Here is a 72,089-nt window from a genome sequence, read left to right on the forward strand (position 1 = left end):
GAGGATACATAGCAAAGCCACCACTGACTCCAGTGTTCCAAAACCTGCTGATAGGTCAAAAGAGCTTCCTTAGAGATTTGTTGTAGTTTGCTGTCTTTTTTGGTTTTGTTTTTTCTTGGAGATGCACATTTTAACTGCTCTTCCAACAAATACCAACGAGAGCAAAAGCAGATAAATGTTAAGCTTCCTTTGCATTCCACAAGAGGTCCCAGCTGGTCTTTCTCTTCCAGCAGCAACCCTGGGGCAGAAGGCAAGGCTTTTTTTCCTCTCACAGTATGCAAAACAAAACCTTAATAAGGCTTGACATTGCTGCTCTTCTCCATGTGTAGTTTAGGGGACTTTCCCTAAAAATCTCACCAGCTGCAGGGTAGCCTAAGATGTTCTAAGCACTTTGGCTGAAATTGTATTCAAAGTTTTATCAGAAGGCTTTGCGTGTGGATGAATTTCAACTGTAGTTTCTGTTTCACCTATATTACTGATTTTTAAGGCCAGCAGGAACCATTATAATAATCTTGGCCGACTCCCATAAGCCAGAGGATTTTATTTAGTGACTCCTGCATTGAGCTTGTGGTAGAGCTACAGCACATAGTTTTGAAATACATTCAACCTTGATTTAAAAACTCAAGTGACCGGGAATTTGCCCTAGATAGTTTACTACCCATCCTGGCTTGTTCTTGTGGATCAGTAATCTGACTTATAGAATTCAGGCTGTACAACAAGAGGAAGCAAAATATAACGGTGTCTCCCTCCACAACCCCTGTATTGCCTCAGATGAGACTAAGCATTGCATATATAGAAATCTATTTTTTACAAATCAGTGCACAAGTATTTTCAGAATTTCAAAGAAATACCACATTAAAACAAGACACCCTGATGGCTGGAGATTTTTCTTTAAAATATTTGCAGTGAAATTTGTATATGTTACACAAAACCATAATTTTTCTGGCAGTTGAAGTGTTTCTTTATATACTCAGGGGCTTGATTCTGGGAACTAGTGAAGGTGAAAAAAATTGATGCTGTTTAGCAAGTCGACACAGAACTAAAAGTTGACAACTTGCTTTCAAGGGAAAAAAAAGTGTATCTCATGTGCTGAAAAAGTGCCTTCATCTATGTTGGTTGTTCTGCAGTCAACCTCTGCCTAATTAGACCTGTAGCCTTGTTATCTAGTCAAACCTCTGTGAGCTTGTCCTTCTGAAAGTTTGCCGACACCACTGCACTCATTTCTGTGCTGGTAAATGGGGCTCCAATATTCAGATTTCATACCTTGCCTTGTGCTTGTTTGCCCGTTACAGGAGCACATGGCAGGAGCTGTAGAGCTGTGGTCTCAGCCTTTGCAACAACAGCTTCTGCCTTCCTTGGTAACTTGGGCCGTGGTGGAAGCGTTTCCTTCGGTCGCAGGACACGCCGAAGGGCAGCTTGGGTGGGATGCTGTCTCTGAGCTCACACTACGAGTCGTCTTTCAAGTGTAGAAACAGGGGGCAGGGTACCAAAAAGTTATGTAACATTAGATAAGTCCAGGTTAAGGTCCTGTGATAATGAAATAATGGTTGCCCATAGCACCAATCATTTATTTAGTCATTTATTTAAGACTTTGCTTGTGGATGAGAACAATAATTGCATCAACAGTAATTGATTAGCTGTTAATATCTGTAACAGCTGTTAAGCCACCATGAATTTGTAAATGGCATAACTGGTATAAACCTGGCCAAGTGATGTTTGACTTTAGGACCCCTCACCAGTACATGGTCAGGAGCATGTGAATGTTCTGCAGGTGCTGCTACTGCATCTGTACAACACGCAGAGCCCTTAAAATGGAAACCAAGTAGCAAGGGGTTTCCTCAATTTCCTCTGGATCAAATCATAGAAATCATAAAAAATCGTGACTACAGGAAATGTTCTAAAAAAATTACTAGCCTGTTTTTTGACTGGATGAGTTCTAATGATTTCTTTGGGAATTTTAAGCCTCTCCTCTGCTTTTTTTAGTCCGATTTTTACTAATGAATATTCCTTTTCTTCTGCGAAATGGAACGTCTTTGGACTAACCAAACTTGAACTGAATTCAAGCATCTCGGTGTTTCATTGGCAAGAAATAAAAGAAAAAAGTTACATCCTTTGTAGGTTTATCCATCACCTAAATATCCAGTATTTCAATATTTAGCTGGATTTGGGACTATAAAGTTTCTGTGTCTTTATATGTTATGTAGCTTACTTGCCTTCGAAATGTCATTATTTACTAATACAGTTGTTCTCTATGCTTTTATTAGTATCTGAATCAGCACATAATGCTAATTCATTTTTAATGATATGTAAACATAAATATAGTACATACATATGTATGCAAAGAAGCCTCTAGGACAGAAAAGCATATTAACCCAAGCTGACTGGTAAAGGTGAGAAAAATTTTCTTTGTGGGCAAATGAGAAATCTGAGGGAAAAACCCCTCACCTTTGTGTTTACTTTCAGGATTGATGCATGTCTTAGACTGTGTAGGAACAAGATTTTGTTGCCTCTGGAACTGTTCACTGCTGGCAATATAGAGTCTTATCCTCAGGACCCACAACAAAAGTCCCATTGACACGACTGAGATCACGATTCTGCCCGGTGTGTGTTGGTCTGTGAGATACACAGTGCAGCTCTTCTGCAGGTGGGATTCTCTCTGGCCCGTTCAGATGACAATAAGTGAGAACTTTCTCAAGGCTCCAATTATTTCCAGCTGGTAAAGGAAGGATGCACTTGATGCAGGTGTCTGCTGGCCTTTTCAACTCTAAATGGCCAGTCTCCAACTGGCTCAATGCTGGGACTGTTCACACAGGAAGGGGAAACATCCCTGCGTGCGCGCTTCCCTTCACAGCTAATCCTCATGCCATGAAGAACCTGTCTGAGATACTGCATCATGCTTCAGATTCAACTGTTCATCTAGAGAAAAGGTTTGATGCAGATATTTGCTGCCCCTTTTATCTTAAACAGCCTGGAAGATTTGGCTATCGTTTGCATTAAACTCTGAAATCAGTAGTCCCAGAACAATGTCCTTTGTTTTTTAATTTTAAGCTGAAAACCCCCCCAGCATGCTCTAGCTTTGCTTCTCAGTTTTTACCCTTACATTCATTTTTTTTTCCTAACAGAGACAAGCCTTAAGCACAGGTGGCTGCTGTGGTTCTTTATTTCTGCAGATAGCTATTGACCTGCCAACTGGCTATTCCCTTGCTAATAGTAAACAGGTTCCTAATGGTTAAGCTTCCTTCCATTTAAATTCTGTAGTCCAAAAATAATCTAGTATTTTATTAGCCAGGGAACATATTATTAAACACATACATCATTCTTACCAGACTGTACCTCTGTAAACCTAAGTAGTTTTAGTCAATATTTTAGGTTTGGTTGGTGTGTTTTGTTTTTTTGTTTTTTTTTTTTTTTTAAATTTTATTTTATTTTAAAAAATTTGGGATAGGACTCCAAACAATGGAAATTAGAAAGTGAATTGAGTGATTGGTATGTAAGTAGAAGGCCTGGGAGCTAGAAGCTATACACAATTTTGAAAGCGTGTTTGAAGCTACATGAGAAAGACTATCTGATAAGTAGCAGACTCCTTGCTGGTTGTGATAGACTCAGGAGTCAATAGTTGATTTTAAGGGGTATATTTCTGGATTATCTTGGTTTATATGAGTTATGACACCTAGATTTTTTATTTTTTGCTATTTACATTACTTGTTTAAATTGTAAAAATCCATCTTATTTTCTCAACTAGTTAAAGAAAGGCAAGGTCTTCCTGGCACCAGCTAGATGACCCTTGAGTTAACTGGTTATGAATGTATCAGAGCTGGGCAAGACCCCTTCTGGTATAGCCACACCATATGGAATTTATATCTCCGTCAGTACATGGGAAAAGGGCGTTATTTACTCCAGGATATGGTATGCTCTTGTTGACTTTCTGAATCTTTGTGAATGAGTGTTAGTGGTCGTGGAGCTGACAGACTGCTATCGCAGGCTCGGCCGAAGCACAATCCAGCAGGCTCTGGTCAAGCTCTTGCACACGCTGCTCTGCCAAAGGACTTCAGCCTTCACCTACAACACCCTTGTTTTTCCATTACTAAGACTTTCCTAAACATACAGAGCCAGAGAGACATATTAACACATGTGTGCATGCCAGAAGGCACAGCAGCGTGTCTCTGTGACCAGGAAGCACACTCGTTATTTAACAACGGACAGAGCCATCCGCGTTTGTTTTTCATCTGAGTTAATCTCAGCCACCTTGGTTAGTATCAGTTAGGTCACCTAATGCATTATTTAAGTGAACTGTAGCTGGCTGATGTGTCCAAATTTCCTTTTCCCACACTAATGGGAAAAGACAGGTTTACTTTTCTTCTTGTTGCTTCATTTGGGTGTCACACGGGGACGATCCTGTCCTATTGTGCTCTTTTGCAAAGGTCAGTGGGTTTAGCACTGGTGGCCCTACTCAGCTGGACATCCCCTTGCGTGGCTAAAAATCCAGGTGTTATTGCAATCAGGAACTTTTACCATTCGCATGACTGCTGCTTCTGTTCAGTGAAAGTTTGTTTTTCAAAATATGTCTCTGCTTTGAGGGAAATGTATCTTTCTGCCTAACAAAAAACAAACAAAAAATCAAAATGTGATTTTCTGGACTGCTCAATTCTTAAAACAGTTCATGGCCGAAAATGGGTAGTCTTCAGTTTCTTGATGAAGAAGGCGGCTCAAGAGGAGGCAGTGAACTAAATGGCATGACATCAACTGGTCTAATCTGGAAATGAGGTCTGGGCCAAAATCTAGTTGTGGTTTGATTTTGGTTTTTAGGGTTTTTTTCCTTTGGTAATTTCTATTGACAAAAGGTTGCTTGTTCTTAAGTTTTGGGGTTTTTGTCTCTGAAAAAATGTTTAGAAATTTTCTTTGTTCTTTTTCAGGAGGTGTTTTTCAAAACCCAAGCTTTTTTGTCGTTTGTGATATATGTTCCCTCTCAATGCGTATAACATTTAAAAAGTGTATTTCTGGTTTTTTTTAGTATAAATCCAGACTTTTCAGGCCACATGAGCTTTTCTTGTGAATAATGACAACTAAACTCAACGGGGAGAAGTAGAGAAGAGAGAAAACATGGCCATAATTGGTTTGGGGATGGGAAAGCAGCGCCAGAGAAGGGACGGCTCCAGAAAGCTCACCCTGTCCAAGTGTCCCTATAGCAAGTCTGCTCCTCCTGAAGCCAGCCAGCCAGCCAGCCATCCATGCACACTGGTTTTCATGGCTTCTCTTGCAGGGGTCGTGCTGGGAGGGTCCCTCACAGCTGATCTGAGGAAAGTAAAGGCAGCGTTGAGTTGCACGGCTTCCACCTTACAGCGCCGTACGGAATTGGGGAGCTCTGTGGGGCACCCAGCGCGGCTCTGTAGCCTGTCCTTACATCTCAGCAGCAGCCCAGCCAAGCCTCTGCTCTTCCTGCCTCTGCTATGTCCCAAACGCCACAGGCACAAATAATTTTGGATAAGTCTGTACTGAAGTTTGATTTAATAAATCCCTCTAATAAGTGCAACAAAGGAACAGGAAAGATCCCTTTGGTGGCTGAGCCAGCTTAAATGAGCAGAATGCTTTGTAATTAACAATCCAGTGGTTCACTTCACATGCTTGGCTTTATAAAGAGCAAAGTGAAAAATACTTTTAAAGCCTTCAGAGAAATCTTTGTTTTAAAGGAGTATAGAAACGCTGTTATATCCGCTGACCACCACCAACGATCACAAGGCCACGCAGCTCTAGGTCACTCTCACAAAATGGTTGCCAATATTTTCTCAGCAAACTCTCTATCGATTGCATAAATACAGTACAGTACCCATGAGGTAGTGTTGACCTGTCACATAGTAAAGATGTGGCAAGCCCCATAATTCATTACCAGTTGGAAATAGAACATCATTGGAGAGATAAGGATAACAATGACTTTCCATCCAATGATAAATTACTAGCAGCTGCATTATTTTCCCTCACTTATATACGGCTCTCTTTATTGAATTTAGCTTGAGATAAATAAATGATCTGCCAGGAGCCTGGTTAATATTACTTCTCTGGGACCCATTTCAGGCCCAACTAGGCTTTTGCTGATAATATCTTTAAGCTTTTCAGTAGGGAGAGACATAACATTTGTTTCTGACAAGAACCCTATGTCGCCTTATCTGTTTCATTTGAGAGGCCGTCGACCTCAGCTTCTTTAGTTAAAATGAGAGCTTTACTGTAGAGGCTAAGTTCTTGAACTTGACTCTCTTCTTACAATGAGATTATATGTCCTGGTCGTAAATTTGAAGCCACACATGATCTACAGTTATTCTTAGCATTTCCTGTTGATCACAGGGTGGTATTGATTGCCCCGCTTTTGAGTCTTTCTCCTATTGGCTTGAGAAAGAATTCCATCTCTTTTATACTCTTATTTTTTACCCTGTGATAATCTGTGAGCTTGTCAATGCACATTTATATTTAACTTCATGCATTTGTTCCATTTGAAAATGACTGGTTTTTTACAACCTCTCCCTCCTCCTTCCACCTTAGAAAAGACAGCTTAACAAACACATATCCATTTGGTTAAAAAATAAAAATGCCAGTCTAAGAATAAAAGATTAACTCTTTATGTGAATCAAGATGCCAAGTAAAGCACTTGAACTCCTGAAATTCTTTTTATTACCATTAATAATTTATGTGCTGCTTCAGTGATTCTGGCCTGTGCAGATATTGCCGGAGAGACAAGGTGGGGAGGGGATGGAGCGGAGGTGTGAGGCAACAGGCGAATCAGCCTGTGCTGCACTCCTATAGCAGCTGCTTGGATACCTCAAACATGGTATTTTTGTTATTTCTGGGAAGGCCTATCATCAGGCCATAGATTAAAATCAGACAGTTGCCATTTTTTCATACAGTGTAAATTAGAGGAAATTAAACCCAACCACTTTGGATAAATCCTCTCATAAATAAACTAGATGGTGGTGTTAAATAGACGTCCAGCCACAGTTTGATTCACTTTACGGAGAACAAAGAGCAAGTTCTGTCTATTTTAATGCTCCATCATCATTGTTGTTATTTATACTATAGTAATGCCTGAAGGCTCCAGCTGAGTTTGGAGCCCCCGTCCGATACACAGGTAATCAGACTTGCATTGAAGAGTTTTCAATTGGAGTAAGACAGAAAGAAAAGGGAAAGAACTATTACACTTTCCTGGCCTTTATGCTTTACAGTTAGGAAACTGAGGCACAGAGAAGGAAAGAAAGCAATTTGCTCAAGGCAGTGAGGAAAATCTTCAGCATGGTTGGCAACTCCCAAGAGCTCATCTGAGTTTCGGCCAAGTGCCTTGATGCAAGATCATTTTCTATAGTTTTTTCGTGGGGTCACCTGTCTTCTTTATGCTAGCCCACTAGGCAAAAGTTAGAAGATAAAATGGGAATATGACAATAAATCTCTCTTATCTGATGTTAGAAGAATTCGCGGTTAGGAAAAAAGGCACGCCCTAAATAGCATCTTGCATAGATTTGTGTAAGAGAAGATATAATCTGTGTGCATATTAATTTGAAAAATGTCTTGTCTTGAAATAAAATAAGGAAAATTTGCCTTTTTATGTAACAGGAGTAGTTTTGGCATGTACTAGCCATTTCCCATGTCAAATCAGAAGATAATGAAATCTTGCACAATGCTTTTAAAAGGCAGAAAGATTAATTTTTATTAAATCAGAAAAATAGGATAGTCATGTGACACACAATCTGTGTCAGCCAGAACCATTTCTTGTTTATCTTGAGAGTCTGACAGGATTTTCTCACCAATAATTATTAGCTAAACTCTTCAGAAATTAATTTCACGTACAGTCACAAATACAGCCAGCAGGAAAAAAAAAAAAGGATGGCAGATATCAAATAAATTATTTGCTGCCAATGAATGATAATGCATTTTCGATTTCTGCCATGCTGCCATTCTGTTTCCCTGAGTACCCTGAAAGTATCAGGATGAGATTCACATTCTCACGTAAAGCCCAATTAAAGAGGCTTTGTGCAGAGCTTTCCACAGAAGGCTGAATTAATTCTCGTGCCCTTGCGTACACACGATGTGTGAGCGCAGGGCGGGGAGGACTGCAGCAGGATGCCGATGCTGTAGGAGTCCCCAGAGCAAGCCGGGACAACGTTTCCAGGGATTTCTGACCACAGATTCCAGTAACTTTGTCACCAAATTACTTGACTCACCAGTTCTTCTATGTGATGGCCTATTTGGGCCTGAGGTGTCTGGATTACTTCTTGGAGGAGTGAAGTCATCAGACACCCCTCACTTCTGGCCCAGCTGTGTAATTGCAACAAGAACTGGTGACAGATATCGCTGGAAAAGTTGGCTCTGGTGAATTCTTACTAAGATCCCCCTGCAGTGCTGGATAAATGCAGCCTGTTCATTTTGTGAGCCTGGAAACCAGGACGCTGAAGTGACCTGACCAACACCTAGGGAGGCTCAACTGGGAATTAAACCCTTTGGACCTGATTAATAGAACACCCTTCCTCGCTAAGAAGTGTCTGCTTTTTGCTATAGCAGGGGCAGTGACTCTATTACCAGCCATGCGGCATTCATCTGCTGCTCTGTACTTTGTTCACTCTGCCACGGAGGACTCTTGATCTGAATTGCCTTTTCCACAGGATTGCTTTTTCTGCACAAACCATGTCTGTTACACAAAGCGGTTGCTTCCTTTCCTGTGAGGCTACCAGAGAATTTTAATCTTTAGTGTGCTGCTGAGACGTTTTACAGCATTGCTGTCAGTACATCTTTGACAAGGATCTTTTGCAAACTTTGGCAGAGGAAGCGTAGCTTCTGTATCTACCTCGAAATCTCATTTGGTTCAGTTGAACCACAGATTCCTTGTATTTTGACACTTAGTCAGCCTCAGCTCTGTCCACCTGTGTGCAGGAGCACTGCAGTAACTTCCCTGCTAGTCATCAGATGTCATCTTTACAGGCAATTAGACCCACACGCTTGTCTTTGGTGATGATTATTATCCCTCCTGCTGGAGTCACCACCTTTACAGCTGATTTACAGTAACAGATCGCACCAGTGCTCCACAGTTCACTTTGGTGTAAGACGTGCGGATTTAACCTGTCGTCTTTGGTGGTAGTGCAAGAAGAGTGGTGTGATGTTAGTAATTTGGAACCATATTCATAGAGGCCTGGGCCAAGGCCAACAACTAAATTCACCTTATTGGCTGAGCAAGAAAAATGCCACTGATATTGACCTTGTCATAAATTCACAACCCCTGTCCCTATGCCACCAGCTGTCCAGACCAGCCTTTTAAAGACCGATTTTTATCTGCATTCTGGTTGCTAAAATTGTTTGAGGTTTTGTTATTTCAACTCTGGTCTCAGAGAAGCAAATTCCTCAATAATTTTCCTTTCTCATCAGTCAAAGGTGCCGCTCTGTGCTATGCACTAACAAGGCTGGAGAACAAGGCTGTCTTTAAATGAAAAAGCCCTGCATTTTCCTTCTTGCATTCGTACAAGTTGAACGTGACTTCTGGCTTCTGTCATTCACCCTATTAAGAAAACCCCAGACTGCCAAGTGCAACCTCATTTGCCAGTTTCCAGGGGCTGGCAAACATTTATACCTGAATCATAACCCCTGGAGGAAGGGCCTTATCTGATGTGGTACACCAGGCTTAATGCAGCTGCATCACCTTGGGTAAGAACTTCAACAGAGCCTCTTATAAATAGCATGCCTGATGTTACATGCGTTATGCCGAAGGACGCAGGTGTTTATATTTACAGACTTAGTACTTAACTGCTTTAAGTGGTTCTTTGGTCGTGGGATCTAATTGAGCAATATTCTAAACTGGTTTGATGCAGTTTGAAATTCCAGCTCTGCAGCAAGATTTTGGATTAAATGCGGTTTGACCAGTTATCATCATCTCTCGGTCGTACTTGTAGGATGGAGAGGCATTGATGTGTCGGTGATGTAAGAGCGAAGGAAGACTTTCTTCACTTGTAGCCATTACTGCTGAACCAGTTGTTCTGATGATTTACCAAGAAAGCCCAAAGTGTCCTTAGAAATATAAAATTTCCTTTCTTCTGCCTTGAGCAGATGGAAGGCTTAGATGGAAAGGAATAAAAACATAATTTGCTAGAGCCCTCAATTAATCATAATCAAGTTTGTGCATGTTATACTCTACAAGGGTAACAACAATGAAACACAGGGAGAAAAGGATGCTTTCCTCAGGCAATTCTGAAGACATAAAAGCAATAACAAAGCATACTTCAGAGTAACGTGGAGATATATGACTGCACTAAATAAAAATGCTTCTTTAACGTACTGTAAAAATGAAGATGTTTAGCTAAATTTATCATTCTTGTTACAAACGCAAATTCATCCCCTGGACTACGCCATTGGCTCTGAAAACATCCAAGGGATGGTTGAGGCTCACTGTTTTCTATAATTACTTAAACATTGTTTCATTTATTAAAGAGCTAACTAGATGATTCCTTCTTTTTACTCCAAGGTAATATACGGGACACCTTGATGCTGCAGATCTTTGACTTTTACACTATATTCAAGCCATATTTTAATTTGGTATAGTGAGAGGAATGGTTCGCTTGTTACTTTGAATGAATCACTTCCAAATCTCTGAAAATACATTTTTTTAAACTAGTTTTGCAAATAGCGACACATGTTAATTTAAAGCAATCCCACTCCCCAAATCCTCACTCGATTGACTTGGGAATGTTCAAAACCAATGAGATTCATTTCTGCAGCCTCATTCAACCATCGCAATGAGCAGATGAAACATTTATTTTATTTGTAAAAAGAGATTATCCCTTGAAGGCAGGTAGAAGGATATTGCCTACAGAACCCCATTTGCAGGGGCAAAGAGTGCTTAGTCAATTTTTGGCAGTGATACCGAAGCTATTAGTTTTGGATATGAGTTAGCTGATTTCCAGTTAGTTCATGAAGGGCCTTTAAAATTACACACAGACCTTCATTAATTGCTTCAGAAAAGAAGCAACAAATGTCAGGCCCCTAAAGTGTGTGTGCACAGAATGGCCGTGGATTTCAGTGGCCATTCCCCACTGCAGGACTGATCCCATGTCCCGGGAAGGCGATCGCGGCTTTTCCAGTACTTGCAGGAGGCCCTGCCTGAAAGTACAAGGGCTTTTGCAGGATCCAGCCTCGTTAGCTGCTGACTGGCTATCTGTCTATCTACTTGTCTATGTACATGGTTTATGTACACATACACACATGCATACATATATAATCCTGATTCAGTGTGTTGAAAGTGTAGCAGCTATTGTTTTAACTCAAATTGGAGCCCAGTACAAAATGCCAAAGACAGGGTCTTTCAAAAGAAAGAAATAGAAATCCGGCTTTGTGGTCTTGAAGTTTTTTTTTGTCCTTTCTCCATTTGATAGAGTAGTGCCCGAACATTTGTTCTACAGCTACCTATCCATAAAGGAGAATTTCCTGTGCCTTCCTTGCAAACAGCACAACCTCATGTGATCCCTGCTCACAACAAATTGATTTATTTAAATAAAAATAATGATCTTCTTTCCTTTCTCCAGCCCCAGCAGCAAAATCCCATGTAACCCTTATCAGCAAATTGATATACTTATCTTCTTTTGCTCTCCTTTCTCAAACCCAAACAATACCACCCTGATCCCCAAGTAATAAGAAAATGATTTATGCAAACAAAAATAATTATCTTTCTTTGCTCTCCACCCTCTAACTGTATAATCTCAGCAGCTCCTTGTTTAACAAATTGATTTATTTAAATTAAACAAATGGTGATCTCCTTTTGACCTCTGTAGAGCACCTCTGTGGCAGACTCCTACCACTGCCACCACCTTACCCGTGTGCTTACAGGGATGTTTTTTAAAATATAGCAGTTTTTCTAACTAATCATGATACTTTGTGATTACTTTAATCAAAGCTCACGGAGCCTCTGTTACTATGCCATGAAATAAGGACACATCTCCTCTGAAAAATAATAAAATTAAGTTAAATGTACCTTCCTCCATGTTTTTTGTGGCAGAGACAGTTATTCATTTAATTTTCCAGGAGGAACTATGCAGGGGGTTGCTGTGTATGATTTGTCTACACCCATCTCTCCCACTGTGCTGCCCATAAGGTTCTTTGCAGACTGAGCTTTAAAGCGTTGGCAAAGTCAGTGCACAAATATGTGCTACACCACCTCACCTAAAGCACTGACAGAGCCATCTAGTGCCAGCCTGCTCGTGACAAACCCCAGCAACAGCTGCTGGATGAGATCATGAACTCCATGGTTTCATCCATTACGCCTCAAGGATCTGTCAAACTACAATTTGTGTTGTAAAGACTCTGGACCTGTCGCTGGCAAGACTTTCCTAGGCAAGAAGAGAGGCAGAGAGTCCTGCTTAAGAACCATTGATGTGGTCTCTCTGTAAAAACATTCCAGGTTAGATAGTCCTGACAGTATATAAATACATATATAGGTGTGTGTGTATTTTTTACTGTGCTGGTTTTATTTAAGATTGTATTTTCTGTGCTGTCCAACCAGTATTTCTGTTCTGTGCAGCTGCTGCTTAAACAGTCATTTTGGCATTATGCAGAATTACATAATTATATCTGCCATAAGCAAAAGTGCAAATAGTCCCACTTAACACCTAATCATGTGATATCTGTTGTGAAATGCTGGTGAAGGAGCCAAAAGATATGACTGTTACTTTGCTGTTAATTCTGGTTCTTTGGAGGCGAGTACGGACTGCAGCTGGAATTTGGCATAGATGGAAGAGGGATTAAGTGATAGTGGGAGCCTCTGTGTATTGTATATAGAAACATTCTTTCCTCCACCAGTTTCTGGGGTGTGTAATGCTCTGAGCAGAGCATTGGTGTTAACCAGTCTTCTAGATTTTGAAAAATTCTGAGTTTTTGCAGTTCATTCACACTTCGTGTCTGCTTTGGTTTCAGGCCCACTTGTGTTCTCTGACAGAAGACAGTGACGTGACACGAATGGCAGCACGAGATTTACTGTTACATTCAATAATTGATTCTCCTGGATGGATTGTGTCTCCGCATAGGTTGCAAAGAGAGGTAAGAATGATTGTACAGCATCAAAAATGTTAGTTCCTTCCAAAGCCAGAAAGTTTTCACTTCTTTGAATCCTTCCCCTTCAAGGTCTAGCACTCTTTGTGTCTCTCTGGAAATGCATGGGAAAATCATGAAGAGAGATTGTTTTAATTACGAATAATTTTCTTCTTTCTTTTCCAGTAGTTTTAAGTGGATTTTGTAATGCTGAACACTGAATTAGGGATCACCATGTGAAAAACCTGGTTGCGTCCGTTTATATGATTGTCACAAACTCTCCATAGGAAATCCCAATGAAAGTGGAGAACTTTGCAATAACTGGTCAAGAAGTTGTGGAGTAGAAATTTGGATACCTCTAAAGCTTCTCAAATACTGCTTTTTTTTTAAAAAAAATTCAATTGTAAATATATTTTTTGTTCTTCTAAAAGCCCCAAATTGAGGTTTTTTTATCTGAACACCTTTGGAGATATATTCTCAAAATATACTTAGACATTTGTTTCAGAAAAGTCAATTGCATGGAGCTTTGGGCTCTGGTCTTCACCTTGCATTACCTTTACTCCTGATTTGGAAAAGTAAAAGTGACATGAGACTTAGACTGTAAGATTATGCAAAAATTATCCCATGAAAAACAAAACAAAACAAAAACCAAAACCAGTCCAACATACCTCATTCTGAAATTATGCATGGAAGATTATAGCTTCGGCATTTTAAAAAATTTGGCCTTCTCTATTGGCTTGCCAGAGAGGCAAGTGTTTCTGCAGGTGGCTTGGAATTAGTAGAACATGAACTAATGTCAGTGGTACCAGTAAGAGGATTAAACAGCAGTTCTGATGTTATTGAACAGTTTGCAGAGACTGTATTAAACAGCCCCATCAGTCCACAGGTCAGCCCTGCAGTTCTGCTAAGCAAACACAGATGTAGAGTTCCCTTTCATGGTCATCATTTCATGCCTGTGACATATGTGAGGCTCTTGGGACTCAGTGGCACATTTACAGCCTGAACATTAAAGATTCCTTTTTTTAGATCGTTAGTAGACACCGATGTCTAAATCGGTAGTAAAAGCAAAAAGCAGGAACATGGGACACTGGGGATGGACTCCAGTGCAATACAAACATATAAGTGAAAAATTAAGCTGCTAGAAAATTCGCTGAGTTGCTGACAAAAATTCTCCTTAAGAATCCTATCGCTTTTTTAAATCTCTTTTTATTTTGGGTTGATCTTCTCTGTATTTTGGCAAAGCTGCCTATGAAGTCGCAGTGGTTGAATTTCACAAGGCGAGAGGAGTTCAGCTCATGTCAGCGCTGCCAGGCCTCTGTGCTTCTTCAAAGTTTGCACAAATCTGCTGGGACTGCAAATTAGCCAGAAGAAATTGAGGGAACAGTCTGTCTTACAATATTCCTGTTCCTTTTCTATTCCAACAGAAACTTTGGCAGTTCTTTAACACTTCCCTCGGTTTTTTGTTTTTCTGAAACCAGGAGCCAGAAATGAAGAAAATAAATAAAGCAACTATGTGATAAGAAGTTTTTTTATATATACACATACGTAATGAGTATTCCTACGTGTGTGTAGTGAGGACATGGTGGGACAGATTCTTCTTGTTTACATGAATGCCTTTGCCTGGCTCAGTCCTGAAAACTTGTACAGTTTTGAAATAAAGATGTAAACAGATATAAACTAGGCATCAAGGTAGAGTTCCTGAAGGTTATTGACAACAAACTCTTATAGAAAGGAGAAGATAAATCAGCTGATAAATTACAGAGAGCCTTTGGTCAATAATTGTTTAATATGATGCAAATTTTAGGTGAAATCTCCAGAAAACAACTGCTCTGCTTATAGTCACTTCTTCCTGCTAGAGGAAATAAATGCGCAACCAGAGAGTGTAGCAGTGAATTACTTTCAACCTCAGAAATGCTTTAGCATGTCTTCAAGAGCGACTGCCTATTTCAGTGATGGATTATAACTTAGCATGGGATCCCACAGGCATGGCAAGGTATTTATGTAGTGTTCTGATTGCTCAGACACTTGGAACAAATGTACAGTCAGTGTAACAGAAATCAGAGTATCACTATCTCCCACTTTATTTCCTTTATTTACATTCAGCAAGTGCTGGAATATTACAAACCCCCAAGTGTAACTGTAGCTGGAGTATAGTTTCCAAAGCTTATTTACAGTAGCTCTTACTCGCAATGGGTAATGGTATATTACTCCATAAGTAGTTCCATTGATTTCAGGAGGTGCATTAGAGAGAGGTTCTATTCCTTGTATAGCTGAGTATATCTTGATTTGGTCCCATGTTTGAAATGTAGAAAGAGGTCCTTTACTGCTGTGTTCTTAAATGCATGAACAGTTTGATTAAAGCTCTACCCCGGCCCTCACTAAAAAACTAATAATAGTGCAAAACACTTGTTGCGTTGTAGAAGACAGTGCTACGTGCTCCTCAGTATTGTAGGTGGATGTGCGTTCCATGTGCTGTTTTCAGCTGTGTACTTAAATCGACCCAAAATTCCAAAGAGAAAAGAAAAAGCTGAGATTCACATCAGTAGCAAAGAACATCAGGTGATGTTGATTTAAAGAAAACATTAATCAATCCAGATTTGCTTGGAACTGAGCCCAGGTTCACTCAACAGGTTGGTGAACCTTAGCAAATCTTTCTGTGAATCTGGTCTGTGTTTTGACTTTGTAACGTGATCTGAAATCATCTGAGTTTCATGCGGTTTTGTTGTGCACATTTTGGAATGCTCGTGGGGCGAATCCAAGGAAACACAGGGATGTTCTATTTTGCATTATGTGTAAGGTAAGCAGTATTTCACTCTCACTGACACTCCCTGATACCAAATTGAACAAGGGTTGATGCTGTCAGCATAGTTTTAGAAGAGGAGACAATCCCTGTCTGTCAGTGTTCTTGTGTCTACAGTAGTCTTTATTTCAGAGCCAAGAGACGGTTCTCAAATTGTATCCTAAACAACAGTATCTTGAGTTTCGGACTGTTTTCTTTTTCCCTGTTTCTGGTAAATGTCAGAATTTTTACTTCTTAGGCAGGTACTGGCATTGTGATGACTGTGTTAGGTTTCTTGATGTGTACTGGTTTGAAGAAGTTATATAGTGCTAGAAGAAAAGAGGATTTTATTTTGAGCCTGTGGATGAACAACTTGTGTTTTAAATTCATTCAGTTTGTATCTGAATTCATAAATAGGTATGCCCAGCCTCCATAGCTAATATGAAGCATTTAAGGTCCATCTACCCCAATCAGGTCAAAAATAAAATGAGGTGACATTTTCTGTTCATTTTATTTCTAGTCCAAGCTGGAGCCCAGACCAAGAGAGATACGAGGCACTCAGCACAAGAAACAAAACCTAATTCATCAGAGAATGCCAGATTTTTCATTCCATTTCAGACTGAGCAATCATTTTGCTGGCGTTGGGGTTTTGGAGAGAAAGGCTGATGGGAGGGGCTATTTATTTTTTTACACTGATTTACTGCCTCATAATTGAGACACATTTGTAAATTGGTGTTATGACAGATAGCGTGGAGAAAATGAGAAGCGTTCAGAGAGGAAGGATCAGTGAGTGCAGTGTGATGGCCTGGCATATATACAAGGTCAGGCTACATAATTTAACTGCCTCTTCTGGCCTTAAACTTGAGGAATCTCTGAAGAAGGAAAAATCAAAGTCTGCAAAGGGAATAAGTAAGAAAAAAAATATAACAGGCTGGAGTGTCCTTTAATGCCCCTGAGGTTCTGCCCCCCAACCCATCAAACAGACTGTGGTACAGCCACAAATTGAATAGTCCTGTCAGTCCATTCAGAAGTACAGCAGGAAGGAAGAACAGTTTGCCAATAACATTCAGGTTGAAGTGGACATCTTCATTCTCCTCCAGCAGAGTTGTGTTTGCACCAGCTCATATCATTGCATTTTTCCACTAAGGTTGTCTCACTTATTTAGCTTGACACACGGAGCACCCCTCAGAAGTCTTTGAGATTCAAACAGCATTGGAAGTGACAGCCCAGATAACATAGGTAATCATATCGGACCTTGTGGGACTGCACTGATTACTTTTTAATTGATAATTCCAAGTTTCTGTAATAAATTCATTTCTTAATTATATACGCTGTGTCATACATGGTAGCTAATGATTGCCGCTAGTTCAAGTTTGCAGCCTAGAAGACATCCTCCTCCCTACCATATAATCATGATTTTCCTTCTAAATTAAATTTTCTGAGAAAGAAAACGAACAAAACCCGCACATTAAATCCAATTCATTCCAAATAAAGGAAGGTAAATTTAAGGTACTAAATTAGGTAAGTGATTTCAATTAGCTGATCATTTCAGGAAGATCATAAAACATTTAAATAACACCGAAGTTATGTATGTTTAAGCAGTTTTATGGAGAATTAAAGTCTTAAATGGTAAATTTATAATGTAAATACAAAAGTCGATGGAGGAATGTTAATTGCTTTTCCTAAGTTTCTCACATGGCCTGGGATGTTACAAGAGGTATCAAGAATTACATTCATAGTAATAATGTGACCAATCCAAAGCTTATTAAAGTCCTTGGAATTTTTCCATGGATTTTAGCAGTCATTGTATGAAAACAACAAATGCTTTTATATGTCTAACTTCCAGTACTGTGGAGGTCATTTACATGCCAAAATTATATATGTGATGTCAATATTCTAAAATAACTGTAAATTTCTAGTTTAAGCTTCCTTTTAGAAGCCAAGAAATTTAAACTGACCTTAAGAACTTATCCAGTTCCCTTTTAAGCAAATGAAATTACATTTGCAGTAATGGACGTTTTACACCATCAGATTAGTTTACATCAAAAGAAAAACACACCAGGAGAAGCTGCTATGATTCGGCAACAAAAATGTCAACAAATTGGATTATAATGAATATGAATTCTCACATGCCCGTCCGTAGTGCACTAATACTCTTCCATTATTTTTTATTCAAACAGATCAAATTAAAACATAATTTTACAGTTTGATAATAATCAAATGCATCATGTTTGAAACTAATAAAATTAAAATCAGGGGTAGTAAGGCTGAAAAGTCATGATGTGTGCATTTGTCTAAATTCCTCGTTGCAAACCACTTGGAAATGAGTATCCTGTTGGAAGAAGGAGCACAGAACGTGGACCTCAGTGGGAGGTTTCCTTGATTCCCTGAAACTATTTGGTCTTCTGGGAGAGCCTGGAAGAACCATCTCTGCCAGTGCTGGGATCTGGGTGGCAGTGCTGGTTGCCTTCCATGCAAGTGTTTTACTCCGTGTGTACATAGGAATCATGTTGCAGGGGCAACTCTTCCACCAGCAGTCAAAAAGAAGTGGGATTGCCATCATCTGGGTCTCCTTGTGACTAAATTGTTGCAACCGGTATGTGCGAGCAGCAGGTACTTTAAGGGACTGGTGGTTCCAATGCCAAAGGGAAAAATCAAGAAGAGTTTTGTTCTCCAGAAAATATTCACCTCCACCCCTGGAATGATTTATTTCAGAGTTAAGCAGTAGCTTAGAAAGTGCAGTGTTTGTTTCTATTTGGCCAGTAGTAAGACAAGTTCCGTCGCTTTTTACAGTAGAAGGTGTCCCGGTGCAGCCGGAGGTGCCTGGGCGAGGCGGAGCCCGTGTCCCCGTTCGGGGGCTGCACCAGCCACCCCCAGCGCCTCGGGATAGGGACGTGCGTGCGCAGCCGCAGCTCGGCCGTACAGAGAAGCCACCCTGCCAGTCCTGGCAGACAAGCTACGTGAGAGAAGGGCTGAAGCCAGTCCAAACCTGGTCTTTGCTTTTTCTTCAAAGCGTTTAACATCCACATTACGCACAGACCGAGGCACGTGATCTAGGACATTGCCGTGCCTCTGTTTCTTCAGCTGTTGGAAGGGAATATTATTATGCACTTGTCTCGGATGCTGAGAGGGTTAATTAATTATGTTTATGAAACCCTTTGAGATTCTCAGATGAAAGGTGTCTTTAGAATTGTTAGGTGTTATTATAAGAAAAAAGAATGATTTTATTGCTTCGTGCTAATGGTTAACATCTGCACCACAAAACCTGCTTGATCACATAAAGATTCTGCTAAGCATTTAATCCTAATTTGCAGGCTGATGCATATTCATTTTATTTAGAAGATTAATTTAGTCATCAAAGGTTAATCTGCCTCGGGTTTGTAATTAGACAGAGCAGTGACTTGGCGTCTCTGGGCTCACCCAAGTTGCGCTGGGTTTTCTGAGTGGTCAGGGCTGTAACTGTCACCAGTTTTCACTTCCAACTAGTGCTCAGAAAAGGCTTGACTTTTTGAGAAGGTAAATGGTGAGTGGTAAAAGCCTTGGCCAGTTCAAAGATTAAAAGGGAAAGGAGAAGCAGAAGCAAATGAACAACCCACATAGCAAATCTCAGAATGCTGGTTTAATTCATTCCCAGCAGGTTTGCTCAATCAGATGTCAGGGGGTTAAGCAAGGTTGTTGGGGTTTTTTTTGTATATATATGTAAAAATTATTAGCAAATTTCATGATGCTTTGCTGTAGGACTCCTGCTTCTTTCAAAATTACTGGTTAGCAGTATGCAGAGAGTTTCTGAAAGGAAAAATTGTGAGGCTTTCTGCTGAAAATATCAGATTTTAACTTTTAGCTGATGTTAGGAGGCACTGTTAGGTTATACAATGTGACCTGTAGCTGCTTGTCCCCCTGAAAATTAGACGTTTTGTACTCATGTTTGGCTCCTTTGATCAAAAGTCACTGAAGAAAATGCGGTCCTTGTGGAGAAGGGATGTTTCCTTTGCAGGCACACTAGAAGGCATCTTTAATGACTGTTTATAAAACTGGCTGTACTTAAGTGTGAAGGATTATTAGTGGCATGGTGTTGTCTTTTGAAGTAAGGAAGAACAGTTGCTGCTGCTTTGTCCTGTTCTCACCTTTTCCCCATCACACAGCAGGCAGAGGACGGTGTCACCAGAGGCGTGTGCTGGGTGCTCCTGGGCTTCAGCCACCTGGGTGGACAACGCAGAGCCTCCAGCTCCCCGCACAAACTGGGTGATGGGAGGCCGGGGTGGCACAGAACGTGCTTGTCCCCGCTGTCCCAGCACGTCTGTGACGATGCTGTCAGCGGAGACACGGCTGGCAAAGGGCAGCTGTGTGACCTGGGATCCAGCTCACACGGGCACGGACGTGGGAAGTTCAGTGTGGTAGACAGGACTGGGAAAGGCAGGTCAAAACCTTGCCAGCTGAAAATTTGTCTTAAAAATAGCGGTTTGCTCAATGTGAAACCGTGAAATCAATACGTGCTGCAAAATAAGTACTATAAATGAAAATCACGATACTAGAATTTAGGAAGTTCGCCAGACTTTTACATTTCAGTGCAGCTTGGCTTTGGTTGAGTTCAGAATCCAGATTCCAAGGGGGTTTTGCTTTTTTTTTTCCCCCAGCACATTTCTCACATCTCTATTATGATTTGCCAGTTTTCCCCTCCTCTTTCTGGTGCAGAACCTCAGAAGCATCCAAGAAGGGATTTTGGAGACCATAAACAGCTCTTAATTGAGAACAGCCTCAACTAACGTTAAGTGCCAGCTCGACTATCAGAATATAAATAAACCTCTTTTATTAAAGCATTGTATTCTAATTATTATGAAGAACAACTGGCATAATGTGAAAAAGCTTTTAACATAGCAGTTATTTGCTTGATAGCTGATAAGTAAATTTTGGATGGATGATTACAGCTACGGCTTCTTGTCTTTGCTTTCATTTTTACCTGGCCTGATGACTGTTCACTCATTTTCATTTGGACTTGAGATGAACTTCTAATTCAATTGCTAATGAACTCAGATTGGTTGAGGCTTCTTGTTGAAATCAGATTTGCTATTTCCAGTTTAAGAGGCTGGAGAAGTTTTCTTGGTGTTTCGAAGGAAGTTAAAAGTGTTTTGGACCGATGGTTTGCAAAGCTTGGAGCTGTTTGCAGGGTGACCTGTTGCTAGTCAGCTGTGAGCACTTGTCACTTTGTTCTTTGCAATGAAGATAACCTGCCATGCAATGAGAGTATGTGATGGAAATTCACTATAGCTGGGGGAAACACAACAACAAAACCAAACCAACCAACCACCACCACCACCAAAAACCAAAAAAACACCCCCCCCCCGTGGTTTGATTGCGGGGTGACAATAAACCGCGGCAGATGTATTGTTAACCCCCTCTCCCCGCACTGCGCCTTCAGCCCCTCCCTCTCCCCCCTTCCCACTAAGGACAGGCCATTGGGAGGGAAAGAAGGACAGAGAGAAGAGAGTTGGAAAAATTAAAAATGTTTTACTAATGCTACTAATAAAAATAGAGAAAATAATACAAAATATACAAAACCAATCTTGAAAGTCCCGGCAGCTGCTCCGGCAGATGTGGGGCTGGCACCCGAAGTCCTGGACTGGACTCTGCAGCCAACCGGAGCTGGGTTCAATCTGTCACTGGACCTCAGTTCGCGGAGATGACTCGCAAGGTCCTCTCCCAATGTCGGCCATAAGGAAAAAGGGACGAGATCCTCGTGATCCCCCACTTTTATATGAAGTATCATGTGAATGGGATGGAATACTTAAGTTGGTCAGTTTTTTGGTCACCTGTTTCAGTTCACTGCTCTCATGGGGTGTGCATCCGTCCTTATCAATGACTTTGCGTTCCATTGCTATGTCTACCAAAACATGTACCTAGCTTTCAGCAAAACTGCAGTTGTTTAGAAGGCTTTAGCTGACAGGGAAATTCACTAAAAGAGAAACTTGTTTTTTAACAAAACCAGGACACCCCCACAAACAAAAAAACCCCCCAAATAGCAGGAATAGATGTCCCTTTAAGCAGATATTGAAAAACAATGTTAGTTCTTGTTAAGTTGTCCAAGCCCATCCCTTCTAGCCAAGAGACTGAGAGTGGAATTCAAGACACACATTTGCCACAGATTTTAGACTGTTTCTGCTGTCTTAGTTGTCCCCTCAACCTGAATCTTTAGTGTCCTCACTTGCATCTTAATCTTGAGGTGATTTGTATGAGCAGTAGACAGGTACCACTAAAATGTGGATCGCGAACTTCATCTGTCATCCCGTATCACTGACTTCAGTGGGTTTCCAGAGGAATGAGTCTGGCCCAGAAGAGGATGTGAACTGTCAAGAAGACAAACCTCTTTCTCATCCATTTGAAGTGTTTGGGGGAAAGAATGCCCTAAATATTTAGCAGGTCGTGTAATTTGAGAGGCAATGCAGGGGTTTCTTATTTTATTTTTCTCCTTACCTTTCCATTTTCCTTATTAAATAGAGGAAAACCTTGCCTTAGGCCCAGTGTGCTTACGACAGGGAAAAATATCTGCCAGAATCTCCATTATTGCTCAGACCTGTATATACTGTTATTACTTTCGTATTTGTAATAGCAAAAGGTGACTATGCCTCTTATGAAAAATTCTGTTTACAGAACAATACTCTCTTCCCTGCAACTTTTCCAAACCTGGCACAGTGCATAAAGAATCCAGGAGGGTTTATGTTAGTTAAGTTAATGCAGCAGAGCTCACAGCAGCGTATATATAAGGACTGGCCACATGTGCAATAGCTGGGCATTGCAGCGATGTGCCTGAGCGATGCAGCTCTTGGAATCTGGAGGAAGCAGAGATGTTTTAAGTCAGTTCAGCTTCCTTGCACTGTTTGGGAGTCCGTGCAGCTGCGCAGAGAGCGTCAGTCAAATCTACTGCAGCCCACCCTAGTTTCTGGTGAACAGAAGACCTAATTCGGAACTCCTATGCTGCAGACTTGAGATGGCCCCCCTAAGGTCCCTGTTTCAGCACTTCCGAAAGACAGCCAAACCAATTGCTTGTATCAGCCGCCAACAAAGATCTTGCCCCTTTGTATTTGGACTGCAGGGAGCTGCAGTGAGTCAGCCTTGGGTGGAGGGGTGAGATCCTCCACCCAGATTGCCAGCTCAAGCTTGCCACTGGTTTATCTTGTGCTCTTAGGCAATGTGTTAAGTTCTGTTTCTGGAAGACCTCAGGGTTAAACTCTTAAAGCAAAAGCACAGCCCATCACCATGATATATGAATGGCTGACCTGTTGGAGTCAAGTATGTACTATGACCCCGAGAGACACTCATGTCTGTATGTTAACTGAGGTGTTTTACATCTGCTACATAAGAAGGCATGGCACAATGCTCATGAATAATGCTGAGTATGGGGATGTTTTGCTGCACTCAGCAGGGACGTTCACGTGTGTGCGTAATGGCAAGTTCCCAGTCTATGTGTAAAAGTTCGCATTTATGCATCATTGAATTTGCATAATACTGTTCACAAAAGTCAACATTTTCAGGCTTTTAGAGCATTCTTAGCATTCCTCCCTTGTGCAGGATAATTCTGAAGCGGGTTCTTGTTGACTAGGATGATCTAGGCTGTAGGTCCCTGGCAGTGCTATCTCTCAGGTAAGTATGCCAGCTCCAAGACCGGTTGCTGGGACCTTCAGAGGATGAGAAGGCAGCACCTCCTTTGGCTGGCACGGCTTCTGTGCAGCTGAGTGCTGCTCTTTCCCAGCAGAAAGGGCTGTGTCTTCAGCCTTGGCCCTTGCCTGAGGGTGAGTTGTCTTTATTACAGTTCCCCTGTGGGCACAGGAAGTGATATTATATAAGAAATCGTTTTGCAACCCTACTTCTACTAATCATTGCCACTCCTACCGTAATAACAGACAGATGCAATATATACAATTCATGTTTCTATTATTTTTCTGCTACAGTTTGCATGTGTTTTCCATTTAATTACAGTATATGAATTTCATATCTCTCATTTTTTCCTTTTTTGCATTCAAAGTGGAATTTGATATCTGTGATATATAGATAGGCCTGTGGTGAATCCTTTGATGCACTTTACACTTTTAGGTCTGAGTCTCTGCAAATGTCTTCAGTGCTCTGAATATTTTCCAGTTTTGTTGGTGATGCAATAGTATCTGGGATACTCTTGTAGTTTCTGCACAAGACAGAAGAGTAGCTTGAGCATTTAAATAAATTTTGCCTAACAACTGTAACAACACCAAAACCAATCGTAACCATTTGTAGTTGTTAGAGAACTCTTTACGCCATCATATCTCAAAGCAAACTGCAGAGGACTTTGCAGATGTAGAAAACTGAGGTGCGATGTTAAGAGATGAGCAGGATACTGTCAACAGAGTAGTGACGGTACTGAAATAAAACCCAGATTTTTGTGACTGATTTACTCAACGGGAAGCATGTCTCAAAATAATTTATGCTTGGAGAACCTGTGGTGTGGTACTTGTTGGATTCTTTCTTTACCAACATATATTACCATGTTTGATTGGAGTACACTGTAAAACTCAAGAAAGGAGATTTCAGTTCAGGTTTTACATGAAAGAGGCCAGCTAAAATCGAGAGGAACAGGATATTCTGAGAGCCTTTACTAAATATTTGTTCATACTGTGTTTTATACTGAATTATTTGAGATCTTACTAACGGTGAGCTCTGCCTCCTCTGTAACTTTCCATGTGTTTCAGAAAGAGTTGAATTATGCTGCCACTTACCAAGAAGAAAAAAAAAACAGTATAAGAGCATTGGTTTAATGGCTGTACTTTGGATTTACGCTGCCATCCTGAAAGCAGAATTGTCCCCTGTGGATGTAGAAGTATCACAGTAACTCTCCCCAGGTAATATTCAAGTCTTATTTTTTCTGACTGCACTGTCTGATTGTAATGTCTCCTACAGATCGATCCACTGCATAAATGACACATGTTTTTAAAAAACTGGGCGAATGCCTACTGAGTTCACACATAGCCCACAAAGGTTTTAAAAGCTTGATGTACTCTATTGAGTAAATAAACATAAATAAACCAGAGTATTAAAAATCTTGATATGTGCATTATGCCATCAAACTATGCTGTTTGGAAAGAGCTGTGGTGTTTGGGAAAAATTATCCGTGTTTATAACAACTGTCCAAATACATATTTACACATACTTTAAGATGTACACAAACCTATTTCCATGGCAACTATTGGGCTCCAACAAGCTTTATTAATCATTTTTTGAAGGTAGTATTTTTAGTAGCTTAAACGCTGCAAGTAGACAGGAGGCAACTAATCATAAGGAGAGACAAGAATATGAAGATGTCTTTGATCTTAAAGGTCAGGACATGTAAAGTCACTTGCAACTTACTTCTCCCACAACCATCAGTAGCAAATGGTAGAATATTGATATGGGATTTATGGAATATACCAGTGTGGTGAATGGGAAGAGATTTGTAGATCATATAGGCTTTTAGTTCCTGGTTGTTCAGCCGGGTGAATGAAGAGTCATTTCTCTTGGTGAGAACTATTCTAGGTCAGTTCCAGCTGGAATTTGCACTAAGGCTGTTTTCACTGAAGTTTTTTTTTATGACTTTTATGTCATTGATGACCTGCGGATATTTTGGAATTCTGGATTTCCTAGACTCAGAATATTAGAGGCATTCAGTATCCTAATTCCTATTCAGTCCATGAGGACCAGAATCTGTGGGCTTCTTCTGGCTTCATTGTTTAACGTGGCTATAGTATGATTCTTGAAAGACAAAATTTCCTTAGATAAGAAACTTCAGAGGAGGGACCTTACTTTCCTGCTTGCCTGTGATGTTATCAAGCAATAATCCTTGTTAAGTAAGGATTAATGTTCAAACATGATCAGGCTGGTGAAATGTCTTTTTGGCTGCAGAGGAGATCTGGCAGAGTCTTCCTCTGCCTGCCTTGGGATCATTTTATAGAGCTCATTTCCATCAGCCGCTTTACCTCTGAGGGGGGTGCCAGTTTGTCTGTGGGATCATGAGCTTCTCCCACCACCACTGAGGAACATGAGATGCCATCTCAGACTCTCACCTGCATCCAAGAATAATGACCCACAAAAGTATCTTTTAGTTGGGAAGCTCTGGAACCAAGTTTTCTGACTCTTTTAGCTAGAAAGTTGTTTTGGATTTCACCAGCTTGTTTTATCACATGCTAGAGAGCTTCTGTGTTAAGACTTGTCTTAAGCAATCCTCTTAGTGTTCCTGGGAGAGGTGGTTATATTTTAAATATGGTAAGTCCATCTGTTGTCCATCTCTCATAGGCAACTTGATCAGGCCCCATGGGGCACAGTTAATAGAATATTGTGATATCTAAAAAGCCCCTTTACAAGCAGCACCGTCTACTTTCCAGTTGTACTACTTATTTGCTAATTCCCATCTCCCTGCAAAACTTTCTAGGTACTCCTCTGGCACTCTCTTTTCTTTATCTGACTTGTTAGGAGTGAACACGGCCCTTGAGGACTCCTTTATTTTTGGACAGTTGTCAATTTTACCAATTAAAAGAACGTCTTTGGATAGTTATCAGAAGCTGGAGCTGAAAACATGTTTGCAATTACTGATGACATAGCTGTTTCTATTTGCTGCTCTCTCTTTTAATTCCAAAAAGTGATTTTTTTTTGGCAGTAGATATGAGAAAATATGTCACTGTGTATAATTACAAAATGCTGTTCATTTCTGTCTTGTAACTGTGGGGGATTAGTTGGTACAATACATTTGGTTCATTCTTGGCTCACTCAGCTGCATGACACACATTTAAGTGTATTATTAATTATCATGTTAATATTCATTACCATGTTAATTTCCATAGGATCATATAGTTCCGCATGCCTCCTAACTGATATTCAAGTGTATATGCAAGTATGAAAAAACAAACAAACAAAACACTAAATTATTTCCTAGGACTTTTGTGCTAAGCCTTAAATAAAATCACGTTCCATATACTTTCCTCCAGGACACCTGGGTTTTTTCAAAAGACTTTAACCCCACCATGATATTTAATACAAAACAAGATTCATCCCTGTGAAAGGGCTTTGCACAAAGCTGCTTCAAATGTTCCTTGTGCTTTCAACCAGATTCTAAGTAAAAATCTGCAGTACTAGCTTTACTTTAATTTCCTAGGTTGCATCTGCCATCTCATCATAGCAATCTGACTGTACAGCGCACTGGAGAAACTGCATAATAGTTCTAGTGGCTCAGATTTTTCACTTGATATATAACAAGTATATGAATAATGGCTCTATAAGTATCTGTGAATATTTCGGTAGATGGCAGATTGTTTTGCAAGAGAAAATTCTACTAGAAGCAGCAGCGTGGAAACAGCAAACTTGTGTTACAAGAGACGAACCTCAACCTAAGTGCCCATTGCCCAGAGATTTAAAAGAAAAGTCCTGATACATGGACGATACAGCATTGCAAATATTTTGGGCTCAACCTCCTGTAAGCAGAGACCATCCTTACCTGAAGCCTAGTGAAATCAGTGGGAATTTTTGGTTGTTTTTGAATGTGTATCAGACTTCTAATGCATATGTCTATATGAAAGAGAGAGGGCATGTTACACCTGAAATGCTCTGTTTTTTTCCAGAAAATAGACCCAGCTCAAACATGTCCATTTCTGAAAACACCTTTGGCTCTGAGGAACTGCACCTGCTGCAGCTGCAGATGTTTGGGTTCTCTTCACTAATCCTGGTGAAGTCTTTAAAGTTTTCAGATACATTCATTATCCACTTTTACTTATCTCAGAGAACACACAGTGTTCAGGGAAGAGAGAAGGTGATTTGGCTTCTTGTCTCAGCTGGTGGGTTCTCACACACCAGAGCAGATGTAAGGGCAATGTCATGAAACCAGGGTGGGTCACAGCGCTGAAAATGTTATTGTAGTGTAAGAATATCTCCCCGCCAAAGTCCCTGTAGAGCGATATATTTCAAGGTCAGGTGCACTCTACAGTCATCTCAAAACATGCATGTAAATAAATGGTATGGTCTTAGCTCTACTGTCATTGACGTTTTTCCCCAAGTAAATGCTAGGGCTACTCTGGAGAAAATTCCGCTGATGGGTAAACCCCAAACCTGAACTGACTCAGAGCTACTCCGCTCAGCTGGGATTTAGTAGTCTTGGTTCTAGGTGGCAGCATAGCCCTTCTCAAACCCTCCGAGTTCTGTGGGGTGCACCTGCCCTCTGGAATTAAGTGCAGAGATGCCAGAGTTACTGCTGGGTTGGCTGGTTCTGGCAGCAGCCTGGTCAGACAGCAGAGCTGGTAACGCAAGCTGGCAACTCAGAACTGGGAAAGCCGGGGCCCCACTGCACGGACCAGTCCCTGCTGCTTCTGGTCGTTGAGCTGGTGGCCGTGCAAGGCTGTGGAGATACGTCTGCTTGTTCAGGGGCAGCTCATTTATTGGTGTGGAAGTTGCCTGTTTTTCAGCGCTTCAGTATCACTTAGTGGGGTAGGACTCTTCTGCACTGTGCCTTTCTGTCCGATAACAGTATCGGCAGTTTCAGGCATAGATGGACTCTTACCAAGCATTTGTGCATTGCCTGTGACGGTGAGCTCTGCCCTTGTAAGAGACACCAGCATACTGCTACCTTATTTATTATTATTATCATCATCAACGTTATCATCATTTTAGTCAAGAGGTTGTATTCAGAAGTCATGAGACTTATTTTAGGATATTGGACCTCTTTGAACACAGCCATTTAGAAGTGTGAGGTTTAAGTTAATACATTGATAATACCATGTTAGGAAGGATATTTTGGACTTCATTTTAAGCAGAAATTGACATTTTATCTGGAAATAGTAATGGAAAGAAAATTGTGTGGTCCACCAAGGTCTATCATTTAGACCTGATGATAGAATAATTGTTTTCCATCAAGTAAACCAAAGAAGAATCCGTAATAAAATTTTACAAGTTAGCTGCCACCAAGAATAAACTCAAGAGCACTATATGAAATGAATTGGGTATTTTAACTGAATCTTCTCTCAGGACAATAACTCTAATGTAGAGCCAAGGTCTGAGGAGGTCACCTGCATAAAACCCTCCTGGGGCATTTCAGAGGAGAAAGGAAATATTCTTCTCCCTGTCAGGTTCACTTCGTGTCCTAATACGTCTGAGGATGTGCACTGCAAATGTAATACACAGCCACCATTCTGCATCAGGGTTTAGATAACAAGGGTCATTAAGAAATCTCTGAGGATGACAAACTTAACCCTGTGTGAACTTAAAGATCATATCCTGCTACTAATACGAAGAATAAGTCTGGTTGATTGTAATTGTAACTGAACTAAAATGTCACTTACCATTAGAATCAATTTATGCCTTTTTTTTTTTAAATTACAGCATTTCTCAAAAAATGTGTGTGAAAGATTGTAACTGGCATCTACTGAATGTATTCTATAGTGGTCTTTTGCAGTACTATATGAGACAACATCTAGATTTCCTATTAACAAAATATTTGCCATATCTAAGATTGTGTATGCATGAGTGGGGTGTGGTAACTCAGTGCAGGATCCCAAATTAAAATTCTTATTGAGTAATCTCGATGTTTGTCATCATAAGTATGTTTCGATCTCCACAGCACCTGCTAAGGCCCTTCGGGTAAACTAGGGTGTATCGCGACTCTCCCCGAGTACAAAGGCTGATGTGTGCTTTCCGAAGAATGCGCAGTACTCCTGGTGATGAATAACCAGAGCCATGGCTTTGTTTTCAGCACGCCCCCTCACAGCTGGGTGCACTCGGCCAGGGTACTCCCCACATGTTTTTGGGGATTCCCATGTTAGCTGTGTGCAATACACGGTGGGGATACTTAGAAGTTGCCCTGCCAGTGACAGTGTAAAATATTCCCAGCTGCTGGCACTTTAAAAATCGTTCCATGAGCATTCTCAGACCTTTATCAAAATGGCCCAATTTCAGTCTGCCTGTATCAAGCATAAAGGAGAAAACCGAATCCCCCTGCACCATCCTACAGTCATGCCTCTGAGCCTTGAGCCTCAGCTCATGTAAATTTTTATAGCTCCATTAACTGGGATGTCATCAATTTGAACAATTACAAATTACAGTGATATTAAAATATCCAAGCAGCACTTGCCAGAAGTCAGCAAGGACAGGAATTATCACATTCTTTGCTTTGCAGTCATGCTGGGGCTCTTTGCTTGGTTCCCGTGCCCCATGTCTTGCATCAGGGAGCCAGGTTGTGAGAGATCTAATTTGCATTTTTGCTTCTTTGAACTCCTAAAGGTTGCTCGTACAGGTGAAGGAGCTTGTCTAAACATAGAGTTTTCAGTATATTGTGTTTACTTAGGGGGGTTTAGGTACTTACAAAAAATGCTGTGTAGATACAGGCTAACTACAAGGATTATGGGTGATTTTTTTTTTTTTTTAGCTCTGCTTGTAACCCAGTTCAATTCGGTGAGGCTTTTTGGCTTGATAAGCTGTGGAAGTCTTTTGTTCACAGTGGAAAAAAAAAAAAAAGATGGATCCCTTGGGTATCTTTCATGAACGCTAGAAGGAGCCGCCTTTACAGCGGATTCTTTGTGCCCAGTCGTCAGTAGTGTCCATCTCTGCATCTCCGAGCTGGTGTCAGGGTGCTGCATACAACAGAGCCATCTCCTTTCTCCTGGGATCAGCCAGAATTTTTGTCTCATTGGATTTTTTTCTGGAGAAGTCTTTTCTGATTCCTGATGGTTGGATGACGTGGCTTTATGGCTTTTTGTTTGTTTGCTTTTGTTCTTCTTTTCCCTTGGTTTGGTCACTGGACAGAATTATATTCATTTTTAGTGTGGTCCAAACTGTAGTAGCTAACTGAAGGCACAATGGAGCATAGTGTCTTTGGGATGTTAGTAGACATCCCTTTGAGATGGACAGCCCTGCTTTTTGGAGGACTCCTGGCCTTGCAATGAAATAGACTCAGCTTAATTCTCCTCTCAATACAATAAATCAGGAGTGATTTCCTTGGACTAAAAAGGGGTTGCAAAGTGATAAAACTGGTGACAGGAGAATCATTTCCCTTCTCTCTTAAGAACAGACAGTTTGTTAAATTCCTTTTTTCCTCAGCTATTGCCGAATGTCATGCAAGTGATGGCTCAGTCTGTGGGGAGTGGGGCGCAATCAGGATGCTAATGTGCTCTGAGTGCAGCTGCTTCTTCCTCCGTGTCACTGTGCTTTGACTCACCTTTGCTGCCAAAGTATTTGTTCACTGCTCTTCATTTGTAACTCAAATCTGTACCTACACACATTTGCAACTGAGATTTGCAAGAGACAATTTTATGCTTGAAAAGGGAGAATTACTTTACAGCTCTACCTGTTGTCTGTGCAAATGTGTTGATGCCTGACATCCTCGCGAGAACTCCTTTCACCCTGTGCCTCTGGTTCTCTTTGTCAGTAAGAAACAGAACATGTACAGTCCTAAGTGCTGAAAATCAAATACTGATGTGATATATTAGCTGCTTTTTTTTTCCCCCTCAGTGTGCTAAATATGGCTCTACTCTGAAATTAAGTGCACTACAGAATATTCAGTTGCAGCACATGGCTGGCATACAGTTTATAAATTGTTAGTGTTTGGCACCCCTTAGTTTTTAAATTCCTACTGATCACAAGTAGCTGGCGCTAATCAGCTCCAATAGAGTTATGGTACAGTGTACCTTCTTAAATGGCTGGAGTGGAGATATACATCTAAACCCCCCATATATAATAGCCACATGCCAGAAACACTTTACTCTGAGCAGGGTTTTTATTTTACTTTTTACATCTCTCACATTTTACATCTGGTTCAACAGTTCTGAGGGAAACTACATCTGATGTGATAGCAGGAGATCTATATCACACATCTCAAAACCTGCCAGAAATGCAATTTAAATATAGTTCTGGACAGAGTAAAAAAGCATTATTGGTATCAGATGTCTGGGCAGTGAGAAGCTGAACGCCATCTTTGCTTGATTTTTTTGTACAGAAGGGAATCATAAGGTAAAATTCTGGTTCTGTTAAAACTAGTGAGAACTTTGTTCTTGATTTCAGTCATTGGAGTTTCACCTTGCAGCTGTAAAGTAACTGCCAAGTTCAAGCAAAACTGCATAGCCTGAGCGGCAAAGACAGACCTAAATGTGGCCTTTGTAGATGTGAGCAGGGTTTGGACTGTTTTTTCAGTGTGGATAACTAGCACTGTACTGTGTTACAGACTTCAGAGAGACCTTCTCCAGCATTTGGATTCGCCGTATGTTTGGGCAGGGAAGGCTGGTTCTGCTGTACTTCACTTTATTCCCTTTTATTTTCACAGCACAAGTGTAGAAATATCTGAAGTTTCAGATAATCTAGTTGAAATCAGTAGGAGTTTTATGCCTTGGTCATCTGAGGGTCCATATACAACTTGAACTGAGCTTCTGAAATTTGTGGGCATCATTTTTCAGTAATGGATGGAAAATGCGACCCGCTCGCTGTGTCTGTCCCGAATTAGCACCTCCCGTGGCTGGCGGCTGAAGGGGCTGCTGGCTTCTCAGCTACACATGGCACTGGGTTTAGTTGCTTAGAAATAAGATAGCCTACACATTCAAGAAGTATAATTTTAAGATTGTTGGTACTCAGGGTTTGCTAAAATCAGACCTCACTGATCCAGGACACTGAAACCTGCTACGAACAACTGTCAGTCAAAGGCTTGGGAACGTATTCAGCCGCTCCTGTGTCAGCGATATGTCACAGCACCTATGCGAGGAGCCCAGATGCATTTCCTTCTTGTGCTGGGCATGTAAAATATGCCATTGTGCAGAGTCTGAACAGACGAACCAAGATTCACTTTGTTATCGGGATCGTAATTGTTATTATTTTATCGCTCTGTAGCCCTAATGAAGGAGAGGGGCCCCAGCGTGATAGGCTCTGTAAAAAAGATGAGCCTCAGCTCTTGCTTTGAAGCACACTATGTTTTTGTCTCATTACTACTGATCATAATCCAGCACCAAAAGAAAATCAAAAGCTGTCTCTGAGTTCTGCAAGAGCTGACGGCACGCGAAAGCTCTCAGGAAATGCTCTGTGCGTTGTCAGGATCAGGCCCGTAATGTGTAACTCCAGCCTAGAAAACTCATTTCCTTTGAAGCTCAGTTGAGTGTTACTACTACGCATCAGCATGTTGCACCACACAGAGTATATCAAATTTGATGTCATTTTTTTCTTCCTTTTTCCCTAGGAACCTGTAAATATCCTTTGGTAGCAAAACCAGAGAGGATAAATTCTCCTCGATGTATTTACAAATGTGAGAAGCTTTTCAAGTTTTATTTGCAATTCTTTTTCTTGCAATGACCTCTATTTTCATAATCCTTCATGGAATATCATGGTTTAAAGAGCTTTCTCTCCCTGCTGTTTTTGTTAAAAGGTTTTTGGTGTGATATTTGGAAAGTCAAATTCTGCATTTAAATGTTGTGTTTTCACAGATATAAATGAAAGAGGCCATATTTATCTTTTCCCCTCTTTTCCCCTTTTCTGAGAAAAGCAAGCAATTCCACTTTCTGCATGTATTGTTAACTAAACCATGAGAGCGTACAGCAGCTTTAATAGTAAAGCAATTGTGATTATGTCTTGCTTGTAATTACATTTATTTTCCCACATATGTCCAAAAAGGCAAGCATTAGTTTGGCCTGTATAGGCACGTGCTGATGGCAGGAAAACAATCTGGCAGCTTGACAGCAAGGAAAATAGCTTACAGTCACTTGAAGTCTTTCATGTCATGGACACTTGCAAAGACCGAGTGCTCAGTTTTTTGCTCGCATGTTTTTAAAATTGATTGCATTTCGAGAGAGAGGGAATTTGTTATTTGCTGAGGATTTGCATCTAAATAATCAAAATACGAAGAGCTACAAATGGCAAGGTATGGGGGTGTGATCGCCAACATGAAAAGCCCAGTGATGGCACTGCACGGGACTGGTCTGCAAATAGCCATGAGCCCCGTGCTTCACTGGGTGTCACACTGGCAGAAACACCTGTCTGTGGAAAAAAAGGTGGAAAAATAGAGAGTCCCTGGTTACGGGATGGACTTCAAGATTCACTTGTATCCCGTGTACCATCTCATTGGTTTAATTGACTCTGTATGTGCAGGACAGTGCAATTCAGGATGACCTGTAGGATCACGAGTTCCTCCTGTTAATACAGGGCTTTGCCAGCCACTCTGTTTCTGGCACAAAATGACCACAGTGATAGGCATTCTTCTCACTTGTTAACAGAAGTCTGGCTAGAAATTTTACAGGCTGGTTTATGACAAAGCCAGAATTGCATGCATAGTCTCAGTGAAAAAAGTTTTTTATTTGAAATGGTACTTAATTTTACTTTTAATTTCAATCAGAAAGTCTGCAAAGCTGTATTTCAGATTCAGCTGAGCCATGTCTGTGGTAGATCATGAATGCTGTCCTGGAAGAGGGAGTATGTTTCACTGTTCGTATAAGCCACAGACTAGGCCAATCTGCAGCAAGATCTTCTGAAATTGCAGGTACATTTGCATCTTCAGCCTTGTCTGCCTGCCTGCCTCTACCGTGGCTGTCAAGAATCTCAACCAATTCACTGTTTTCTCCATCGGAATGAGTAAGTACCCAGCCAGAACAAGAAAACTCTTGAAAGATGTGTCTTGATTCCATGTTAGATCTTTCCCAGATTTGTGGGCACACACAAGACATATGATGGCCAATATTCATGGTCTCTGAGTACACAAATTATGGCCATGGCTGTAGAGATCATTACTGAAAATTTGTTCATGAGAAGATAAACACATGGACAAATGTTAATCTGCACACCTGATTCAGCAACTAATTGCAGAGTCTTGCAAATGTGTCCAATTGGTATTTTTCTTGCTCGGCTAGAGAGGAGATGCTGCATAAATCCCATAGCCCTGTGCTGGATGATGAGATGGACAGACAGACAGAGCTCAGCTGGTATAAATACGCCGAGCTGCACGGACAGGGACTGGCAGTCACTGTGTTACAATTACCAGATGAGGAATCAGCCATTGGATTTTTTGTGGAGTAATTAGGCTGGGCAGACAGGGTAGCCAAACAAATACTCATACCATCCAAGCTGGTTCTGCCCTCCAGGCAGCACGGACAAAGACATAGCAAAATAATAATAGAAGTTGTTTACTGGGTATGTTGCTGCTGTCTACAAGGGTAAGGCATTTTCTGGATTTCTTGAGGCAATAATGCTCCTGGTGAATGCTGGGCACACTTTTACTGGCACAGTTCTGGTTGTCTTTGTAGACGTTCCTCGTCCTTTAACTGCTCACAACATGAGCAGTCATTAAATCTTCTAAAATTGAATTTGTGAGGACAGCAAGAGCCACTATAGGACTAAACCCCCTTGCTCCGCCCCCCTTTTTTTTTTCCCCATTTAGCTTTGTTTTTAGCTACTTCGTATTTTTATTGTGTTTATTGTTCCCTGTCTCTCAAACCTCTCATTGAGCTAGAAACTTTCAATAGCAAGAGCACAGAGTAACTTTCTTTATAGTTACTAAACATCTTTTTCCTCCCAGAGAAAGAGCCTAAGCTTTCTCCTCTGAGTATTATAAGCAACAGTAGGATTATTATTTGCCATGGCAATGAGAGGAGGAGGCCACAGAGGAATTGGTATGGATACAATGGGAAAATAAAGGTGCATGATCTGTCTTAGGCTACAGAAATGAGACTTGTCTTCTGGCTAGAACCGAGGTCAAATTACAACATCTGAGCACTGGATGAGGAAAAGCAGGAGGTTGCACTCGAGTTTTGGTCTGTGCCCTGTGACAGAATTTAGGGAGTGCTGAGAAATCTGGCTTTAGATCTATTTCTGGATTTGTATGCTGTGTCTCTAAGAGTTATGTTAGCTTTTTCTTTTCTGCCATCCGAAAATGTTAATATTTAGGGGATTTTTTTTTCATAAAACCAGCAACAACGTGGAAAATATTAACAGGAAACATTTTAGATGCTGCAGGAAATTACAGCTGTGGAGAGTGTTTCATATTGTATTAGCAGATGATTGGGTGAGGCTTCTTCCCATCCAAACTTTTAAATCCACGAAGAGGAGGAATGTGTCTGACTCCATGTACCTGCTCCTAAGTGGTATGAAATATGTAAAGAACAGGTATTTTTGTCTGCTTTGCTTTCACTGGCCAGGGAATCAGCAAATACACTCATCTTTTAAGACAGCTGAGTTACGTAGTTCTGGGAATCAAGAATGTGGTGAATGGTGTGTACTGGTCAGAGCTGAGAATCCGCTGTCCCAGTTTGAGCACTGCACTGGGAGGGCTTTTGTCAGTGGGACATAAGTGTTGGACAGGCAGAGCCTCCTTGGTCCTGCTTTCTGAAATGGAGGATGGTCTCCTCTTTCTCTCACATCAGGAGGGGTGGTCAGTATTTCAAAATTACTCTCATGGGACGAGTGGGCTGTGGAGCCACCTCAGACTGCAGCTCACTTGCAGCCAAGACCTGGCAAAGTCAGGGTGAGCAGTGAAGCTACCTGAACAGCTGGGTGAATGAAGCTGTGCTGAACTCTGGTTTGTTTGCTAACTAAGCATAAGTCTAGTCTGGTTATTTCAGTATTAAATTTGCAGTTTCATAATTCATATCCCTCAAGCATTATTGTGACTCACACTGGGTGACTGGTTTACTCTCAGATCCCGCTCATGTTCCTACATATGCGGTTTGTTTTCTGACTTGGTTGACCTAGAGGGGACATTGCTGCTGGATAAGCCTTTCTGTGAGAAAATGATGTGCTTGCTTTGTCCTGCTCAGAAGTCTCCCTAGACTTAATGCACAGAAATAGCAAGAACAATGAAAAAAATTCAGGTTATATCGAGAGAAATCTTCTACTCTGGAAAATGCATCAAATCAGAGATAGCCTCTGCTGCTGGAGTGCCTGCCCCCATGCCTGTGTGAGAGTAGGGAACCAACAGAAGGGTGCCCAGGAGCTCAGCAGCTTTGTTCTGTTTGAAGTCTCGGACCAGCCACCGCACTGGAGGAGTCTCCCCTGGCAGGGTGGGAGTGTGTCCCGTCCTCAGCGGGATCGCCTGCCCCGCCCCGTGTATCCGCTTTCCACACCCACAGGATGGCATCAATTCTACATGGACTCATCTCTGCAGAACTGCCATGCTCTGCAGTCTGCAAGGGGCGGATACACCTGATCTGCCTCAAACTAACAAATCCCCCTGTGCTTGGAAATAAAAGAAACCTCACAAGGGGGGAAAGTTCCCACTTCTGAGATGATCAGATGCTATAATACAGGTTTTTTTGAGCCGTATTCTGTTGGGCAGACAGCTATTGATGTGGTCCCTGTTGTCACTTAGGTATTTGCTCTATTCATTATTTTCGTTTATATTGTTTATGTAAAGCACCTAGAGGCCTGTGATAAGCAAATTTCACCGAATAAAATAAGCCAACTTTAGTAGGTCAATTAGCATTCTCCAAAGATCACACATTTTAGCAGGGAGTTTTGCAGTTTACCACTGTTGTCTAAGGAGAAAATGGAAAGTCGACCCCTCCTCTCTTGTATGGTGTCAAATATCAACTCTAAATTAGAATGTTACTTATTCTTACTGAAACTGGGAATTCATTGTATGAGCTGAGTAATCACAATGCCGTGCTCTGATTTCATTTCTGGAGATCATCCAATGAAAACAGCCCGTTTTTACCTACTGGGAAGAAATAGGCAAATACAGTCATGTCTCTAATATGTGTATGCAGTATATCAGCGCTTTCCAGGTTGCTTGCTAAATGCAGCTTAAGAACATTCTAAGATACAGACAGGGAGATTTGTAATGAGACCTACCCAATGTATTTCTAGGGCCCGCTGTTTGCTTTGTAGTTGTAAAATCAATAAAACTTAGGTGTACCAAAGAATATAGCTCAGTAATACAGTGATGCAGGCTGATGGAAGTTGTTCTGATGGTGAATTTATTTTAGATTTGAACATTATGAGCTTCCTTCTTTCCCTACTTACACAACTTCTAGCTGTTTTATTGCCTCCTTCCCTTCACCTGGTTGTCCTCTTTAAGGAGTCATTTGAGATGCTTTTTTCTTCTGCTGAAGTTTTCTTCAGTTCTTTCATAATGCCTCTGTGCTTGAAGCTCTTTCCTTGTTCTAGGTATCTTTTGACTGTAATTTTTTCACTACTAAGAGTCCTAACATAAAACCAGTTCATCAGGTAATACTGCCTCAGGGAGACAATACAACATTTATATTTTGTGTGCCATATTAAGATTGTGTCTTTCATCTCAGTTTACTAAGGTCAACCTGCCTGAAGTTGGGTATTTACCTTTATAATTCCTCATCTGAGTAAGTGGTCTAATTTTTACCCATAATTTCACTGTCTTCTAGTTCGTGACTTGAGGCAGCCTGTTGATGTGCTTCTGGTTTGCTAATTTAGCTTAAACTTCATATCATGCTCAGCCAGACCAAGCCATCTGATCTCTCTGTTTTCATAGGCCACCTCATGTCTGTTCTTCCTGTAGGCTGCTGGTGAAGTTGACATTCGTAGGAATCAACCTCAGGAACTTGAATTTGTTTGTTGTTTGGTTAAGCTTCTTCTGACCAACGGGCACAGGGGAGGTGTACGAGTGGGCAGAACGGTTGGGAGAGAAGAACAGGGAACAGTAGGATTGCTGCCGTCTGGACTCCTGTGTTCAAGATTCAAGATCCCGGGTAAATTTCAAATACACACGAAAGTGGAGGGCGGGAGGAACTGTGCTGGTGTATGATCCAATTTGTATGCTGGAGTTCAGAGGTTTAGAGTTGAGACTTACTGGAGGTTTCTTAGAGGTTTCAGGGTAAGTGGTCAGCAGGAGACCTTGGTCTGAGTTCTGGCACCGCAGAGGTGGCCAGTGGTTCTGGGGCCTTCAGCCCTGGTCCTGACAGGTATTTAGGTTTCTGACTGTGATTTTGGTGTCTTCAGTGATGATGCAGAAATGAATTATTAACTAATCAGTGGAATTAGCACAGCTCTTGTTGGTCAGAGTAGAAAAACAAGCTGAAGGAAGGAAAGCCACTCTTTTAAAGATGTCCAAAATGACTATTAATGCGCAATGTGAAATATTAGTTTTTCCAAGAAAAAAGAGACATAAATACTTAAAGCAGTTCTCACCCCAGCAAAAACATTTGGTTATATTCCTTGGTTGCTGATGTTGTTCATCAGCCTAGTCATACAGTGACTATTTCTCTAAACCAGAACTTGTCCATTACAGTCATGGATATTTCTGCTTTCTACATCATTTGTTCACTGGTCATGCAAAAGGCATCATATACTACGTTGCAATCCAAATATTCCGTCTCTAGTGAGAATGCATAAATTATTTTGATTTGTGATTGCTTTAGTCTCGGAAAGCATGTCCTTTGCTCATGCCACAGAAATCATCCTAAAAGATATTGCATGCTGCCTACAGGTTGGATGGTCAACTTTGGTGGCGGCTTCAGAATTTAATGTTTCTCATCAATACTGAGAATCAAACCAAGAAAATCAGATACGTAACAACCAACTCCAGCCTAACAACATCAGCTACATCCAACCACTAATACCATATTGATAGATTTTTAATCCCAGAATGTAAAATACCCAACCCAAGTCAAAACAAAGCTAAGAACCAACTACCACCCTAAATCTAGTGAGGTTTTATCTATTTTTTTTCCTAGGATATAATAAATTAAACATAGTATGAAATGCAAAAAGGTTACATTGAGACATATAATATTTGAAGGTTTAATTCATTTTTCTAGTGTATAAGACACAAGACTATTAAATTTTTAAAGCAGTGATCTCCTGAAGTCCCTACTTTATGAGGGCTTTCTTCATAAAGATAAATGGTTTCTTTGCCAAATCAAATGCAGATTTGAAACAAATTAAGTTAATGTTCAACGGTACAAGGTAGAATGGATGAGGGAACTGTTTTATTTTGCATTGTAATAACCATATACACCTAAATCAATAGCTGTGGAAAAAAAGGCAATAATATCACATAACTGCAGGAAATGAAATATAGTGAGATGAAGGGGGGAGCGGGTTGCAGAATGAAAGGATTTGTATTGGAATAATGACATTTCATTAAAAAGGGAAGGAGTGCTATTGAGTATAAGTCCATACCAGTAAATTCCATTTCTTATAATAACACTTGAGATGAGTTAAAGTTGCCCAAGTATTATGATAAAGCATCTTGCTCGATTCCTTTCTTATATGATGCTGTAATTTTATGTTAAAAGAAAAATTTGAAATGTTAAAGAGGCAGCGCGTTTTTTCTACAATGCTTTCTATTTCTCCTAATGTTTCATTTAACTTGTTATATTATCCTCTGCCCCTGCAATCTGAGCAGGAGGAAGTTTATCTGTTTCGCTCTTCTGTAAACTCGTATTAAAGAAACAAAACAAAATGTGAATCTGGCAGTGGTGAAAGGTATTGGATTGAGAGTGCTGGGGATTACAGCCCTCTATTTATCCGTAGCCCAGGCTCGGGCTGCTAGGGAACAATGCAGACTGATATTGGGATGGATCTGTCCTCCCTGCAGCGCAGTGGATCAGATTCTCAGCTGGTGTAAATCAGCAGCAGCCAGGGGCCGTACAGTGTGTAATGCTACGGAACGAGGCTGGCTGCAAGCTTTTTCAAAGTGTCTTAGAAATCCTGCTTCCCCTGGAGTCGATGGCAAAAATCCCATTGATTTCAAGAGGATAGGGTTTTTAACCTTGGTCTTTCTGTGTGTCACCCCTGAAGTCTCCCTGAAAGACACACCAGGTAGAAAGGAAAATATTCCACGTGCTTCACTTCAATCATTTCCCTCAGTCACTTTGTTCTTTTGAGATAGCCCACAAAGGGACCGGTCCCACTGACTGGGCAACTGGGAGATGCATGTGATGGCTAGAAATTACACTGAGACTGTACCATTTATGTCTCATGTGTCAGATCAAGAGGAGCTCACAGGAGCGACAAATTCATTTTGTTCTTTTGCCTGAAGAGTGTCTGCTGAAGCAGGAACTTGGGTGTCAGTGTGCGGGCATCTCGGTCGACCAAATGCCAAGTGATCATCTGGAAAATCACTTGTATCAAGAGGTGTATAGGGTTGTAAAGAAAGTAAGATTGACAGTGTTGTAATACCTTTGTATCAGTGATACAAACATCTTGAAAAATGGGTGTCAGACAGCTGTCTCAAAGCTTCTGTCTACCATTCCTCATATAGTACATGAAATGGTTATTATCCCTTTCAGCAGTTTTTGAACCCTGTCATCTTTTACAAAATATGTCATAAAATGCCATGGCAGCAGGGTCTGTAAAAGAGAGCAACAGAGCTAGACTAGTATTTGTATATTAATGAAGAGAGGCTTTGGAACTTAACTGTGGTTTACTGAGTTGTTCACTCTTGGGTGCAGATTAAAGAGGAGCCCATCATCGTGAGAACATGGTACGTCTTGATATCATTCTTATGCCATGATATCAAGGCTTCTGTTTCTTGTGGTCTATTTCTGGCAATTATAGAAATCAAGCAATGCTTTACTTAGATTTCCTGGACTAATTATACAAAATCACTGTGGTCAGAAATGCCTGAAAATTCAGAGGACATTTGGATAAAACTTGGCTTATCATTTAGGGCCTTAGAAATTGTTGCAAATTGTCTCTCCATCATAGAAGATTTTTGTGCAGAGCTTGTGCAGAGCAGACATCTGAACAATCCTCTGTGCACAGTTCAAGGATGGAACTTGTCTGTATGTACCCAGCCCTGCAGCATTGTGTCCCCAGTACAATTTGCCTCTGTGCTTGTTCCTAGTCATACTCTGCATGAGCAAGCAGCCATCCCTTTGTGTTGAGCCAGTGAGGGGGCTTGCTTTGAATTATTTTTGTAATCTCAATGAGCTATGTGCTTGACTTGTTGGTTCATTTGTTTTAATAAGAATGGCTCAAGCTTTCTCAAGCAAATTTCAAACTTCATTCAGTTCAAAGTTTCATCCCTAAGAGCACTCTAAAACCATGTGTAACTGTACTTTAAATTGCCTCAATTAGCCTGCTTCAAAATAAGATTCAAAGAGGAGCTCGCTGAAGCAAATAAACTTTTCAGAACTGTGTATTGTGAAATCAGTCCCCATCTCTGTCAGCAGGAATTGGTATCAAGGTATTGCTGAATGATCCAGGGTTCATCTGGGTTCCTATTGATACACCTTACCTGAGCACATCATGGTCTGCACTTTTCATGCAAAAAGTATCTGTTTCATGAACATTATTTATAGTCTCTCCTTTTGTAAGTTCATCAGCTAAAGGTATCACTAGGTTTTTGCCAAGGGGCCAGGGGTGACTGACAGCATCTAAGGATTTGATTGTCTCCCAGTCAGGAAACAAGTGAAAAGGGTGGTCAGTGGAATAAAATATTTTAGTAAAAATAATTTTAAAAAGGCAACCAAATATATCCAGGCTCTCATGTAAAATGCCACATGGAGTTTCATTTTAGAGTATGTACAACTAATCAACCTCTGATTTGTGCATTGCTATCACATTTTCTGTTCTCTGTTTCTTCTAGATAGGACACTTGGGATGTGATCCTTTCAAATTGCCTTTTAATTTTACTCCCCATGAAATTAATTATTGACAAGTCCTAGAATCTGAGCCACTCTAACCAACTGTTCATGCATTTGTCATGTACACTTACCAGTAAAATTCACAAGTCACACTGTACTATAAATTGTGTAAGTCAATTGGCGAACAGAAACACTAGTGCATGGTTTATCTAAATAATAAGCACAGTTTTAATGGCAAACATTCACTTTGAACTTTCCAAGATCACCTTGTAGCATAAAAAAATTTATTGAGGAAATTCTCAGATAGTGATTTTAGATAATGGCCAAGGGGAAGAATTTCACTGTTGTTGCAGGAAAAGTAAAAAAAAAAGATGAAATATATTGAATAAAGATTTTATTGTGAGTTATTTGCTCAGCTCTGTAGCACCGTCAATTTTTTCTCCCTATATAAAAATAATGAAGTCAATAGATGTGTTTAGGTGACCTCTGAGACTTACAGAAAGGATGTTATGAGATGGGTGAACACTGGATATTTCATTCAGATGCTGAACAGCTGTTGTGGTAGACAATGCTGGCATCCTATTTTTCGTCATTGATGCTAATGTAAATTGCGTTTTGATTGTATATATCATTTATCATATTGTGGGAGTGTGAAGAAGGCTTTTAGCCTATCAACCCTCCTGTCCCACCTGTTTGTGCAACTTCCTAATGTGTAACTACAGGCAGTAAATCCAGAAGCTTGGTGATGAGTATGAGATTTGCCCAGCCATGGCTGATAACCAACCCAGTGGCTGAATTTGGGTGCAGCCTCTTTCTAAAACCCTTCGGGCCATATTGTACTGATGATTTCAGCAGCCGTACAACAGAGGTATGAGTGGTTACCTGTGTTTTTTTGGAAATGTAGATTTTATTCAAATCCATTTATGAACATCTGAACTCTATCCTGACCCTGTCACTGTGGGCTGTTAATTGTTCCGTCTCCTTTCCAAATGAATGATCCCAGCTTGCTGCACATCCCGTCAGATACCAGCAAAGATTTGTTGTGGCACTGAGTTGCTTATGTATATTAGGGAAAGTCTCCCATGAATCACAAAATGCAAGGGGATAAGGCCATGTGCTTTCCTTAGATGTGTGGTGCTCCAATGAGGTTACCTGCCTTGGTACTTGTCTTGTCATCAGTGCTAAGTATTCACAGAAATCGAAAAAATATTCTTCAAGGAAATAGGCAAATTAGCACTTTAGGACTAAGTCTTATGCAGATTTAATATTTATACCGGTTGTGCCTTTTTCCTTTACAAGATGATGGAAAAGAGAGGAATGATGTGTTAACATTAACGATTAACGGTACGATGAGAATTCTGTGTTAGCTTAACCACATTTTCTATGTATTTTCTCTGAGTTCAGTGTTTATTTTCTTTTCAGTCCGACAGCTATTCAAAAGAAGGTGTACACCTTGCCAATTACTGACTGACCTCCTTTGTAAATTGACTGAGAGTGTGTGATTTGCCCTGGAGCATCTTTTTTAAGTAATTAGTGTAAATCAGTCAATAGATCTATGTTAGGAACACCTTAAAAATTGCAGTAGTTTAGAAAATATTGTGCTCTATTATATGTTATCTCTTTTAAGTGCCACTGGTTTAAAAAGTGAAAAAATTATCTGTTTTTAAAGATAGAACAGTAGCACTTTGATTATGTGGCTTTTGATTTAGAGGGCTTTATGCATTTATTCAGTCGACAGTTGACACTGTACCTGCAGTTTTCTGGTTCCATAAACTGCGCACGTTGAAAATAAGACTACAAGGGGATCTTGTTGACTTGCATATGTGGGACCTCTTCCGAAAAAAACTTGCCCACACTCTGGGATGTACCAGCCGCTCCGTATGGTATTTTTCTGTATGCGGACCCAGGGCTCTGCTCTTTGCATGGGGAGGGAGGGAGGGAAGGGTGCTGGTTGTGGGCAAGGGGTTGAGCTGAAGAGAGGGTTGGCTACAGAGGCAATTTGCTTGAGGGTGAGGGATTTATTAGTCAAAAGAGTAGTTTGAATGTCCATTTTGCACATTAGTGTGTCACTCAGGACTGTTGGACTCCGGTGGCTGTTTGGCTTCTCAGGTGCAGCTCTTCCATCTGTTATACCATGCATGGATGCTTTTTTGGCTCAACCACCTCTTTGCCCCTCACTGAATTCTTGCTCATAGAGTCTAGCCTTTATTTTTGATTTTTTTTTTTTTTAAGGAAGGGGGACTATCATTTCAGTCTCTACCTTTGTCACTTTTCATGGTTCTGCAACTCTGTGTTTCTGTTTTCTTTTCAAAGTAAGTCTGCCATTCAAAACCACAGGGAGACTGACTCCAGTGGTGTTGACTGCCATGAGAAGTGCTCTCAGAAGTACGTCTAGGAGCCTTTGCTCCTTCACATTCATATACTAGAGTCCTCTTATTTGTTACTTGTATGAATAATTAATTTTTTTGTGAGTACTTTGGAAAATTTAATCAAAACTGAAAAGAGTCTTAGATCCTGAATAGGTACCAGCTTTGAAAATGCTGACTGCTATAGGTCCATCATCCCAAGCTGGACCTTGCTTCCCTTTCTTGCTGTGCACAGAAAACAAGCTGTTTAGAGGAAAAAAAACCAGGGATTTTTTTTTTTAAAGAACTGTAATTAAGTAATCATAACAGCCCTTTAAATAAATACAGCTTGCATTTACATTTTAACGTGCACTTCTAGTGTTTGTTTAACTTTATTTCTTTTTCACCCCATTTTAACCTAATCAAAAGCCTACAGCAGGCTTTCGGAACAGCTCTGCTCCCCCAGCCTGTCACAGCCCCTGTGTTGCTCATCGGAGCCCTCCAGACTCAGGCTGGCAGGACACCTCACGTCCGAACCCGCCCAGGAGAAAAGCCAACCATTTAGAAAGATGCGTTGTTTCGCCCACCCCCAGATCAAAGTCTTTTAAAGCAATTAAAACTTAATTGTGATCAGAAATCATGTATGTTTGTCTCAAGGCTTGGCTGTACAAAGTTCAGTGTTCCCTGGAGTTGGAGATCTGGGCTGGATTTTCAGAAGAGCTGAGCGTGCACCCGCTCTTGTTGAGAGCAACAGCAGTGCCTCTCAAGATTGAATGCCTTTGAAAATCTGATTGTGTCACTTTATTTATTTATGCAGATTTGTGTATGCACAAATATATACAACATACCCAGAAACAAGCACGCACACATACATGACAGCTCTAGGGTCTGGATTTTCAAAGAAGCCTAGGAGAATTCAGGGAGAGATGGGTGCCTAGTTAAAATTCATATCCTTCCTGCCTTTGGCATAACTTAAACCTACAGCGAAATTAATACCAAAACATGACTAAAGGGCAGCAGGGTAATTCAGTAAAACCCACAAGAAGCCAGCCAGGCAAAATTAGCCTTCCTTTCACCAGCCTTACATTTTCCCGTGTCTTATTTTCAAAAACGGAAGGAAAATGATGGTTGCTAAATCTCCTTAAATACTGCTCTTAGGTGGGATGCATTAGATTGTTTGGGGTCAGGACCTATCTCTGGTTATGTGTTTATATAGACAGCAAAAGGGGTTGAGACTTCACTGTACTCTTGCTCGAGTGTATGAAAACCACAGCCAGGTAACAGAGCACTTTGGGGTACTTGTAGATCATACTGTAAGCTGTAAAATCGTAGCAGAAACAGTGCATCTTCCCCCTTCAACATACTGCAAAACAAACAAACAAAGAAACAAACCCCGTGGTTTAGGATTCCTCAGAATCTTGTTCCTTATCTACATCTACAAAAAGAAAATCCTGCATCCTGGAAGATAATTTACCAAACCAATAGTTTTTATGATAGTGCACAACACAGTTTACATTCCAGCCTTGGTCCCAGGAGGGAGGAGGGCACCTGAGTTCAGTGCCGAGCATCGCTGCTTCATCTAATGTGTATACGCGAGACAGGCCACCAGAGCAGAAAATGGAATACATTCATAAGAGAGGCATTTACGCCACCATGAATCTTGAAAACTTTGCTGCTCAGAATATATCCTCAACAGGTACTTTGGCAAAAAAGTATAGGAGGTGATAATTTTTGTTCTCTTGAGACCACTGTGGGGAGGGAGGGATTTGAATGCCACTCTTTTCTAGCCTGGGTGAGAGCCAAGTTAGTTTGCAAACCTGGAGCAGAATTACTTCTCCAACCGCTGAATTTTAAAAGAAAGCGGCTGCAGATACATTTTGCAAGAGATGTGATCTATCTCTCTGTTTTCCTTAGAAAAGGATTACAGGACTGGGTGTCTACGGAATGTACAAGAGGATTTTTAATTCATGTGTCCTGCCCAGATTTAGTAAGAAATCAGTACCAAATCAGCCCTCCTGAGCTGGTACTTGGATATTCACAGAGACAGAAACTGTGGTGTGTGCTGACACCTGTGAGTAGGTGTGAGCTCGGTACCTGTGACCAGCTGTGTGGGACCCAGAAAGGGGTGACAGCCAGACTCACTGTTTTGCGCTTTTCCTCATGGGTTCTGCTTGAGTTGTATTTAACCCCGGGCACGGAGCCCCGAAGGAGAGCAGTTCGAAACTGCTAGGGCCAAATGTTTTCTTCCCTGTTTGTTGGTGTCAATCTGTGCTTTCCTCTGTGAGCTGCTTTATGGAGTCAGAAAGGATGAATCCCAAACCACTTTCTTTTCCAGAACCAGTCAGGTTTGCTGCAGTTCTCTCACTTGCACTCTCAGATGGTACTGACAGTGGAGAATGGATTTTTAATTAAAGGGAAAAAAGGTATTAACAAATACCTTACATCAAAGCAACTGGTCTCTAACCTAACTAGCCTGGGATACTTGCCTCTGCTAGGCTCCTGGACAAACACTTCACCACTGTGATCTTAAGGGGCTGAAGTATCTTTCAGACAAGCTCATTCCTTAGACTTAATTAAAACCTAGTTCGCTCCTTTATTCAATTTATGAGGCCTTGCCAGTAGGATTAAGCGATTACAGGCAAAAAGCCCCATTTGTGAAACACTCATAAGCTCAAGCTGCTAGACTGCTCAGTTGTACTCCATTAAATTAATAAGGAATGAATAGACTGATCCATTATGAATAAAGCTGTGGGGAGCCTCAGCATTGCCTCAGACTCTCTGCACACTCCTTGGAGAACATTTGTGCAAAATGATTATGTTCATATTCATTCAATTGGAATTCTATAAAAGTGGAATGCATAAATTACTCTAAAGATGGGGAGTTTATCTTAAACATTAACTACGTGTGTGAATTAATAAGACTATTATAAAACCATTAGCATTCAGTGTATTTACCTACGTATGCTGCATACCTAAACTAAATTCAACAATTGTTCCTAATTGCTATTCTTGTTGTGTGATCAAGCTGTGGTTCATTTTGCCTTGTAGTCATAAAATTTATGAATTACAGCTTTCCCTGTCAAAACATCTCAGTCCCCCTTTTCCCCCCAGCTTTATATTTTCTCCTGTAGTTTCTCAGAATATAGTGAAATACCAGGCCATTAATGTATTGGGAAGTGAAAGATCAACAGATGCTTACAGGTGTCTTATAATGAAACATCAAATAGCACCTGCAAGTATACATGCCATCAACTAAACCTTTATCTTTTATAGAGTATTAGATGAGGAACGATGGCAGTGACTTCATCTCCCTGAATCTACTGCTGTTCTTCAGGACGCAGCAGAATCCCGGTTTCAAAAGACAGAGGGTGCAGAGCTAATCCACCGGCCTTTGCCACGTTGTGAACATGCACGGTCTGTTTCTTCTGGAAGAGCTCTGAGTGACCTGGAAGGTAAGAAAACAAACAAACAACAACAACAAAAAGAAAACAAGGGGGTGGGTTGGTGAGAAAAGGCAGTTTTTAGAGGACTTGGCAAACAAGGAGTTAAAGTCAAGCAATGCAGGTTAGTGCTGAAGCAGTGGGGAGCAGGGGGACCTGCAGGCTGGGAGAAGGGCTCAGGGCCAAGCTGCTGGGCCAGGCACTTGGAGCAGGCAGCTTTTCCTCCTGCCCTGCTTCTCCCTTTCTGTCCTTCGACGCTTTCTGACAGAGCGAAGCGACCAGAGCAGCAAACCATTTGGGCTTCGTGGGTTGATACGCCAGAGACTGGTCTGAAGTGGAAAAGGCTGCGTTATTAGGAGTAATTTGACGTGATCTCAATGAAATGGCAATGAGGGGTGTCTAGGCACAGGGTTATTTTCGGTGCTGTTCCTGAGCAGAGTGAGGAAGTTACATGTTAACATAGGTTAGGTAGCACGTCTGACCTTCATTGTTCCCAGTGGAAACAGTGACAGTCTATTAGTCCTCCACAAGGGATATCACTGTCTCACAGCAGCGCTGAAAATCCCCCAGGACACTCCTGGAAGAACAATAATTCTGCAAGAGTTCACACAGCGTTAGAGCTCTGTGAAATGTTTGCAACAAATCTTGCCTGGATGGAGAGGGAGATGTGATGGGAAGCGGGAGAGCGATGATTTTGAACCCAGCTGCCTTTGAGAGGAGAAACTAAACTTTCAGGCAAGTTGGACCACGTGGGAGTTTTGCAACAGGGAAGTCTTCCTAATTCTCTTCAAATGAAATAGCCAAATAGATAAAAGAAAGTTGAAATTAGGTTTTTAGCTTGATCTTGCTTCTGAAGCAGAATATGAACATCTAAATCTGAATTTTAAAGAGAAAGACAATTTAAACTAGGAAACTTGTAGGGGCTAAAGCCAAAGAAACCACTTTTCAGCTGAACTCTTAGGAAATGGAGTGATAGAGCTTTAATACAGCTTATGGAAAGTAGTAGTTGAATTGAAGTACAATTGCCTTTGATACAAAAGTAATACAATGCATGGGTAAGTAAGTCTGTAGATTTTGACACATTGAGTGGCTGCTAAAATCTTTTAATGGCTGTACTTTTAGAATAATAGGGTAGGAGTAAAGAAGCTCTTAGGTCGGCTGCTGGATTTCTTAGACTTGTTTTCCTCATCTTCGGTTACATCATTCTTCCAAACAAATTAAATCTTTCAAATATCCCTGTACCCATTGGCCTGTAACACGCTTGTGTGGCGTGTCCTTGCTTAAAACGGAGCACAGCCCATCAGTGGTCCAAAGGGGCGTGTGGTGCCCGTATGGAGATGCCCTGATCCAGGTGCCCTAAGAGGACCCCAGAATTCAGTGAAGGTTCAACATGGGCTGGGATTGGGGGCAACCTCTGCTTCCCATTCTGGAGATCTGAAGATTGGGACGTGTATCGCAGGACACAGAGTTACTTGGTGTTGCTAGGGCCCCTGGATGGCTTAATCCAAGTTTGATCGAAGGGATTAATAAATGAATTCTTGACTGAGCCCGCATGTGAAATCTGTATTGGAGAAAGACTTATTCTTTGGCCCAAGTCCAAGAGAAACTAATCATCATGAACTTCATGCAGATTTACAATTATTCTTTCTATAGAAAGGGTTAGGCCAGCACTATCTGACAGTAATGAAAAGCCTGCAGAAAAGGAGAAAGCCAAACACACACAGACCAGATATTGTATATAGGTTTGTTTCCTCAAAATCAGTCCCTTGGATTTTCTACATTTTCAAGGAAAACTGGTGGAAGAGTACTGTCATGTATTAAAACAGATAGCATCGTTACGCTCATCTCAACTCCAGGAGACAGAAATATCATGCAGTCTTATTTTTTCAAGGGAGATGATATCACAAAAAAGTGATAAAGTTACTGTGATGGTATGAAATATGTGCATTGGCTGCCTTCAGCTCAGTAATCTTTTATGTTCAAACTATTACTCAAAGTATGTATTATTGAAACACTGTTCTTCTGTGGCGCTCTCCTGGGTGATCTATGGAAGCTGGTAGAAGTCAGTGACAAGAATCTTATCATTTTGGCTTGTTCCTTAAAAAAAAGGTAATAAAATAATATATCTATTACATTTCAGAACACATACACACATGTACTAGAACAGAGTATGGTAGCAGGGGGTTAAAAAGGTGCTGTTTAATAATCAGATTTCTAATAACTTTTAGAATATACAGAAAAAATGTAAAAACACAGACTGCTCATTCAGGATTTGGGGCTGGCTTTTTTTTTTGATTAAAAGTGGGTTGAAAACAGTTTTGTAATCTGTTTTCAACACTGCATTTGCAGATATGCATGGATATTTTAGGCTATCTCCTACTCATACGATTTTGTTAAACAAGGTTGTGGAACAGTCATTAAAATGAAAACCAAAGCTCTGTCGCAGAGTTTTACCTTGGTCTTGAGCTAGCTTTTTGCTTTTTCTTTTTAACGCTAACGTTTTCACATTAAAATATTATTTTTCTGCCTCTTACACAAAAGAGATATAATGGGTGGACAGAGATAATACAGGGACTGTAGAATTCTTTCATTTTACAAGGCAACAGACCAGTGGTCTGTAAGATCCAGTATCTATCCCAAAAGAAGATTAAAATCACTTGGCCAGCCAGGCAGTGCAGGGTGGCAACAATCCTTCTGTGATCCTTGCACGTGATTAGTGTATTTCTAGAACCATGGGGACTGTTAATCCTTGCGACTTAAGCTAAATAGTCCAACTACAGATGTTACTACTTTGTAGATTCTGCTTTATTTGGATCTCATTAATGTGTGACATGGTTTATGAGCTACATGGTGTGTGGTGTGTGACTGGGTATGCAGGGACAGGGGAGTGCCTCCCACTTGTGGGGCTGTGTAAAGGCTGAGTTCATTTTGTGCACGTGCAGTAAGGGTGGGTGTAAATCTCCTCAACTCAGGAGAGTTAAGAAGCTGCTTGCTTCTAGCCTAGCCTTGCCTTAGAGGGAAAATGGGGTGTGTGGGTAAAGCACAGCAGCAGCTGGTTTTGTGTTGCTGCTGATGGTACTCCAGCTTACTGGAAGATGCTTTGGTTCATGCTGGTGTGGCCGTTCTGAGAGCACCAGGCAGCCCTTTACTCCTGCAAAAGCCCTTGCCCCAGTGTTGGTGTCTGAGGTAGCATTCTGGGCAGTCCAGAATATCTGCAAGAGTGTTGAATAATAACCGGTGGAGGGGAAGGTGCTCACTAATTCCCAGCAGAGGAGAGTGGGCACCTCTCAAGATGGGGCTATCAGGACCATCAGCCTGGTGTTCAATGAGATGCTACAGTGATGCTTCTGTTAGGAGCAAGTGGCTCTGTACTGCGTGGGTTCCCTCACCCAAGCAGTCATCCCTGCATTGTCAACTGTGGCAGGTCTTCAGGTCTTGAATGTGTTTGATTGAAAGGGCAATTTTACCCCTGTTCCTCTGTCACAGACAACAAATGGTTCATTGTAGTGTGGGTGATCACAGCCTGGGTATTATTTCTGCTTGACATGAAATCTAATGTCAACTTTCTGAAAGACAGACTTGATAAATGATAATAGCAGATACCAGGGATAATAACCACATGAGTATATACATTCCAGGATATATGATTTTCCCACATTATACTGATATTTGTGAATTTTATATGCTCAGAATCACTGCTTCCACCATGACATGGAAACAGAAACAGCCACTGTACGTGGAACTAATGAATCATTTCCTCCTATACACAGGATTGGTATTTATTTGACACTTTGTCACAGAGGGTGAAACAAGGTGATGTTTCTTGTCTCGAGCTAGAGTGAGACCTATTTATTCTCTCACCTTCTGTAACCTTTTTGGGCAATACAGATCCCTCGCGTTTCTTAAGGTGCTGTGATAATACATTCCTGTTCACTTTCCTCAATGAGATTCCTTCCTTGTCTGTGTGAAGCAACAGGTAATGATATGGACACACTTATTAGATTTGTCTTCAGATGTTTGCATTCCAGTGTTAACATATCATATAGATATCTCCCACTTGGAAACAAGCAAAATGCCAAAGAACTGCACCAGCCATGCTTTAACATCACAGGAGTCCCAAGGAGGAAACTTCAGTAATAATGTTTGCTTTCTGGGATGTATACATTTAACTATATGATTAGCCTGAGAAATTATGGGAGGCATAGAAACTCAAACCTAGTGGAATGAACCTCCCTTCTAAATGACAGTTCTTGTGAATGCAGGCTGGAGCTGAGACAGAAAAAGAAACATTTAATGCGCAAGGAGCCAGTAGAATTGTCCCAGGAGCTGGCACCCTTTTGCTTTGTAGTGTTCACCACAGTGCTTGCTGAAATACAAATCAGTGGGAAACGGGTACTGACCCCTTTCCTTCTAAAGTGGGTTTTGAGTAGGTCTTCTAATAAATCGACTACTCTGTTAAAAAATAATTCTTAGGAAAGCATAATGCTGCCAAGGTTGAGAGGGCTAAAGGTCAGCTTGATAATAGATGATGGCTATATAAAAGTCTAGGAAGAATTTCCGATGTCTTCCGAAGTTTGAACAGAGGTAAGTGGTCTGTTGGGTAATCTTCCTTTTCTTGTAGTATCTTGCTGTTTTTTGTCCACTTTGCCCTCTCCTTACATGTATTTTGTCCAGTTTCCCCCAAAGCCCGCTAGAAACTCAGCATGTACTAAAGGTCTGCAAACCAGATGACCATATAACAATGACTTTCCAGTTTCCATTGCATCTAGCTCTGACTTCCTGTGGTACCCAGCATGTCACACCAGTCCCAGCATCCTGACATTCTGCTGTCCTGTGGCTGTGTTGTTAGTTAAGGGATGAAGCTGCACTGTCTCTTTTGGTCTGCAAGCATGTAATTCCAATGAGCAGTATCCCCCACAGGGTAATAAACTCCTTAATAACAGTAATGTAGCAACCACAATATGAAAAAAATGATTACGTTCTACCTAAAAATATAAAAGCTCATTTGAACCTAAGGTCCCCAGGGGCACATTACCTGGACGTTTAAAATATAACGTTAAAATATAACGTCTCTTACTTACATCTTATTTGAGTCCTTTGTTAACACTAATATAAAACACCAGTAAAATTGTCATTGGAGGAATTTGATAAGGGGTGGGTATGGCTCAGTGGTCCATGCTGCTAATTCTGAGTCCTTCCATGAATCTAATCTAGAAAAGCACAAGATGCCCTGCTTGAGTGTACCTGAGATGTACCTGCTTTAGCAGGTGGGTTGGACTAGATGATCTCCAGGAGTCCCTTCCAACCCTGACCATTCTGTGATTCTGTGGTTACCGAAGCCCTCCTTGCATATGCAAAATGAGTGAAGGCAAATAAGAAGATCCCTTCTTTAAAAGGGCTCTTTTCTCTCCTAAAATGGGAATGCCTCTACAAGCACATATTTTTCATGAAATATGAGAGTCCTGTCTTGTACTTTTACTTGCTCTTCATTCACGATGGTTTCCCTGCAAATCCAGGCTAACTCCAGGGATATAGAATGACACCAGAGGCTTTTCTTCCATGTGTATGTCAAGGGATCTGAGAGCAGAAGCTAGCCAAACCCTATGCTATAATCTACCTTGCTGTATTTCTGTTATATCTAATACTGGGAGGACAGCAACCCTGCTAAATATTTCTTGCCTCCCAGTATAGATAATATAGACATTACCGAGCCTGTGGGTAGACTTCAAAAGAATCTGAATTCCAGAGGCAATTTTTTGTGCTGTCCATTCTTGTAATCTGTACAGTTGAGCAGAAATATATTCAGACTTTTTCCATTTCCTTCTTTTTCTGTCAGTACCACGTTATTTCCTACTGAAGGCTCTAGTCTGCCCATCATGTCACTGAGGAATTAATCCCCTGCGCTCTAAGTAAGAACATATGGTGAACCATTAGTCATCAGTCAACGCGATGGACACAGTTTTGTTCTAGACAGTGTGCTGGCCAAAACGGTGAATGGAAGGATGGGGTTTTTAATAGGAGTTTTGTTCTCAAATCAGAGACAGATCTGAAGATTTAGAAAGTGCGTTAGCAGGTAAAGTGCATTAGCAAATCCCCCTGTGAGGTTTAGCAAGAACATTGTGGTGAACTTTGCGTTTGAGACGTAAAACAAGCTTCTATCTCCCTTTGTATGGAAGTTCTCAGAGGCCCGGGCGCGGGACCTACCTTCATTTCGAAGTGTGCAAACTGCTGTCTATCAAAAGGAAGAAAACTAATTTAGGTAAAGAAACACATTCCTTCTCATGTTTCAAGTATGTGAATGTATTGACAGTCATCCCAAGAGCTCCCTCAAAGATTTGCATGACCATGTAGCATCATCTGTACCTCCCCCTTGCATGACATAGTTCCTCCAGCAGCTGGTGAACACACAGAATAGGTCGCATATGCTGAAACTCTGTCTAACCCTCTTCTTACTCCCACTATTTGATCATATCCACTTCTCATCTCACTAGATGCGTCTGGTCAATCACAGCTCTAGGGCAAGGGTTGCCTCTTTGTTTTAATATGCATATAGGCATGTAATGCAACAGGACTGGTGTTTCTAGGTGTTAATGCAAACCAGATACGTAATAGTAATTAAGGCAATAGACTGCATGAAATGGATGTGATTAAAGATGATGCCTTTTCAAAATAGTATCTACCAAAGATCCTTTTACCTGAACAGAAGGTGGAAAGTCCCTGCAAAGAGACAAATCATGTTTGCAAAGCTTTCTTCAGTTCTCTTCCATGGACCTGACTGCAACATCAACCAAGATTTTAAAACACCTTTCTATTTGAAGTGATGAGCCTTTTGAAAATAATATTGCATTGGTAGCCCTAGTGAATAGGAATTGAGGGAGACACGTGCTACCATGCTTGTTCTCTTACTAGTCATTGACTGGAAATGCTCACAAAAGGAATAAAAAGTACATTTGCCTTGTTAATACAATTTGTATTACATATTCATAAACCATTTTATAAAGCTCCCAAGGAAAAATTCAATTGTACTGAAAGCACATAATGGTAGAGCAGCCATACAGAAAACAGGCAGCATGTTACAGAATTAACTGCACAATGAATGAAATGCTATGTCTATAATAAACCCATTCAGATATAAATTATGGGAGACTAGATGAAATGTTTGTTAAGCAATAAAGCTTGCAACCGTACATGTGAAATTGAATGGGATTTATCATAAAATATTGTGGAGGATACAGGCTGAATATGTGTTACAAATTGACTGAATTAAAAATAATCCAAGGAAAGCAAGCTTTTGGGAGACTGAAAATTTTAGGAAATGAGTTCATAAGCTGTTTAGCTCTGACCCAAAGTCTCCTGGTGCCAAGAAAAAGAGAGGCAAGAAAATAAGAACAGAATAATTTCTTAGAGGACTGCAGTTATGTTGTCTTAATTTTAACATCCTAAATTCTGTCAAATAATCAGACTCCCTGTTGAACAAACAGCATCTCACTGGAGTGGAGGGTAGAGAATTTGGCCCAGCAGTGTTTGGTTAGTATGATTTACAGTGGAAGATTTTTTTTTCCCTGAACTATTTATCTCGGTAAGGCTGTTGTACTGAGAGTAGGATAGATTATATTTTGGTTGGACCTTAAAGAGATATGTGGGATGTTTTCCCCAAAGACCTTACCAGATATCTCAATACAAAGAGCAGAGTTGCTAAAGAGCATGTGGGATCCCATACCAAGCTTGACTGAAGTCCACTTCTCAAAATTACATAGCCTACGGTTGTGCTTTTGTTACTTCCAAAATTGAAAATACTTATTTTTTACGTGATATAAATATTGTACTGATCGACAACAACAACAACTCATCAAAACCTTGGAATTAGATTTAAAATTCAAATAGATGTTTATGGGATAGGGGGATAAGAAGTAGGCAGAGTAATTTCCAACCACAGCTAACTTTCGTAGCTATGGAAATGCAGGACAATCTAAGAAAGAGAGAAATCAGACCTGTAGAATCTGTGCTTGAGAGGATTAAGAGCATTATCCCTTTTCTTAAGCTTACCTAGATGCTTTTTAGGTCATCTCTCTCCTTTTCAAGCAGTGAATAATGAACATTTCTCAAAGTACTTAAATGTATACAAGGCAGTCTGGAAGCTAGAATACAAAGAGGTGTTTCTGAAGGGGCTTGACGATGGATATTCTGATTTACAGACTGAGGATCCTGCACCTAGGCTGACGATGAGTGTGGCCAAATGCCAAAGACCTGGTTGACACAGTCTTTATGTGTCTGCTGACCCCAAGAACCCTATTTCTGCAGGTGTGTTTCCCTGCGGTGACATTCTGACAGGGTTTGTCAGTCTGAGGGAGTAAATGCATAACTGCCCCCTGATTAACGCAGCTGACTAACCAGTACGTTCCCTTTAATCTCTTTGACCATGCCACCTCACGAAATCCTTTTTGGTTTGCCTCTGCTTGCTGTTTAATAAATAAAGGGATTCCCCTCCTCAGAGCCACGTGTTAAAAGCACTTTGAGTTGTTATCCAACAGCGTTTTAATTTCAAGAGGTAATGCTGAGCCATTTCAATGGAATGGGAGCTGCTGGACCATTATTGCAGAGCTAAATATAAATAAATGAGGAGAAATTAACTCAAGTAGCCTCCATTTTGCTTCCCTGCTGAATTAATGTAATTTCCTATGATAAGAGATTCTGTGGATTTTTTTGTTCCCTTTCTTCACTGGAAAAACCACACTGAGTACAAACATACATTGGCATCCCGCAGTGTATCAAGAGGGGCTGGTAATCTGACTCTTTTACAAAAAGTGGCATGTGCCCAGCACTTTTGGATTGCATTTTATTGGTAGGAATACAGGCCATGAAAACCCTCTTTCCTACAGAGGGAGAAAAGCCTGTTAACTTGTCAGCCTGCATCTGAAAGACCAAGGGTTCAAAGCTGCTCGTCAGTGGTGGTTGACATTCCCCCTTAGTGCCTTTGGAAGTATCAAGTTTGCCAGTTATTGACTGCATTGCTGAGTTATCTGTTGTATAAGCACAATTTCCATAAAGGACATAAGGCCAGGGACATGTTCACTGTGCATTTTAAGACACGGTTGATTTGATTTTCTCATTTCTTTTTTTCTCTAAATATATTTCTCTCAAACAGTAAATTGTAACAATATTATTGATTGTGTTCTGCCCATGGAACAATAGCATCTGTTTGGTGCTTTTTTTTTTTCTTAATGATTTGCTCAGAGGATGGAAAGAAGTAGAGGAGCTGAAATACCTTTGTCCCCTAGAGATGAGGGCTTTCCAGTCGAGATCAACGACACGACAATACAGAATCTGTTAGCATCATAACAGATCAGGCAGATCCCCTGAACATTAAATCTTTCTCTGCACTTCAGTAAGAGATTCAGGACTTCACATCTAGACCTTAATATTGAAATGCCATTTTTTTCTTTGATTAAAAACTAAATTCCTGCACGAGTTGAATAAATCTGAGGACAATTCTCTAGGAGCACAAGAACTGTGAAGTCAGTTGAGGGGAAACACATGCCATATATGATCTGCTCCAGGCAAACAAAATGCATTGGCTTTTGGAAGGCTGAACGCAGGTCATTCAGCAGAAAGTGAATTGTGGACAGAAACACGGTGTTCACCTGGTAGAACAACAGTGAGGATGTCTCAGTCAGTTCTATCTTTTTACTGTTTGTGTTACTGCAAGTCAAGAGGTAATATCACTCAATGAGGCAAATTTCATTCTTAGATACATGCGCATAATTATCGGTGACCTTTTATATCTGAGAGAGAATTGATTTTGATGAGAGATCTACCTCTTGCTCTTAGGGCAGGGTCTTGCCCAATTTGTTTTACGTGTTCAACAGTCATTATTTGGATGGCCCAATCATGCGGATTGGCTATTATTGATAGAACTTTCAGGAAATATGTTAAAGTTAAGTAAAAATAAATAAAACATGAAATTAACATAAACATGTTTTTTTCCTAATCAGATACATGTTTCTGTAGCTCTTGCTCAAGTGGCAAAATCTACCCAGCAGGATGCGATTGATATGAAAGGTTTATTAAGAAAAGCAATTCAACAAATATATTATACACAGGGGAATATTACTTAGGTTAAACTAATCTGGAAAAATTAAAATTATGCTCCAACAAATATTTGTCCATTGCAAGATGCACAGACCTGAACGAAACGTTCTTCTAAGGTTTATCAAAATGTTATAGTGATTTTTTGCTATTCTGAAACAGATCTCGTCCTGAGGAACTGCCAGGTTTCCTGACACACCGTAACAGGAGGTCACAGGCCTCTTACGACATATATATGATGCCCATTTAGCAGATGGGAGAAACAGGGAGTGCTTCAAGCTCATGTGTTCAGTAATTTTAGGTGTCATGATTAAATGCCGAGCCCTGCATTTCTGAAAGAATCTCCGTTGGGCACAGAAGGAGCTTTCAGCTTTCTGACTCAGACGGAAGAGTGCTTTGTGTCTTCCTACGTGAAGGTCCAGGTCGTGGTCTGGGTGGCTGACAGTGGTGTGGTCTATGCCAGAATCTCCCTCTGGCGTTATGAAAAGCGGTAGGTGCTTTGCACCCACATGTCTCTACTTGTTTACGCAAAAAATTTGGCTCCTAACATTAGCAAATGCTTTTCAAGAATTTTGTCCAAACAGTTTGCTGCAGTGAGTCAGTAGCAGAGGTATGAACAGAGCCCAGGGCTCCTCACTCCTGGCCCCGTGCACTAACCACCAAGACCATTTACTTTTCTAGCTAGGGCCAGAAGGAAGATGTGAAAATACCACAAGCAATTTTTTTTTATCATCTTCTTTTTTTTTTTTTTTCCACTCAGTTTTGCAGACTCAGGAGGTTTGGTTAGCTCTCCATGTTGAGCAAGAGGATAATATTGGCTTTGCCATGGAGTTTTTCACTTCTAGGTGTAGGAAAGATGAGTCTTTCCTCTTGCTTTCCCCACTGACCTCTGCTTGAAGGTGAGTGCGGGTGTATGTTGAGTTATTTTTCCTTTGGTCGGGGTAGTGGCCTCAACCTCTTGTTGGCAGAGAGAGCGAAGAGGATGGAGAGAGCGGGTAGGCCAGGAATAGCAAATGGTCCCAGTCTGTGCTGTTGATTACATCCCCTGGTGATCCAGCCCAGGGATCAACAGGCCAGTTGTGCCCAGTCATTAAGGAAAGGCATGTCTGTAATTAATGGCAAAGGGCCTGAAACAATAAAAAGCATGTCTGCCTTCTGCATTGCGAAGCCCGCATAGGGCTGCAAAAGACGCCAAAGAAAATCAATGTTAAGCAGCTTGTATGGATTTCTGCAGACCTATACAGTGCCAAAGTCCAGACATATTTCTCATTGAGCTGAGTCCTCGTATGTTTTATTTATAATTTAATGCTAAAATTTATGAAGGAGATGCACGGCAGAGGGAGAACCCATAACCTTGTCATTTCTTTTCTTAAAGCAGCAGCTACTAGATCTAGGAAAGAATTACGTCCTCCTCCTTCTCTCTGACTCTCCAGGATAAAATTTAACACGATAGAAATTTTTTTCACTCTGAGTTTGTTTTCACTGGATCAGCTGAACAGCTGAGTTGCCTGTTGCATATCATGCAGCGAGTTTTTATCAAAATCAGTAACTGCCAATCACTTGCTCTAAACTAAATCACTTCAGATGTTATTCATCAAGCATGCCATGTTACATTATAGACTTTCATAACTCAGACACTTAAGGTATGAAAGAAATTAATCGCCTGTATTATTTTCCATAAAAACAAATAAACAGCACTAGATGCCTTTTTAAAGTCAATCGGAGGATTGATTTTAAATCAAATTGTGTTTCGCAATAGTTCAAGCACTCACCACTAGAAGCTGTAGTCTTGGGACTTTAAATATGGATACTGTAATTTCAGAATGTCACATGCTTTAAACATTTGTATTGAAATTTAAACCATTGCCATAAGGAAATAAGGAGTCAACATAAAAATATGTTAAACATGACAGCAACATTAACAGCTTTGCTTGGAGGGAGGAAGGATTTTAACAGAATATGGTATTTACTGGTCTGTATTGCGTTGTTGCACCTTGATGTCAGAATCGCATTTTCCCTGAAACTCTGGATCAGGCTTTTTCCCTTCTGACATCAGCCGCATTTGTGTTACGAAGCTCGGCTGAGACAACAACGTGCAGGATTTCTGCTGGCATGCATTCAACCAGAGCAGCACTGCAGAGCCAACAGAGCTTAATTGAATTGTGCTGGAAACCTAAAAGAGAAGAGGCGCCAGGGACGGAACCGAGGTTCCTGCAATGGAGAAGACCTAATGACAGGAGAGCCTCAAAATGTTTTGTTCCATTAAATTGCTAAGAACAGGTAGGAGTCCAAAACTCACACAAGAGTCCTGGGTAAGGATCCAAAAGTTGCATATATTTTCTTGTTCATTTGAATTACCCAAATGGCCTGGTTCAGCAGAATCTGAGCTGGGAGTCTCAGGGAAACAGCTGTCACGTGAGATGTCTAGTTAAATTTAGTTAAACAGTTAAATATTACCACTTTTATAAGTGAAAGAAAAGAAACTCCACCTAATCCAAAACATCTCACATTTTCTTTACCAAAAACATTTGTTTCCTGTTTTACCCACGCCCCCCTTTTCGTGCCGTAAATTTGTCAGTTGTTTAAAAGATGTGGCTGCCCTTATAAAGGTACCGAAGATAAGCTAGGTTGTAAAGGATTCAGGTTCATGAACTATGTTTATACAGTCTATTGTTTAGTACTCATGAATAATTGATTCTTGTCCTTCCTGCACAAATATTCAATCAGATACCACTTGAATTGATAGCAGGTGTCTGATCTAGGAAAAAACTGGCAATATTCTTTGACTGGAGATGTGAGTGCAATGCAACTCAGCTTCAGCCATGTAGTACAGAGGAGTGTCACACATTTCAAACAGGACCTGTTGAGAGTTTCTAATTAAAACAGCATACTGTGTAATGGTCTGGCATGTTTTGGGTAAGCAACCATCCCGCAGTACATTTATTGCCTTTTATTTTTAAATGTATATATGTGAAATGGAGAACGGATGATAGATTTAAAAATTGCGTGTTCTGATAAAAGGTTAGATTATGCAGAGAAGAATACAGTTCTGTGCAGTCTGTAATTCCGCAGGATCCTTACATTCCCAATATTAAAAACTGACTATGATTTCCCCAGACCATGTGATGACCAGGAGACATAGAATAATTGCATTATGTGATATATTATTTAAGATCCAGCAAGAAGGTGCCTGTTCCTTAAAGCACCGATTCTTTTCAGATGAGTTACAACTTTCTACTACTGGAAGCTTCCTGTAAGTCACTTTACATACTGAAGGAAAACGAAATGTGTTTAGAAACAGAGCAGGGAGCAGGACCTGCTGGTGTATCCTTGAACCTTGGAGCAGTGCTCATTTCTTGCTCAGGGAGGTTTGTTGACATGAGCAAACTTATGCCTGATATGGAAAGAGTAGCTGCAGAGTGAATATAGATATATAACTGGAATTTTGCTCCCAGGCATGTGAAAATAAGTCTGAGGAGTCAGAGGTCCAGCATGTTCCAACTAAAGTGAATACAAATTTGGTCATTGAATTAACCAAGACAAAAATCAATTCTTAGTTGGTATTAGGAAATACAGAGTATGTTCTTATTATTTGGAACTCTGTGGAAGAGCTGTTGAGCAAATACGTAAATAGTTTTTGTATTTTTATGGCATTGTCATACTGAAATGTTCCTGTGGGAGGCCTCAGCCTGCTGAAGGGTGTGGAAGAGCAGGGATGTTGTGCATCGGTGCTCGGCTGTTTTGCGTCAAGGACCCAAAGCACTGTCCTGTGAAGAAGCAAAGTGCTTCAGTTCGTTCTCTTCGCTACCTAGTGCATGGGTTTCCTTGCTGCATTCTGCAAGGGTATTTTTAGAGTTACTGTTTTTACGTTGTTGTGTGTCTTCTCCCATGCCCTCCCACCCCCTGAGTTTAATGCTTAAAGGTAGAAAATTGGAAGCTCTGAAAGATGTTTTCTTCTGGTTGCCAGTGAAGACAGTTTTCTGTATTTCTTTGTTAACAGCATATTATATTTTCATCCTGTTTCCTATCAAAATGGCTCTGCAGGTGTAGAAAAGAAGTTCTGTTGTATAGCACTGATGTCCATTCAGTCTTTGACCATACACGTTTGACTACCAACATGGAAAGATAATGTTGTTTACACATTGGGATATGCTCAGACTACAAGCATTCGATCGATGAATGGTCAGTCATGTGAAGATAAGCGTTTTTTATAGTCTTGTTGGATTTATACATTTGAACTAGGCAGCTATTTGCGCTGAACAGTTCTCCCACATCCTTCAGCTCACTGGCTCTCATGTATTTCCAGAAAATTAATTCAGCTGTGGAGTGCTAGCTCTCATTGTTTATTTGCATCTTAATTACAGCTGGCAATTCTTAAACAGCATGAAGTACTCTCGCCCACCTCTCTCTCAAGCCTTCGGACCCATCTTACAACCTTCGATGTGCTCATTCCACCCAGTCCCCCAACATGCAAACGTTTCAGAAAGTCGCAGATTTCTGCTTGAGCTGGGGAGAGAGGCTGAGGTACCGCATCGGCTATTCTGGCTGCCAAAACCAAGGTATATTTTAGAGGGCTTTGCTCTTGTTGATTGAAAAGCCCTTTTTGGGTTGCTTATTTAGGTAAAGTGTTTCTGCTCTAGAGTGGCATAAAATGTAAAAGTTCTCTGTCTGTTTGTTTTTGAATACTAAGCAACTGTATGTTTCTGAAGGTTCAAACAAATGTTTTAGTTATACTCTGTCTGCTCAGCACTCCAGTGCACAAAACCTGGTATTTTTAGGGAGTGCAGACCCTGAAGCCAGTAGCACGCTAAAATGCTCAATCTTCCATAAATATTACCCTTCCTCTGACCTTCCTTCATTTTCCATGCTGGATTCCACTTCTGAATCTATTCATTTTGAATAGGCAGCAAAATCCTTTGCTGGAATAGACAACACAGATACACCTTGCCAGCTGTAGCAGTTCGTAACGTATATATTATTGAAATGCTGGCAGTGGTCTCTGAAACCACAAACAGAATTAGTTGTACCCAGAGAAACATACTTTCTTTTAGTGGCTTGAGTAGCCAACAATTACTAAAAATATCCTCCTCCTTTCTATAATTTCTGAAGATAACATAGTATTTAGTGCACAAGTGACATAATACATGAATCAGCTCTTCACAAAGACTTCTTTTTCCCATGCTGTGTTAAAAATATTCAGATGGGGCAGCACACAAAGACAGCAATTTCTTTCTGTCCTTTATTAAGAGCATTTAGTGCTAAAGGTTTCAAGTTGCCTGCCTTCCACTACTGAAGTTTCTCTTCAGCTAAGCACAAACCTGAAACCCATCCTGCAACACTTTATTCGCGTGCGTAACCTTAAGCACAGGAGCAACTGCGGTGATGTTTCCAGCCCATTGCTATAAAACACAGCGGGGAAGTGGCGTCAGGGCTGGGACCAGAGCCCTGGCTCCGGTTCCCATTCCTTGGGCCACCGAAGGAGGGACAGCTGTGTTGGCTGACATGTGTCCTCACCATGGGGAACTGCCAGTCGGGTGACACTGTGGGAAGAGCGCAGAGCAGGGTAATTCTCTTGCAACTCAGACACTGGCATTTGCATTAATTTTTCTTGCAGTCTCTGCCCTCTACCTCAGGAGTGGTCCATAGCTCTTAAATTGTTGCTTGGATCAGTGTGCTTAAAACTTTCAGAACTCTGAAGAGTTGTCATACATACCAGTTTTTGAGTGTTTATGAAGTTATTTGTAAGTGTTGTGCATTTGCAATAATCGAATGATAGTATGAATGATAGGCTGAGCCTTCTAGGAGCAGCCAGGCTGGGAAGCTGGTGGAAGAGACCTGCTGGATAGAAGAAAGTATCTTGGACCACTGCAGTAATGAGTCTAAAACCCAAAAGTCGAAGCTTTTGGAAATCTGGACTCTGCTGGTACTCCTTGCTTTGGAATTCTCATTTTTTTAGTTGCTAATAAGGCAGAATTTGGTGGGGTGTTCCTTGTACTTCTTTGGTGAGACATCGCTTTTTAGGAAAACCCACCTAATAACCAGCAGCTGCTGGAGGGATGGCTCTGCTTCTCCCTCCCTCGGTGTCACTGACCTCTCCAATCCCTTGAAGCTGCACACTCTTGCATCTGTACAAAACTCTTCCCCCCCGCTTATTTTTCTGACAATTTAACTCCATGAATTTGCTCATTCTTTACATGGATGTGCAGACCCAGGGAGCAGAGATGTGTATGACCAAGTAGATGGGGCACTGCCTTACCTGTAGTGGGAAACTTCACCTATAGATTTGCTTGGAGTGGGAAATTGGGCTACTCTTGTATATTAAAATTGAATTTTTAGCTGTTGGAGTTCTCTAGGAAGATCTTAGAATGAATTCATCAATCTGTTAGAAACGAAATAGCAGCATGGATTTCTATTCAGCAAATGCTAAAATGATATTCTGAGAATTTTAGAGAATGAGGGAAGCCCCAAAGCATGGGAGAAGTATAAATGTTGTACCTAGCTTTTTAAGAGGAGAAAAGAAGGGATCAGGAATTCATAAACCATTCAGCCCAATAGCAGTTCCTGGAAATACACTGGAACAAATCTTTAAAAAAAAAAAAAACTAAAAACAACAACAACAACAAACTTTCTAACTATACAGATGATAAGGTTATAAAAGATAGCTTAAGACTGAAGTGATTTGTTCTCAGCAAATCCATCTGATCTCTTTCTCTGAAGGAATAATTAGGTTGGGGAAAGGGAGCAGATATTGCTGAATTATCCTGATTGCAGCTTTTGGTTTTGTCTCATATAGTGTCCTTGTGAAAAAATAGGAAAACAAAAAACTCCAGTAGAGAGTGCACAGCTAAAGAACTGCATTGGGCACCATGTTTTACATATCAAGAAGGCATATTAAGTTGAGTGGAATGTGACAGGAAAAATCTGAAGATTTATAGAACATGACCTATGAAGAAAAGTTATGGGAACTGATAAACCTACAGAGAAATCATCATGATGCTCTTTCCAATATGAGAAAGTTACGCAAAGGCTGGTGCTTATTGTTCTCTCTCCACTTGAGGGAATTCAAAAGAAACCAATTTAATTTTCAGCCAAGATGCATTAGGATGACTGGGAGGAAAACTTTCTAACCACAAGGGGAATTGAGTAATGATGCAGACTTTACCAGAGCGTTTCAGACCAGGGCAGACAGATTTTCAGGGGAACCCGGCACTTCCAACAACCTGGGGGGGGTCCCAGTCGGGCTGGTGTTGTTACCTGTGAAGAGCGACCCAAGAGGAAAGAGTAAAAGCTACTGCCAAGAGACTACGAGTGAACAGTGGTTTGATCAGATGGTGACAAATAGCTCTTTCTTAGAGATGGGGATGATATTACTTTCTAAAAAAAATAAAGTTCTTTCATCATGAATTGATGGTGATATATACGTTTTAATATATATAGGAAAACGCAATGTAAAATGTTATAAAGACATAGCATACATAGTCTATCACAGACTCTGTTTATATAGTGTGATAATAGTCCTAACTTTCATTTTAAACATCAGTTCCATTGTGATCTAATAAAAGATTAGGGTTTTTTAAAGTTAACTTTTACTAGACTCACATACAGTTTTAGTTCACATACAAATTTTTGTAGGCCTCCTGAGAACTTATAATAATAGAACAGGAGAGAATGATGCAGAATTCATTTTAATTTGCTTGTCTTGGAATGCCCTTTGCTGTTTATATTACGAATTTCAATATACATCTCAGAGGATTAGAGCAAGTATAAATATCTATACCAATTTAAAAATGTACCATTTTTAGAACCTGTCATATATTTTCTGGTAAGGCATGCTATTCATCATCTTCTGAGGACCATTTTTCTTAGAAATATGTAAAAATATATATACAGCTAATGTACAGGATCCCAAAAGCTATAGTTGGGAACATAAATTAAGCCCAAAGTGCTCCATTTTAAATGTATCTTGCTTTTCTGTAGCACTTGGCTGTCTGGATCTCAGTATGCTTTCAAATTTGAATGAGTTTCACAAAGTTCCGAAGAAGGTGATAGTTATTATGGGTTTCATGCCTATTATTTCATAACATCATCCTCCAGAGGAAGTGCTGGTATTAAGATTATTATCCACCTTGCTTCTGAAGCCCAAACTGAAGATCTGGTTATGTGTCTAAGGCCACTTAGAAGTTTATTCACTTCCTTCCCCTGCCTCTTTATGTTCTGCCATTTTTTGTACTGATAAAAAGAAATGCAAAAGCAACAGAGGCTGATCTCTAAGCTCAGTTTTCATTGAAAGCCAATGGGCATTAATTAATTCCTGTTTGTCATGCCTCTGCTGTACACAATCCAAGTGAGCAGACTTCACCCATGTATGTATAAAATGTATGTGCTAACGCTTGCGGAGAAAGTGATCATTTCAAATATCCATTTCAATGTCCAGTGTTCTTAGTGTATGGAAATGACATATCTGCTCAGATCGAGGATACAGGAGCTGTAAAGCACGGCTTGTCTTTTGACAGGATGGAGGCACCGCAAACCCCAGTGCTGCTCTCACCCCTGCCTGCCTGACGTTAGTATCGTGATTTTTGATGCACAGAGATTTTAACAGTTCTTGGTTCTTTCGATGAGTCCTTAGGTATTCTCAGAATCATACCCAGACAACGCGTCCTGAGGAATGACTCACTTTGGTGCGCGGTCGCTCGGCTGTCCTCGTTTCCACTCGCTCACGGGCAGTGACCTGCCTGCAGCCCCAGCTCAGCCGGCTTTAAAAGTTCTGTCAATAACAACAAGAAGCAGCACATGAAAGGAAATATGTATTATTTGTAATGGTGGAGCTCAGAAGTGCTGAACTTTTTAGCTCATTTACTTAAACAGTTAAAGATTGCCACTTTTGTAAGCTAAAAAGATGAAACCTCATGTAATACAAAACATCTCGAATTTTCTTTAATAAAAGCATTTATTTGCTCTTTGGTCCCCCCTTTTTTGTGTGCCATTAAGGTCATCCTTGGTGTGTCTGTGGAGATCGTCAGCAGCCAGAATGTGTTAGAGCTGCAACTAAGTAAATTAAATTGACTACAAACGTGTCTAAAATGGCTGGCAGACCACTCTGTTGGGTTATTTTATGCTATACCACAGATTTTAAACAGTTAAGAAAACCAATTAGCATCAAGCAAGCGTACAATACCATTTTGTTCCATAATTCTACCTGTCACTTTTTTATTTCCCATTTCATTCTCATCTTTCTTCATAATTGGATACAAAAATACTAAGCTGTAACTACTTGTGTGAAAAAAGATGAGAGACAGGCTCTGAACAGATCAGCATGTGCATTAGAAGCTGTGCATTGTGAAAATCCAAAATCAGTTGGAAAGTGATGATTCAGCCAATAACATACAGTATGATATATGTAACGAACTAGAGCTAGAAAGAGCTGAGTTGTGTGGCTTAACTGCTCTAATAGACACGGCATTTTACAGACCAATGCTTGAACATCTGTATCAGTTTCTATTGAGGAAACAGCAGTAGCCATAAAATACTCAGCAATATCCTATATATAACAACGAAGGTTTGAAGACAAGGACACTGGGTTATGTATTTATTTTTTTTGCTTTACTGAGAACTTGAACAACAACAAAAAGCAGGAGGACAAGCAACTGATGTAATGTCTCCTTTGACACAGATTGCATTCCAGAATTTTAATAACTCATTTTCCCAAGGGTGGGGTGATGGGGATGCTCTAAATATTCCCTGATATTTTTTTTTTTAAGACATGCTCTGAAATTTCTGATGGTTTCAAGCACTTCTTACAAATAGCGCCTGAGCCCCTGAGGAATTCAGCTTGTGGGCAGGTGCTAGGGAGCCGAAGGTCAGCGGTTGTCAACAGCGCTTGTCTGAGGATGAGGATCTGGAAATGAGCAGATGCTGCTGGTTTCACCAGGCTGACTGAGTGGTGGGCAAGTTGTGGAGGAGCACCCGTCTTCCCCGCTTGCAGCTTTTCCAGCACACTATAGACAGCACCATGAGGGTGCATAGATGCCTGTCTTTTTCACGCCTGGTTCCGTGGCACTGAATCCTTGGCTTATTTCTCATGGTCTTGAAGGTTAAAAACCCTGGATTACTTCAGTGGGCATGGCTACTCCAATAACCTACATGTTTTTCACTTTTTAGATAAGTTGTCTTCAGAACAAGGAGAAAGAGCAGGAAGGAGGAAGGTCTGATTTGGTTGTCCGATGCACTTTGAGATCTTCAAGGCACATGGCCGAAGGCACTTGTGTGCAGGCATCATTTTCCAAATACACTTTGCTGTAAGTAATGTTTTGCTAGGAAACCAAGTGTTGTTGTATGAAGTTCTATTGCTGTGGCTCATTCCCGCAGGATTTAACTGGTGGATTTCTGATTTTTCAAGGGAGGAAAAGTCTTTCCTTATTTTTAACACAAAAAATATATCCAACATTCTCTTTACAAATATTGAAGATTAAAAGGAGTGTTTTGTACCTTGGCCAAACATAATAAGAACATTTGACAAATTCTTATTATGTCCTTGTACTTCTTTAATCAGATACTTCAACTATTTTTGGCTCCCATTTCTGCAATTTTACTTCTGCTTCAGTAACTTGCACCGCACAGTAAGGAGAAGAACCTTGTCCTTTCCCTGTCTTTGTTAATATCAGAGTTATTAAATCTGTACAGCCTGTACAGCTCTACAATAGAAATTATATACATAATCATTGACAAAAAAAACCTTACATCGTCGCAGGGATACTGTGTGCCTTGTGGGAGAGTGAGCACTTGAAAACTGAACAACTGTTGTACAGCCTTCTGTAGGGTGAAGCTGCTTTCTGCTGCTCCCAAAGAAACAAAAAGTGCATGCAGCTCTCCTGTTAGAGGTGCCCTGAATGGCAAAACACACATTTCTTCATACAGCTGCATCTAGATTACAGAGTGGGGGTGCTGCGTCCTCCGTGCCGCAGACCTGGTCTTCTCCTTGCCCAAACCAGGAGTTCAAGCCATCTCTCATCCCAGCCGGCCATGCGGGTTTCTGTCTGAGGGGCCTGGCAGCAGAGGGACGGGCTCGGCCAGGGCTCGCCATGGTGGGGACAGAGGTGGGAGAGCACCCGGACAGCAGAGCGCGTGTTGGTCCTGCTCGCCCCCACCTGCATTTGTGGAGTTGTTACTGTAGGTAGTAATTCAGGAATATAAGTGGTATTCAGGAATGGAAGAGGCGATTTGCTTCTTGTAGGATTTCTTTGACTCCTTAGCTAGTAGTGTAATAAAGGGAGGGACAGACTGACATAGTCGTAGCCACAGCTCAAAGGCAGTGTAATTAATGTTATGTAATGTAAAGTAATTAATATGCAGCTTTTAAATTGCAGAACTTGAAGGGCGAAGTCCCAGTTTAACCAAAGTGCATAAATATGTCTCTAACTCAAGTGTCCGAAGTCAGGAGGCAGCTAGCAGAGTCAAGGTTAAGAATGCACTGCAGTGTTTTTCTGAACTGGGGAGCACTCTTTTTCCCTCATAATAGAATATAATATTTTGCACAACTCAAACGTGTAGGTCAAGAGGCCAGAAAATTAACACAGGCTGTAACACGCTTATAAAGAGGGGCTGGGTAAAAACAAACCTGAACCCGTTCATACGTTTTAAATGGTTTCCCTTCCCGTTATTCACGCAATGATATAGAACAGCTGGTCATGAAACCTGGCTGCATATTTGTTGAATAGGAAATGATTACTAAATCTAATTTGCTGACCAATTTTCAAGTATGTGGCCTTGAGATATTAAAAAAAAAAAAAAAAAAGGGTTTGCATTGCCTAAAGAGGAGGGGTTAATGGGCCAGTGGTACGAACATTTCATGCTGGTGGGATTTGGCAGGAGGGGGAGGGAAGCTAATCGCTAACTTTCGTGTGAGTACCCAGCTAAAACCTCAGGGAATTTTATATAGTGCATGTTGTCAGTATTTTAATCATCCACAGCTGTCAAAACTCTTGTAACCCGCCTCTTCTATTTAAAATGTGTCTTCTAGGCATAAAATAATTAAAGGTGCAGGACCATAAGGTAGGCTCAGAGCTGCTGCAATGTGACAAAACTCCACATATGAAAGGCATTATTTCAGGAAGTTTTAAATATAAATTTTGTTTTGTCAGAAGGCTGCAGGGCACACATTTTCTATACTGTCAAGCTTGATAGTAACAATATTTATATTTCAAATAAAAAGATTAAATTGCAGTCTTATGTGTTTCTGGTTTTCACATAGTTTTTACCAGTGTATCATAGTGTTCCATATCAGTGTGTCATCGAAACTTTTTTTTTTGCTGACACCAGTTTTGCTTTATTGTAATATTAAGTCTTGTACTGTCAGTCCCTGAATTGAAATAATGAGGGCAGACAGTAGTTTAGTTGACTAGCCTATATCTTCCCTTTTCTCACCCCCCTAAATAAACCTGAAAACAACACAAAATAAAAAAGAATTCATTCAAGAAAGCAGTTGTAAAGCCGGAGATTTGGCGGCTGTTAATATAAAATGTCTTTGTGTGTGCATGTGCACGTGTGCTCTTGTGTGTCCTGTGCAATCTCTGGTTTTGCTCTGAGGTGTCCTACAGTTCACCACCCCACCTTGCCAGCTCTTCTTCCTATGCCTACCCAAATGCCTGTGTGCTTTCCAAAAGGATTAAAGCTTAGTATGAGAATGCAGATGGAAGAGAAGGCAGCAGCGTAATTTATGAATATTATGATCCTCTCTGTTTGTTTGTTTTTAATATTAAAAGAGCTAACTGAAAAAATGAGCGTCTTGGTCGCTTTGAGCTGTGTGGTTGGCAAGCCTTTTGTGCCACCACTTGTTAGCTGTGATTTGTGAACTTTCTGTTAATGCCCATAGGCCCTTCATTCTTCATTGTTCAGAGCTTTGCAGTCCCATGAGCTCGAGTCCCGGGCTTGGGTTGGTGTCATCTGTGCAGCATCAGGGCTTGACAGAACAATGGGAAGAAATGTGAAGAGGTTCTGACTCTGGCTCATGTTGGAACTGCCAATTGGAGCCACTTACCCTGCCAGCTTGGGCTGGGTTTGCTCCTTCTAGGTTGAAATGTGAACATTTCATCACAACCCCTTTGTGGCAGTTTGGAACTAGCAAAGACTTTCTGTGCAAATTCCCCTGGTTTTACCGTCTGCATTATGGTGAGGATTTTTCCCCCAGAGCTGGACCGTGCTGACTGGTGTGTAACAACTTATCTGGCCGTGATGTGTTTGATAAACTGGGTTAATCAGAAAATTGTGTGTTACAGAAACTACTCCAGAATTGCAATCGGCTTAGGCGTGATGTGGGCTTGATTCTTCACTCTGTGTTGCTGCTCAGTGGCAAATCTTTCTGTCACTTTGAAGCCTTTGGTCTGTCATTTGGCCAGTCATGATTTTACAATAATGAAAATAGCAGTAAACAATGATGATGTGTGTGATGGAAAATGAGGAGGCTGTGTTGCTAAGACAACTTGTGAGGAACCCAATGCAAAAAGTAGACTTCCCTGAAATTTCTTATGCAGGGAGTGTTTACTTCTTTTATATTTAAAACAGTGACCAGCTTAATGTAATTTACTGTTCTTTATAACAGGAAATGTAAACTGCATGCCCCAAATCTGTGAGCTAACAAATGGCAGATCTGAACATGTAATTCTCATGAACATCCTTGTGACTGCTCAGTTCTCTCCCTGTTTTATGCCATAATATCAATTCTGACTGCCTAGAGAATAACTTCCTACTAAGTGTCCTGTAGAAACATTCCTTTAGAAATTCAAATGCTATTCAAAGTTATTTTAAAACAAAAGACTTTTACGTTTTGGGGTTTCTTTAATTGCTACTGATATTCCTCAACAAATGTGTTTTGTTTCATTCTGCAGACAGCCGAGAACTT

The sequence above is a fragment of the Caloenas nicobarica genome, chromosome 9, assembly GCF_036013445.1.
Source record: "Caloenas nicobarica isolate bCalNic1 chromosome 9, bCalNic1.hap1, whole genome shotgun sequence".
In the NCBI taxonomy this organism is placed as follows: Eukaryota; Metazoa; Chordata; class Aves; order Columbiformes; family Columbidae; genus Caloenas; species Caloenas nicobarica.